The sequence below is a fragment of the Pinus tabuliformis genome, chromosome 2_2 (assembly GCF_031772625.1).
Source record: "Pinus tabuliformis cultivar Carrire ecotype Pingquan chromosome 2_2, CPIR1, whole genome shotgun sequence".
Taxonomy (NCBI): Eukaryota; Viridiplantae; Streptophyta; class Pinopsida; order Pinales; family Pinaceae; genus Pinus; species Pinus tabuliformis.
The window spans coordinates 1,255,850,108-1,255,922,196 of NC_142300.1; positions in this window are offsets into that span (position 1 = coordinate 1,255,850,108).

Consider the following 72,089-nt stretch of genomic DNA (forward strand, 5'->3'; position numbering starts at 1 on the left):
GGATATGGTTAAGAGGCATGGGGGGCCAACATTTAAGGCATTTAAGGTTGAATTTAAGAGTGAAATATTCGGAAATCTACTGCCAATCTAGCATTTATGGACGGATTTTTGGGGGAACAGTCAAATTTGAATTTGAGTTCATCTATAAATTACGCATGGTCATCCAGCAAAATACACTTTGTATTCCTAAAAATTATGTGTTGCGCTGTCGACTGTTTATGAATCCTCAGTTTTACGTAGATTTGGTCGTTGTTTCTGTGTTTGAGAAGTTACCTAAAGACACCCAGTAGTTTATCCACAACATAATCTCTGCACCAGTAGAGACGCCAGTACTGGGGAAGTTATTGCCTCTAAGGGAGCTGCTCCAGAGGTTGTGAGCATAGAGGTTCCAACCGTAATGCCTACGGTGCCGAGGTTGTCTAGGCCAAAGCCTATGACAATGAGGGAGGTCCCCAAACCAAAGAAAGATAAGCAAAATAAGCCTGTGCTAGTGCGCAAGTCACTGAAGAAGCATTCTGCTACACAGGCGTAGAGGAGAGAAAAGTTGAGCGCGAAGGAGAAGGGGAAAGTGGTGGATCTAGAGGCTGAGGAGGGCGCGAAAGATATAGACATTGAGGGGGTGGACCCTATATCTAAGTTATCGAAGTATATCCCTCCACACAAGGGAAAAGTGTTGAAAATGCAACAAGATGATGGAGCTTAGTGAAAAGAAGTCACCTTCACTAAGTGGGCTCGCAGGCTATTTTTGGCGCAAAGTCTATTTTTAGACATATGGATCATGGTCTATGAGTTGCAGGATGCTATTTATGGATGATTGGTCATGTTGGTAAAAATAGATGGACCTCTATTTGTAGACATATGGGTGGAGTCTATTTTTAGACTGACAGTCTAAAAATAGAACAGTCAAATATTATTAGCTCTTAATAATATTTGGACTATAAACATTATCTTATCCTCTTGTAGCACTTCAGTTCGAGCTACATATGTGGAACATGCAACTGCCAGAAGGAAATACACTTTTTATATGGGTTAGTTGAGCTATTGCATGATGGACTTCAGTTGGAACTCAAGTGATTGAGTTTGGTGGAGTTGATTGAGGAGTTGTATTCAGTTTGACTTAGTTGAACTAGTTGTATTTAGTCTAACTGCCAAATACACTAGTGATGAGTGATGTGAATTAATTATTAATTAATTCACTAATTATTAACTCATAAATCAACTAAATAATACATCAGTTAACTTAGTGCATGGACAGCTCAGTGGAGACAAGTGTTAGAGGTGGGTGAAAGGGTGAGACTACTATCAGTTGTGACTATAGTTGTGCATGAGATTTGCACAATCATTGATTGAGATTTCCAATGAGGATTGCGCAGTACAAGCCAAGGGAATTCGAACTTGGATCTGATCCATTCTCAACTTGGATTGCGCAGTAGAGGCAGGCAAACAGTGGAGGAGATTTGAACCCATGACTTGTTTAGATCTGAGCTAGTTTGTGTGTAGTAGGTGGAGATAGTACTGAGTACTTGTGAGGAATATTGTACTATGTATTGTTACATGTTCTCTATCATTATAATATACAGATAGTTGGGGGTTTTTAGCTGTATGCTTTCCCCATTACATAGTGTGTTGATGTGTGATTGATGTTTCAATGTGCGCATGTGATTGTTTTTAATTCCGCAAATTGATGATCAACGTAGAGGAGGTTATGTATTATGCATGAATCCAGCAAATAGTGTATAATCAGGATAATCTCTATGAATAAGTGTTATATTATTCAAAATTTCTACATGGTATCAGAGGGAAGTTGATCATCAGATCTATTATTCAGAAAGTGATTACATTTTATTTCTTCAGGCAGAGTCTGTAATCGGGCCAGGTAGCCTCTAGATTCATCCTTCTTTTGGAATGTGAGATATCCGGTAAATGCCCATACAGTCAATCTCTGCACGAGAAATACCTTGTTCTCATGAATTTTAGATCAGAAGCAGTTGAGTTTTGAGCTGGTGGAATTCAAATTTGCAGCAGTGTTTTCTTGGTGTCAAAGTTGAAATGTCTTTCAACGGATTGCGATTGGAGTATGCCCTTGAAGGCAGCTCGAATTATATTGCATGGAAAGACATGATGGAGTTGGTGTTAGATGACAAAGGGTTGAAGGAGTTCATAGATGCTGAGATTCCAAAGCCTACTGATGCTGCTCAAGTTGAGGCTTGGCAAAAGAAGACAGCAAAGTGTCGAAGGATTCTGTTGGAGGGCATGAAGGATCACATTGTATCCAGCCTGCATGGAAAGGCTTCTCCATACTTAATGTGGAAAGCGTTGACAGATTTATTCCAAAGCAAGAGCGACCAGAGGAAGTTGGCACTCAAGGATAAACTCAAAAACATTAAGTGTGAGAAAGGAGACAGTATGCCCAAGTATCTCACGAAGTTCACCCAATGCCGGGATGAGCTGGGAAGTGTGGGGGTGACTGTCGATGATGAGGACTTGGTGATCTTGGCTCTCCTTGGTCTTCTGAAGAGTTGGAATTCCTATCAGGACTCTATCAATGGTGGGGAGAAATTGCTAGGATGGGAGAGACTTTGGTCGGATCTTGTGCAAGAGGAGATCAGGTGGAATACCAGGGACGGATCTTCATCAAAGGCATCTGATGAAGAAAATTGCGCTTTGGCTGCCAAAGAAAAGAAGGGGAAGAACAAGAAATCTCTTCATTCTGGTGCGAAAGGCAAGAAGCAGGACATGTCCAAGGTGAAGTGCTTTCATTATCACCAACACGGACATTATGCCACAAATTGTCCGCAGAAGAAGAAAAATAAGCAAGATGCTGGATCTGCAGTGGGAGAGGCCTTAGCCTCACATTTTGAGCTAGATTTTTTGCTGATTGCATGCTTGGTATCAAGTGTGATGGGATCGGTATGGTTCTTGGACAGTGGTGCGTCTTTTCACATGACAGGAGATTGAGATTTGTTTTCTGATCTAGATGAGAAAGATCTTGGTACACTGAAACATGGCTCTTGTGAGCAAATGTGTCATGACTGAGCCATCCTCTTTCGAGGAAGCTGTGGAGGATCTCGCATGGGTAGATGCCATGGTGGAAGAGTATGATTCGATTGTCAGAAACAATGCATGGGAGATTGTCCAAAGACTGGAGGGTAAGTTGCTGATCATTGTACTTTATGTAGATGATTTGATTTTGACGAGAGATGAGTTGTTGATACTTTCATGCAAGGAGAATCTTGCTAGAGAGTTTGAGATGAAGGACTTGGGCCTCCTTCATTATTTCCTGGGATTGGAAATATGGCAGCGCGGTGATGGACTATTTGTTTCTCAGGGTAAGTATGCCCAGGAGATACTGGAGAAGTTCAACATGCATGGCTGCAAGCCTGTTGATACTCCTCTTCCTAGAGGTTGGAGGAAGGAGGATGCTACTTTAGCGGAGGCAGTGGATGCCACTGTATATCAACATTTGGTGGGGTCGCTTATGTATCTGGTCAATACACGACCCGATATATGCTATGTTGTTAACCAGCTTTCACAAGCTATGGTTAAGCCAACCAAGTTCTTCTGGAAGGCAGGCAAGCATGTATTGCGTTATCTCAGAGGCACATCGGGATATGGATTATGGTACAGACAGGAGGATGAGGTGAAGCTATGTGGGTTCACGGATGCAGATTGGGCAGGGATCCCAACGGACATAAAGAGCACATCTGGAGGGATCTTCAGTATCAGGTTGACAGTGATTTCTTGGTACAACAGGAAGCAGAGATCTGTGGCACTCAGTTCAGCAGAGGCCGAGTATATGGCAGCAAGTTTGGCTACATGCGAGGCTATATGGATGAGGAAGATCCTGGTCGGGTTGTTCAGGTCACACTTGGAGCCTACTATGATTTATTGTGATAACCAGAGTTGCATTAAACTCTCGTCTAATCCAGTATTTTATGATAGATCCAAGCACATTGACATCAGGTACCATCATATCAGAGATTGTGTGCAGTGGAGAATCATGTTACTTTCATACATTCCCACAGAGGATCAGGATGCTGATATCTTGACGAAGGCGCTCACCAGGAGCAAATTCGAATACCACAGAGGTAGGATAGGGGTTGCAGATAAACCATATCTTGTTGAGAGGGAGTGTTGAAAATGCAACAAGATTATGGAGCTTAGTGAAAAGAAGTCGCCTTCACTGAGTGGGCCCGCAGGCTATTTTGGCGCAAAGTCTATTTTTAGACATGTGGATCATGGTCTATGAGTTGTAGGATGCTATGTATGGATGATTGGTCATGTTGGTAAAAATAGATGGACCTCTATTTTTAGACATATGGGCGGAGTCTATTTTTAGACTACCAGTCTAAAAATAGAACAGTCAAATATTATTAGCTCTTAATAATATTTGGACTATAAACATTATCTTATCCTCTTGCAACACTTCAGTTCGAGCTACGGATGTGGCACATGAAACTGCCAGAAGGAAATATGATTTTCCTATGGGTTAGTTGAGCTATTGCATGATGGACTTCAGTTAGAACTCAAGTGATTGAGTTTGGTGGAGTTGATTGAGGAGTTGATGGAGTTGTGTTCAGTTTGACTTAGTTGAACTAGTTGTATTTAGTCTAACTGCCAAATACACTAGTGATGAGTGATGTGAATTAATTATTAATTAATTCACTAATTATTAACTCATAAATAAACTAAATAATACATCAGCTAACTCAATGCATGGACAATTCAGTGGAGACAAGTGTTAGAGGTGGTTGAAAGGGTGAGACTACTATCAGTTGTGACTATAGCTATGCATGAGATTTGCACAATCATTGATTGAGATTGTTACACTAAAAAATGTCACCATGGCTATTTACAGTTAGTATGGATCTATCAACAGTCATGCTATCCTCTTAGGCAAGTCTTATGCCTCTGCTCTCCATGTCAAACTCCAAAAAGAGAGAAAGTCTTTATAAATGTATTTATCTCTGGGTACGCAGGTTCTCTCAACCTTACCTGTGGGTACGCACCCAATGTTCACAAAAGCTGTGTACTTCTACGCTCTGTATGTAAAGGGGCAGGTGCGTCCCCCTGTAAAGGTCAAAATGCGCAAGTTTCATCTTTAAAAAGTTACTTGTGGTCATTTCTAGAGCATTCTAGAAGGTTGTTCGACGTGTATTGAGCGCCTCCAGATGGTTCATGTACCCCTACCAAAGAGGAACTTATCCCATCAATGAGGGAGCTATCCCATCCAAAGAGGGGATTATCCCATTGATGGTGGACCTGAATAACTTCCTCTAGACCACTATAAATACAGGCATTGGGCCAGAAGGAGGGGAGGTTGGAAGCTAAACATTTCTAAGGGTAGATGCTGCAGGAATTAGGACTCCCATTTAGAAGCTTGTGAGGAGAGATTGCCATCTTTGCTTGTTCTATTTGGAAGTGGGTGAGCTTTGTCAAAGTAAAGGAGAACTCTTGATGGACCCTGGGAGGGACTTGCACAACACCAAGGCTCAGGTTGTAATTGTTCCTTTTGTTTCCTATTAATGCAAATGAGTCCATTCTTCTCAATAACTTGTTATTTATGAGTTGTTTCATGTACTCCTTGGTCTATGTGTTAAATATGTTTTATTCTATGAGATTATCAAGTGCTATTTAATCGTTTGATTGTTAGTGGATGCAGGTTTCAAAGTGAAGGAGGAGCTCATCCGGATCAGCGGAGCTGGACTGCTACAACAGCGTTGGACTACAGGTAGGATCTAAACACTTGATTTCTTATATAGTAAATGCATGTTTAGAGAAGGATTGCTCTTGTTTGTCTTGTTTGTCACTAGAGAGTCTTAGGCTCCTAGAGAGGTTGGTTGTGTCCGCACAATCGACTCTTTCTGCCTGACAAATTGGCGACCATACTGGGGAATCCATTGATGTGAAAGTCTTTTCCTTTGTATGCAACTTTGATCTGAGAAAAGTCATTTATTTTCTGGTTTTTGGCTCTGTGACTTTGTTTTTGGGTGGGTTAGCTTAGGGTTAGATTCAATTTAGTTTTTCTTGGTTTTTTCAGTAGGACGCACCCTCTGAGTATTGTACAGTGTGTCCCTGTAAGCACTGTTGCTGTGTGCACAGAGCGGGCCCGCACCTGTCTTAACTGGTTGCCTGCGTCCCCTGCTAAAATTTAAGAAAAATCCATTTTTTGCATTTTTTCTCTTAGATTTTGCTTTTTCTTAGTTTTTACTACCAGATCCATTAGTCTCTTGTCAAAGATCTTCACCTGAACTTGTTTCGATAGCATTGAGTGTTTTAGTGGATTTCATAGAAGTTTAAGCCCTAGGGTTTGATTTTTGAGTAGGTCTTGTAGTGACTTTGGCGGTAGAAGTTGTCAAGCCTTAGATCTCGCTGGTTTTGTCAGCCTTCTTAGAAGTCAGACCTGTCATAAAGTCTACCTGTGAGAGCAACTTACCTTTGAGTGGTCTCTTTGGCAAATTTCGAAGTACTTGTTGCTTGAGTATTGAATTCCATTTTACAAAAAGAACAAAAAGATTTGGGTTTTGTTTTGACTGGTCTTTTGATTCTGCATTAGCTGGTCCTTGAATTGATTTTGGTCAAGTAAAACAACCTAGAATCATCTTTGTAGGCTTTTGCCTCGTTAGGTTTGCTTAGAATAAATTTCTTTTTAATTTGCTTGTGAGTCAAGTTTTCATAGATTTTATAGCTTTTGAGATTGATTTTCGTTAAAATAGATTTATATGCTTTATTATATAAGAGAAAATACAAAAACATCTCCTTTGAAAAGTTTTGTTTCAAGTAGCTTTGAAGAGTTTTGAAAGAAAAAGAGTTTTTCATGCACGTAAGGAGTGGTCATGTTTGTATGCTTGAAAAGATAAAGAGAATTGTTTCTTTGATTGTCTTTACTAAGAAAGTTGTTTTCTATAAAATTTGCATTTTTCAACTCTCTTAGTTAGGAATTTCATTGAAAGAGAAAAGTAGCGTAAATCATCTTAGGTGCATCTTTGTAGTGGTTTGAGTCGAGTCTACACACCATTGGTTTCACGTCCGCTACCTTTTGTCTTTAAGAAAAACCATAAAATTAACGCTTAAAGTAAAATCGACGTAGTAACTTTTATTTACTAGGGCTCTGAAACACCAATTTAGATTAGGCTAGTGTCTTGGAGTAGGAGAGTAATTAACTCTCCAAGACAACAAAACCAAACAAGTAGCTTATCTTGTGATAGAATAAATCCAATTGTCTCATTTGTACTCTGGGAAAGCTCCTCTTAAAGGAGAAGCACGAGCTCGTGTCCGAACCAGTGAGGGGATCAATCCCCCCTCGTTGGGAACGACGCCAGACACGCACGTATTACAAACGGTAAACCTCGGATTAACCATTGTCGAGGAGCCAGGGGTCACTTGTCGGTAAACCTTGGATTATTGTCAAGGAGCCGGCAAGGGGATTGAGCTTGATACTCTGCCCTTGCGTGCTGTCGGAGTGTAGACTGTTCCCCCAGGTGCATTTGTTGTTGTTGGTAACCTTAGTGACCATTATCTTTAGGGTTCTACCCAAGGTGACGGTGGAGGGAAGATCCCACTGTACCTGGAGCAGACGTCGGCTAGACTCACTTGGATTTTCTGGGGGGTTCACTTCACTCGAGACGGTTAAAGTGGAGGAACTTGGTCCAGTCTATTCATTAAGCAGGTTGCCGAGGTAACTGTTCCACTCGCCACTTCTGTACTGAATTCTGCGATGTTGGATTTCATCCCCAACTAGTTTTTCGGTCCGGAAGGTTACTGTTTGTGTATGGTTTGACTCCTAGATTTGATAGCGCATGTTAATTTGTTTGTTTTTACTTTTAGAGACCGTAGGTGTGAATTGTGAATTTTAATTGTTAGGTGTGAATTGTGAATTGTAAATTTTAGTTTTAAAATTGTTAATAAAATTCACTGAAGTTGAATATAATGGCAAATGTTCCAGAATTTATCAACTTAGGAACCCCTCCTAATGAGAATCCTAGTACTTTTCCTTACTTTGGAAATGTTGGTCCTCCTTATATGGCTACTTTGTCATTACCTGGATTTACAATAGGTTTACCGATATGGTTATTTTCAACTTCGTTGGCCCAAAATACTCCAATTGTTCCATCTCAACCGGATGCTTCACCTCAACAGAGTTCACCATCTCAACATCACCAACCTTCTGTTGACCCTTTACCTTCTTCGCCTAATTTTTCTTCCTCCATTTCTTCCTCTTCGCCCGGTAAAAGCCTTGATGCTAGTAACCAGGAGGTTAAGAAGAAGAAGAAAGGGAAGAAGAAGAAGAAGAAGAAGAAGAAGCAAGGTAAGAAAGAAGTCAACCAACCAACCATGGCTGTAAGTGTTAGTTGTGTTGAGGAAAACTCTGACATGCATCGTAAACCCAAATACCCTTGCAGGCTTTGTAAGGGTGACCACTTCCTTGTCAATTGTCCTGGTATTCCAAAGGTCTTGGAAGTATGGTCAGAAAAATCTCATCAACTTTCCGTTGATCCATCAACCAGTGATAGTCAGGTTCCTGGGAAAAAGGGTAAAGTTAGGTTTCCTTGTAAGTTATGCAAAGGGAGTCATCAAACTCACATTTGCCCTCACATGGATGAAGCCTCAACATTGTTGGAAAATCTTACTGTTCCAAAGCAAGAATTTCCAACTGGTTACCATAAAATTTCTCCCAACCTACCGTCAACTGACGGAGTGATTGATCTAATTTCAAGTACAGTCGATCACACTCTTCCATTGGAGAGTGAAACTCATGTCACTCAGGTTGATGATCCATTAGTTGATCAAGTGGTCGATTCAATTTCACATTCGATCGATCCCACTTTCCCTGTAGAGAGTGAACTTCATACCGCTCAGGTTCTTCTTGTTACATCAGATTCTTCTATGCCGGGGGGCATTTCACCTGTTTCTACAGAACCCCCTCCAAGCACTGAGGTCTTTTCCTTTGATTGGAATAGACTGAAAGAAATTCATCTTCCTTCCTCCATCCCTTTCCAAATCATTGTCAAGGCTGGTGGTAGGGACATACATCGTACACAGGTAGATGAAGGTGCTTCTGTTAGTATTTTATCCTCAACTGTTTGGAAAGCTTTGGGTTCCCCTCAGCTTGCGCCTATTACGCAGAATCTGAAAGCTTTTAATAGAACCATTAGTGAACCTTTAGGGATCCTTCCTAAGTTTTCTATTACCTTGGAAGGTAAAACTGTTTGTATTGATCTTATGGTAGTTCGAGGTCCCTTGGATTTCAATTTACTCCTTGGGCAAGACTATGTTTATGCAATGAAAGCTGTCGTATCGACACTCTTTCGCGTGATGTCTTTCCCTCACAATGGCAGTATTGTGACTGTAGACCAGCTTTCGTTCCCTAGTCTTGTTTCAACTACCAATCATATGACACTTAAATGTTCCTGATTCTAAAGTGGTATCTACCCTGCCATGGGTTAATTATGTGGCAACTGGTCCCATGTTTTCAGTTACCGATGTAAGTGAGCCTCTCACTGTTAGCTCATCTTCCTTTGATTTAGATCCAGTAATTGACATGGAAAACTCTATGGGATTACTTGAACACGATGTTCTTATCCCTTTTGAGTCCCTTGACATGTGTTCCTTCCAGAGAACTATTCTTCCTTCTGATGAAGACCTCTTGGAAGCCATGATCAAGGTGTGTCCATTGACATGTCTTTCTTCCCGTTGCAAGCCATGATCAATGTGCGAGGATAGTTTTTTCCTATATCAACCTTGTTAAAAAATGAAATAGGCTGAATGAGGAAAGTTCCTTTTACTGTGTCAACCTCGTTAAAAAATGAATCAGTGTGTACGAGGAAAGTTCCTTTTACTGTGTCGACCTCTTTAAAAAATGAATCAGTGAGTGTGAGGAGAGTTCCTTTTACTGTGCCAACCTCATTAAAAAATGAATCAGTGACGAGGATAGTTTTTTCCTGTATCAACCTCGTTAAAAAATGAAACAGGCTAGAATGAGGATAGTTCTTTTACTGAGTCAACCTCATTAAAAAATGAATCAGCTAGATTTTAGGATATGTAGGTAGATTGTAGAAAGTAGGGTTTTGAGGATAGTTCCTGTTACTGAGTCAACCTCGTTAAAAAATGAATCAGGTTTGAGGATAGTTCCTGTTACTGAGTCAACCTCATTAAAAAAAGAATCAGGTATGAGGATAGTTCTTTTCTTGTGTCAACCTCCTTAAAAATGAAACAACTCCCTTTTCAAGTTAAATATTGAAAGTAAATCTTCATTCCATCCATCTGGTTGAATGCAATGAAGCCTGGGGGGCATGTACCTTGCTTTGCATCATTATACTGGGGGCATGCGAACTTCTGGAGCATAGTTCCTTGTCTTGTGTCAAGCTCGTTAAAAAATGAAACAAGGAGTCATGAGCATAGTTCCTTGTCTTGTGTCAAGCTCGTTTAGAAATGAAACAAGGGTAGGTTAAGTAGGTAGATTGTAGAGAGTAGTCATGAGCATAGTTCCTTGTCTTGAGTCAAGCTCATTAAAAAATAAATCAAGGATTTTAGACCATAGTTCCTTGTCTTGTGTCAAGCTCGTTAAAAATGAATCAAGGTTTTTAGAGTAAAGTTTTTTGTTAGGTAGATTGTAGAGTAGTTATGAGCATAGTTCCTTATCTTGTGTCAAGCTCGTTTAAAAAATGAAACAAGGGTTTTGAGGATAGTTCGTTTCCTGTGTCCACCTCACTAAAAAATGAAACAACTCCCACAAGTCTTTCCAAGATCTTGAAAGTAAAGCTTCATTCCATCCAACTCATTGAATGCAATGAAGCTTGGGGGGCATGTACCTCGTTTTGCGTCATTATGCTGGGGGCATGTGAACTTATAACAAGCATAGTTTTTCGTTTCAAGCTTGCATAAACATGAAACTGAATCCGAGCATAGTTCTTTTCCTGTGTCAAGCTCGTTAAAAAATGAAACAAATCCTCCTCTACTTGAATCGAGAGTTTGATTAGATCTCATAAATGTTAAGTTGTATATTTAGGTTAGTTATTTCAGTAATTTTCTTACAGTTTTAGGTTGAGTCTTTCAAATGATCTCGTACACGAACCTTCATTCCATCCAACTTGTACTTAGTTGAATGAAATTAAGCTAGAGGGGCATGCACTCTAGCAGTTACGCTTAGGGGGCATCAAGCACAGTTTTCTCTCTATTTCAAGCTTGTGAAAAAATGAAACTACTCTGAAGCATAGTTTTTCTCTGTTTCAAGCTTTTGTAAAAATGAAACCTATCTCGAGTCAATTTCAGTTATTTTCAAGACTCGTTAAACTCATGAAAATCCCGAGATTATTTTTCATTCTCGTAAAACAAATGAAAATGCCGAGTTCTTTCCGTCTTTTCCTACTCGTAAATAAAATTGAAAGTCGGCCATATGAGTACATTTTTATCATTTTTTCAAACTCATTAAAACTTACAAAAAAATGAAAACCATGAGTACATTTTTATCATTTTTTCGAACTCGTTAAAACTTACAAAAAAGTGAAACCTTGGAGTTCTCTTTTAAGCCCTTTTCAGACTCCTAAAACATGAAAAGATTGCCGATCGTTTCTTTTACACTCGTTAAAACTGAATTTAAAGACGGTCCCCTTATAGCTCTTTTCTGACCGTAAAAACAGGAAAAGATTGCCGGGTTTTTGTCATTTCAAACTCGATACGGAAATAAAACGACGTGTCCTTGATCGCTTTTTACTTTTCAGGTCAGAGACACTAATCATGAAAGTACTCCTTGGTCGCGAGATCAAGCGGTTCTCTCAGGTATTATTTTATACTTTTTCGGGCTTGGGAGACACAAATTTACGAAAAAGTTCACCGTGGAGTCTTCTTTAGTTTTTTCAGACTCTCTAAAAATGAAAAACGCCGAGTTTCTCCTATACTGGACTCGTTAAAATTTCACAGTAAAGGACCTGTTCAATTACAAACAGGAACGAACCACTCCTTCCTAGGGTTCGAATCAAAACTAGGTTGGACTCATCCGAAGGATGAGCTTATAATCAAGCATATGTTATCCTCCTCAAGCTTGTTAAAAATAAAGAGGTACTTGCCAGAAATGGTGGGGGAAAAGAGAGAAGAATGAGCCTATTTGTTATCTTTTGTCTTAGAAGAAACTTTATTACCACTCTTGGACACGACACTTTTCATTCACCTGGGTCGGGAAATCCTTTACCTCACAGTTGATCAAACCACATTGAAAGCCTTCAGCCGGGTTCCGGGGATTAACTTTGAGTCATTTGTCACCAAGCCATCTGTTGTGTCGTTAAGTGTTCAAGAGGTCTGCAAGCAAAACTTTCATCTGCAAAATACTTGTCATCCATTTGACCATCCCTGAGTCAGTCCTTACAGCAACATTTCTTCAACTTGAACAATGATTTCGTGTTGTGGGCTTGCCTGCAACGGGTCGCTTTCTATCGACATCAGCACATTATCTAGAGAGATGACTTAGAAATCGTCAGTACCTTGAAGTCTGCATGCATCAATGGCAGGTTTCTCGCCTTTGACGTCAGTTTACATCATTGACTTTCGATCGAAGGATTCCGTGAAATGTTCGACATCAACTCATTCATTCACATCTCATGGATTGTACTGGGTACTTTGAGAACCATTGACATTACTGGTGGTTTCTCTCACACTTGTTAACAGTTTACATCATCGACTGGTAATCAAGTGGTTTCTACCATGTTCGACATCAACTCATTTATTCGCATGGCTAGAATCGTACCAATTCGGGAAGTAGAAATGAAGACCCTGGATCTAGTTTCCACCATCCAGGCTGCGAGGAGTTTTGTATTCATTATCTAAGTAGACTAATCATAAACAGATGGATGCGCCCATACTGTTTCTACAAAAGTCTATGATTATGATGTACTGCAAGATCATTCCTGTATCAAAGTAGTTAGTCTGTTAGTTAAAGTTTTGATCTGAGTATGGGAATGCCTACCTCAGTAATGGTATAATCTTATACATGTATTTTGTGTTGAAAATTGCAGGTTCTGACCAGGCTCTCCACGAGATAATCCTTGAAATGATAAAGCGCTTCACCCTTCCTAGATAATACAAAACCCTAATCTATTACAGGCTTCACACTTTAGGGGGCAATCTGTTACACTAAAAAATGTCACCATGGCTATTTACAGTTAGTATGGCTCTATCAACAGTCATGCTATCCTCTTAGGCAAGTCTTATGCCTCTGCTCTCCATGTCAAACTCCAAAAAGAGAGAAAGTCTTTATAAATGTATTTATCTCTGGGTACGCAGGTTCTCTCAACCTTACCTGCGGGTACGCACCCAATGTTCACAAAAGCTGCGTACTTGTACGCTCTGTATGTAAAGGGGCAGGTGTGTCCCCCTGTAAAGGTCAAAATGCGCAAGTTTCATCTTTAAAAAGTTACTTGTGGTCATTTCTAGAGCATTCTAGAAGGTTGTTCGACGTGTATTGAGCGCCTCCAGATGGTTCATGTACCCCTACCAAAGAGGAACTTATCCCATCAATGAGGGAGCTATCCCATCCAAAGAGGGGATTATCCCATTGATGGTGGACCTGAATAACTTCCTCTAGACCACTATAAATACAGGCATTGGGCCAGAAGGAGGGGAGGTTGGAAGCTAAACATTTCTAAGGGTAGATGCTGCAGGAATTAGGACTCCCATTTAGAAGCTTGTGAGGAGAGATTGCCATCTTTGCTTGTTCTATTTGGAAGTGGGTGAGCTTTGTCAAAGTAAAGGAGAACTCTTGATGGACCCTGGGAGGGACTTGCACAACACCAAGGCTCAGGTTGTAATTGTTCCTTTTGTTTCCTATTAATGCAAATGAGTCCATTCTTCTCAATAACTTGTTATTTATGAGTTGTTTCATGTACTCCTTGGTCTATGTGTTAAATATGTTTTATTCTATGAGATTATCAAGTGCTATTTAATCGTTTGATTGTTAGTGGATGCAGGTTTCAAAGTGAAGGAGGAGCTCATCCGGATCAGCGGAGCTGGATTGCTACAACAGCGTTGGACTACAGGTAGGATCTAAACACTTGATTTCTTATATAGTAAATGCATGTTTAGAGAAGGATTGCTCTTGTTTGTCTTGTTTGTCACTAGAGAGTCTTAGGCTCCTAGGGAGGTTGGTTGTGTCCGCACAATCGACTCTTTCCACCTGACAGAGATTGCCAATGAGGATTGCACAGTACAAGCCAAGGGAATTCAAACTTGGATTTGATCCATTCTCAACTTGGATTGTGCAGTAGAGGCAGGGAAACAGTGGAGGAGATTTGAACCCGTGACTTGTTCAGATCTGAGCTGGTTTATGTGTAGCAGGTGGAGATAGTACTGAGTACTTGTGAGGAGTATTGTACTATGTATTGTTACATGTTCTCTATCATTATAATATATAGATAGTTGGGGGTTTTCAGCTGTATGCTTTCCCCATTACATACTGTGTTGATATGTGTGATTGATGTTTCAATGTGCACATGTGATTGTTTTTAATTCCGCAAATTGATGATCAACGTAGAGGAGTTTATGTATTATGCATGCATTCCGCAGATAATGTACAATCAGGATAATCTATGTGAATAAGTGTTATATTATTCAAAATTTCTACACAAAGTGAAGGTGCCGAAGGACCCAGATGTAGGAGAGTTCCTCCTCAACACACCCATGTTACCAAAGAACATCACCTTTGAAGTTCTGCGCTTGGCGTAGATCCTGCACTTAAAACTTGAAGATTAGGATTTGGCAGACCACGAGCGATTCCCCCACCTTACTACCGACACCTTTGTTGTTGGAAAAAACTAAGCGGGGGGGTGAATCAATATTCCTTAGCAATTAGCACTTTTAAATCTTTTCAGAGAATTAGTTAATATTCAATTATCATTAATGTTTATGCAGTAACAACAATGAATAAAAGAACACAGGAGGCACAAAAATTTTAGGTGGAAAACCCCCTCCAAGTCAAAAACCACCGAATGCTTTTCAAATAATTCTTTAATCTTCAACTTTAATTGAAAATAAATCTCCAACTTCCTAGAATCTAGAAAAGCATTATTCTCTAGCTCCCACTGGATGGATGCTCCAATGCCCGAGATTCTTCAGTAGTCAACTGAACAGATGCCCCAACACCCAATGAGCTACAAATCACCCTAACACCACCCTAACACCCTAAGTTTTATAGGCTTGAACCTGTTGGTGACTTCATGCACCAACCTAGCACCACCCTACCATCCTATAGAAGAATAAAAGAAGTATGGACTCCCGTACCAGCGAAAATGGTCCACTTTACAATGATATAGAATGGTGTATAAGAAGAAGACACACTAGACCATGACCCCAACTGTGACACAACCACCTAATGATAATCCTAGACCTCCTGAAACTTCCTCTTCAACTCTTGGAATATAGACACTTGTTAAACTTTTACAATGATGCTTTTACAATGACTCTGTACAATGATACTTTTACAATGGTTGTATGTAGTGCTTCCCACTTGAAGACTTCATGTGGTGAACTTCTTACTATTGTTCTGCACCTTGATTGTTGCTCTTGTCATGCTACCCTTTCTCACTCTTCAGAACATTAGATTATGCATTTATTCTTCTCCTGATGAATATATAATACCTGCAAAAAGTCTTCAAAGAAATACCAATGACATGATAATAGCAAAACTTACCTCATATTGCAGAACATATGTCAGTGTTAAATAAAAAAACAAATTAGAATACAAAGAAACTAATGCAATTAAGATATGAACATGCATATATAGAAGATACTTACCTGTAGCTTACCTCTGCTACATCATTTTGCTGCACCTTGCTCTTGTCTTCCCTAGAAAGTTTGGTCCTTTGCACCCCTTGACAACACTTGATATAGTTTTTCTTTCCTTATAGGAGCATGATATTTAATCTTGTATCTCTAAAATTTCAGATCTCAAACATGTGATCTTTAGTACTACAGAATCCCTCTGAGTCTTCTTTCCAATGCCATAGGTCTGACCCAATTTGGACTCTTCAAGACAAAGTTATGCCCAACCTCTCACAATGACCTAATTATGGACTAGTTCAGTAGAGCGAACTTGTACGACGTACCACATGTCACTGTTTCCTCCTTCGGCTTCATGCACTATCCACCACTTTTTACATAATTCCAATCCTCTTCTCTGAGAGAGAGTTATGACGATTTTCCCAAGGTCACTTCTTTGAGATGAAATTCAGCAGCCTGCAAAAACCCTAACTTCCACAGATCATATCTCCGAAAACATAGCGAACCAAGATCTGGAATTTGGTCATGACGTTCATTAGGATTTTGAATCAAATGGGTTTTAATTTCAGAATCTAAGACTTCACAGAAATGAAGTTATAGCAAAAATTCCACAATCGATACATTTGGAGGACATATGAGATTTACTTTTATAGAGTTGAGAGGGGCTTCTATAGAGAATGTTGGAGGGATTTTAGGAGCTTAAAAAATTATTAATTAATGACCAAAACCAATTATGAATGCCATGCCACAACCCCATAGGGTCTTAGCCCACTAATTGGGGTTATTAACTTCAAACATGAATATCTCTCAAACTGTGAAGAATTACTTGGCGTGCCATATATCAACAAAAACATCTCGACAACTAGAATCAATCTAGAAGATCCTTGACTCAAAATAGAGTAAGTTTTCAAGTAAAAATTCCCTTGCAAGATCAGGGTATCCCCTGGTACTGCTTGGGTTGACATCAATGACAACCTCAGATCATCTTTAGATCAACATTAATGCAGAGGGTCTTCTACAAAGAGTTTGGTGTCACTGTGTTGGAGCCTATGGAATGAATTCACAGAGTAAACAAGTCAAGGTTGTTGAACCTATTGTGGGTTCCCACTATCATCGCTCAAATATAAACCTAATCATAATTAAGAATTTGTTGTGCTTGGTGCATGATTGGTGCTTGTGGTTAAATGCGCCGCAAAGGAATAGGAAAAGCAGGAAGAGTGTGGCTCCGAAAGAAGTCGGAAGTCTCCTTCACCCCAAACAGAGGAGGAAGAATAGTCAAAGCAGGGCGGCAGTGATCAGCAGGAAAGCACTCCCTTCAGAGTAAAGTGGTACAGGGAGCAAGAAAAGGAAGGACCATGAAATAAGATGAAAGCCACCAAGTTGTCATTAGATCTGATTACTTTGACAGATGGTTACTTGGATGAAATTGGAGACAAGTTGAAGGATACAATAGTAGAACTGTTGCAGCAGTTTGAGCAATAGCAAAAGCATGCAATAAGCACCATTCAGAAGGATCTATGCAAGCTGCAGATCCAAATAACAAGAATCCAGGCAGGTGCAGGATAGAGCAGCGCGACATCAACTAGCTTGGCACCGGGGACCACTCAAGTAGCAAAGGTGGTTCGGTCATTGGATCTCTGGGCAGTCGCGCTACCTAATGGAGCTTTAGCAAGGAGGTGGTCGCTCACAAGGCTATTGCTAGCACTTTGAAGAATAATGGCCTCAACCTGGCTGTGCTCCCCAACAAGTTTCTTCACATACTGCAAGTAGGTGTGATAGTAGAAGTTAAGGCCCAAGAGCAGCGCACATTGAGCCTGATCAGCGAGTACAAAGTCAACAAGAAATAGATGTTTATGGAGAAATTAGCAATGCTGAAGGTGTTGGAAATGGGTTCCCCCAAGGACAGTTTTGGGGATAAAATCCCATGTTTTGGGTCAATTTTGTAATAAAGTTGTAAAGTCTCCACAGTTTGTGGTCGTAGAGTATGAAGGTGTCAAGAGTCATAAAGGGTTGTCCACCCTTATTTTGTAAAGTGTAAAGTCAGCTGTAAAGATCCACCCATGGTCCGCAGACCATGGGATTCTATAACAAGGAGCTAAGTAAGTAAGCTTTAAGTTAAGAAGTTCGTAGACAAGTATTGGAGTCTTGGTAGATAAGTCTAAGTGTTTCAAGTCTTAGCATAGGTAGAGGCTCTGCAACTGAGTGTGTAGAGGCCTAGGGTGGAAGTCCGTAGCTGAGTGCGCGGACCCCTACAGCTACGTGCACAGGAAGATAGAGTCTGTATCAAACTGAAGATATCAATAAAGAGAAGCATTCTACAAATTCTGTGTATTTGTTATATACCTAGGGGGGATAATCTAGGGTACAAAGGGAGGCACCCAAGGGAATAATGTAATATTGGGATGGGCCATAGTAATAAATAAGGTGGTTAACCCGTATCATGTAAGGGACCACAAGTAGTTAGTAATAATGTAATGGGCCGATGGTATTAGATAGATGGTATTGAGGGAACCATAGTAATGACCCATGGTATTGTATGTATGAGACCTATATAGAGGCTAAAGAGTCCCCATTGAGAGATGTCAAGGAATATTGTATGAACATGCATATGGCTTGTGGAGTGTTCTCCTTCCTTAAGGAGTGAATGTATGGTGTTGCCCTACCTTAAGGGTTTTGATATCAATAAAGAATCATTTCTATCCATATTCAGATCTTGTTATTTCTTGGGTTTATTTCTATTATCTTATACTTTTGGGTCATATCTATAACAGGTGGTATCGAAGCTATAACAAGTGGTATCAGAGCACTTTCTTGGGAAAAAGTGGAGAACCATTTTTTATTTTTTGCAAACATTTTTCTGGGGCGGCGAGTTTGTAGATCAGATCTGTACATTTTGGGGAAAATCTGCAAAATCTAATTGCAGATCTAGATTCTTTGTGAAAAAATACCCGATTTCAAAAAAAAAAAATTGCCGAATCGGAGTCTGGATGAAGGAGATATCGCTGATCTAAAAATCAGTGGTGTTGCAGACAATTTTTCGGGGCAGTGAGCTTGCGGCATAGATCTGGACGTCCTGGTGCAAGATTTGCAAAATCTAACTGGAGATCTGGATTCTTTGTGAAAAGGTACCCAATTTCAAAAAACAAATAAAAAAACAGTCGAATCAGAGTTTGTATGAGGGAGATATCGCTGATTTAAAATCAGCTCTTTTTTTATAACTTTTGGTGACAGTGGGAGAGTTGCAGCACGTATCTGAAATTCCAGTGCCTAGATCGTGATTTCTACCACATGGGAAGATGTAGAATGGTTCTTCCATTTCCGAAAACAGGTCATAATAGAGATTTTGAGCAATATTGACGGAATTTTGGCCATTTCAAATTTTTGCCAAGTGAATTTTTCCCAAACCCTCTTCATGGAGATGTTATATTTTACAGGGAAAGATAATGGTCCTACTATTGAAGAAGTCATAAAACAAAGAAAGTTCACATATGGGAAGGATTGGAAGGATTTAGTGTGGTTTGGTTTCAAAGATGAGGCTACCAAATGGTGGTTCTCAATTGACAACAAGCAGTTGACCAAACTTTCAGATGCAGAATTTGAAAGAGTCCTTTTAGACAAATGGTATCGGGCTAAAAAAAAGGAGAATGAGACATGTAAGGGGTTATTTTCTACTGGTATCTCCTTATTTCAGGTTCATGGATTGATTTAGAAGGAGAAGATCATTGTGTCTATAAATCCTAGTTGCAAGCATAATTTTATCAATTTTAATTTGGCAAAAAAATTGCAAGTTCCAACAAAACACATTGAAAACACACAAGTTGATAATGAGGATGTTCAAGTTTATAAAGATTTGAAGGTTTCTATGGACAAATATGTATTACAATCTGATTTTTATGCTTCAGATATGGCTAATGAGGATGTTGTTTTGGGATACCCGTGGATGGAATCGGTGGGTACTATAAATATTAATGTGCAGAAGAAATTCCTGAAGCTCTGGTATAAAAAGAAGAAAATTACTTTACAGGATATTTCCATCAATAAATAGGTAGAATCCATGGAGGTTGAAGCAAAAAATGTTCCAGGGACTGACATGTCAGATGATGAGCCACTGATGATCGATAATAAAAAACAAACAGAGGCTGAAGCAGAAAAGGCTACAGGTGCTAATACATCAGATGAAGGCTCAGTGGTTGAAGTAATATTGGAAGATAAGACACCACAGCAGGCACCACAACATGCAATAGATAACATTCAGGCTCCAGTGAGGGGTGAATTAAGGAAGAAGACACCGTCGGTTAAAACTTCAACATATCATCACCCACATCACCCCACAAGACAACAACCAACAAGATGGCAACCAATTAGCCACAAGGACAACAACCCCCGCATGACAGATAGAGAGGAGCGAAGATCCACCTACTACACATCAACATAGAAGAGCTGCCACGGTGAAATTCCATCTCAAGCGAGTGAGGCACTAGTGAGATCGAGGGTTCACCTTTCTCTTGGATGGCTAGATGCACATGCATGGTACCAGTTGTTATCACTAGAATCTATAGTTCATGTATATGTTAATTATCCATAAGTTTTTATAAAGTCTTGAGGTCTTGTAAATAAGTTTGTTAACTTATGTCAATTTCAAATTTTGAAATTCAAGAGTTATGAATGAAATTCGTGTAAAGGCAAGGGCATTAGTCATCTTCCATCATGGTTAGTTATGTCATGTCATGTCATTGGTACTTGCGCAGTTTCGCAGCGCGGGTATGATCTCTTAGGTACTTGCGCAGTTTCGTAGCGCGAGTGTGATTGGTCAGTTCTGCTGCTAAATAATGTTTGCGTGTTTTCGTAGCGGCCCATTTGCCAGCGATTTCGTAGCGCATTCCTTTAAATTTGAACTGCCCGCGCTACGAAATCGGGGTTTCGGGCTGTTGTCTAGCTTTTTTCCTGGAATGTCTAATCCGAGAAGTGGTGAGTCACGAGTCCGGTTATGATTGTTTCCTCACACCATTTACGTGTCATGATTAGCCATTACTTTGCCATCAGGTCTGATTTCATTGAGTTAGGTGTCAGTTTGGAGGACGTTATAGGAAGTGGTCATTCCATAATGTTTTTTTCATAACATATGAATGTCTTCTGCTCTATGAAAAGCGTGAGCTTTATTCTAAACAGACTACTGCAAGCGAGCCTGATTTCTACAGCCAAAGAGTGTTATCGTGCTGCAAACCACCATCATTTCCTTGTGTAGAATTGTGCAAAGAAACATGGAAAGAAAGGAGCACCGTTCGGGTAGATGTGTGAGAACAGAGCCGGAGGGATTAGATGTAACCCTCAGGGATGAGGAAGTAGCAAAGGCGTTCAGAGGTGCTGGTTGTTGGCGGTTCTGTGAAAAACTCAAAGGTGGACATGCAGAAGTGACCAAGGCATTTGCAGTGAACTTCACAGGATTAAATTCAAAGGTGGCCATGCTGGAGTTTCCGGTTTCCCCTGAAGTCATTTCTACAGTCACAGAAATCCCAAGAGGTGGCCAAGAATGGTTCAAGAATTTCAAGTTTGATATGGGTCCGTGTAAGGAGTTCTTAAAGGCACCATATGTAGACGAAGATCTTGCTAAAGCTGTCCCAAGGAGCTATCTTAAGGAGAATTATGCTACATTATTGACATGCATCCAGAGGTACTTGACATGTGAAGGTCGGTACAACAAAGTCTACTCATATCATTTCAAGCTGCTACTACACTTCACTGGTAAGAGCTCAATAGACATCCCTTTTTACTTATTCAGGAGTATTTCTAAGATGTGTGACAAGATTCAGTTGAAAAAGGAAGCTTATGAAACATCTCTTTTTCATCATGGTCTGGTTAAATTATTGGTGTTGGATAGCCTACATAAAATTGGTAAAGACTGGGATTCGTTTGTATTCATGGCCGGTTTCCCTAGTAAAACGGGCCTCACTCCATTACCTGTAAGAGAAAGAGAAGATAGGAGTGAGGATACTACTTTGGCTGAGATTAGGAAAGAAATAACAGACCATAAGAAGCCCAAAGCTAAAACAAAGAAGCCAGAGAGGTCTGTAACAGTCAAAGAAACACCTGAAGCATCAACAAAGAAGATTCCTAAGTTAGCAGTTAAAGAAACTCCTGAGGCATCAGTAGTCAAAACTTCAAAATCATCCAAAGTATCTGAAAAAGAAGCTTCTAAGTTGCCGCTTAAAGAAACACCAGAATCATCTAAACAGAAGACTCACAAAAGAAAAGATGAAATTAAGTCTAGTGAAGTTGAAAGAGTTTCAAGAGCAAGAACTAGAGGCCAGCTGAACAAAGAAAAAGGAAAATCAGCTCATGTGGAAGAGAGTCCTGTTTCTAAGGGTAGTCTAAATGATTTGCTGGAAGCCATTGAATTAGAACAAGAACATCCAATCCAAGTTGAACCACTTGAAATAGAACCAGATCAATTGGTGTCACCTATGCATATTGATCTAACACAATCTTCACCTGAGAGTTCTAAGAAGTCAAAGGCTTCCAAAAGGTTAAAGTTTGAAGAACCAGGTGAAGCGTATGCCTTTAAACCTCGCAGACCAATGACTAGGAGGCAAATGAAGGAAGCAGAAAAGGCTCAAAAAGAGAAAGTCCCTTCAGACATGCCTAGGACAGAGGCACTTGAAATCTTCTCTGGAATAGTCCAAGCAGTTAAAAACAAGAATAAGGAAAATAAGGTGGTTATTAGTCAAAGTGGAAATGTGGTTGCCATTAAAAAACAAGCTGGAGCAAGTAAGGAGATACCTCAGGTTCATAATATTTTTAAAGAGAAGGCAGTGAGATATACTAGTTATAAGAAAGCTGTGATGAAAGGTAAAACAAGTTTGATCAGTCAAGCTAGTTCGGTATCTGACGCCTATGTATGGACAGTACCAGCTCTAAAACAGGCAAAAACTATGAAACAAATGAATGCAAGTCTAAGAGCACAGAACAAGAAGTTGAAGGAGGAAGTCATCAGCCTGAAAGAAAAGCTAGACAAGCTAGCTAAATGATTCAAGGAGGAATGTGTTTTCTCAAATTTTGATATATTTTGGGCCATTGTCTTTTTAAAAGTTTTTGAGACTTTTTTGTGTCTTCACACCTGTATGGAAAGACTAAAGGAATCATAGATTTGAAATATTGCTGTTTTGAGGTTCATATATTTAATTTTGATGACCTACAGCAGTTTCGTAGCGCGCTACGAAACTGCTGTAGATGACTGGTTAGGTTTAAAGCTTGAGTTGGAATGCTGAGATCAGCATATATTTAAAGAGATGGTTTAATATCAGCATGTAGACTATAGAAGATCAGTCAGATATTTTGAAAAGGAGGCCAGGTGTAAATATTCAAAGAAAAAGCCGAAGTTTTGTCTTTTGCCTAAAAGTCACTTTATCTCCGAAATTTTAGGGTTTGGATAGAGCTGCTGAGGTGTTAAATGATACACTTGTCCAGTTGTGGGATGGCTGGGTTATGAGTTCTCTTCAGTCACACGGGACTATCCAAGGTTTAAATGGCTTAAAGATGGATCATTAATATATGAACACCGAGGGGAGGCAGCAACCAAGAATATAGGCTTCATTTTCTTTTCGGTTGTTGAGTCATCTATGCATCAAGTATCCGGAGCTGTATGTACATTGAATCTGTTTTAAGCTTGGATATGGTTATAATTGCAGTACTACAGGTGGCAAGCTCTAAGGACACAGCAGGGTATACAAGGAAGAAGACTTAAAGTGCCAATATGATGGAATCCTCTGTTTTCGTAGCATCATATCTCTTGTAATAAATTAGTTTGTTTATGTTATTGTTAAGGTCATTTATGTCAAAAGCCCGAGCTCCCTTCATGCTTGATGAGGAGTCTCGTACAGCAGTGTTTTGATAGGCTATATATAGGAATAACTTAGATGTAAAAAAGGTTGGATACTTAATAGAAAAAGTGTGTTGTTTTGGGCCACTGTAAGATCTTTTTTGACAGTAATAGTTAAACAGAGTTATTCTCTTCTCAAGATTCTCGAAGGATTGTCATGGTCAAATGAAGTGATGATGTGTTATACCTTATGTTATTTTATGGTTTTGTTGTATGCAATCACTCAGAATTCATAATTATATGCTCTGACTTCCTGTGTATACAGCAAGCTATGTGTGGTGGAATATGTTTGACTTGTAATGCTAAGAGCCTTGATTTCTATGAGATCACTGTGTTTTTCTTGTTTACTTGATATTATAGACTCCATAGCCCAATGAGATATCTTTTGGTGTGTTTCCAACCAGTTATGCTTTCATTAAATCTATTGTACAAGAGTTAGCCCTCTTATCAACATTCAAAATCAATAACCTTTTCTTGAGAGAGCCCTCTCAGGCTAGGGAGGCTAATCCTTAGTCAAAAGCTTGGTCTGAAATAGTTACACAGAGTCTACCTGATCAGCAGCCCTTCAGTGCTTGATTTTGTGATAACACCAGTGAACTACTCTTTTGAGTAGATCTTATTATTTGTGTTCTTCCCATGTTTCGAGGATGAAACATGCTAAGGGGGGTGGAATTTTATATACCTAGGGGGGATAATATGAGGTACAAAGGGAGGTACCCAAGGGAATAATGTAATAATGGGATGGGCCATAGTAATAAATAAGGTGGTTAACCCGTATCATGTAAGGGACCATAAGTAGTTAGTAATAATGTAATGGGCCCATGGTATTGTATGTATGAGGCTTATATAGAGGCTAGAGACTCCCCATTGAGAGATGTCAAGGATTATTATATGAATAGGCATATGGCTTGTGGATTTCTCTCCTTACTTAAGGAGTGAATGTATGGTGTTGCCCTACCTTAAGGGTTTGATCAATAAAGTGAATCATTTTTATCTATATTCAGATCTTATTATTTATGGTGTTATTTCTTGGGTTTATTTATATTATCATATATTTCTGGGTTAGATCTATAACACCATACATTCACTCCTTAATGAAGGAGAACACTCTGCAAGCCATATGCATGTTCATACAATATTTCTTGACATCTCTCAATGGGGAGTCTCTAGCCTCTATATAGGCCTCATACATATAATACCATGGGTCATTACCATGGTTCCCTCAACACCATCTATCTAATACCATGGGCCCATTACATTATGACTAACTACTTGTGGTCCCTTACATGATATGGGTTAACCAACTTATTTATTACTATGGCCCATCTCATTACTACATTATTCCCTTGGGTACCTCCCTTTGTACCCCATATTATCCCCCATAGGTATATAACAATATTTATTTCTTGTTAATGCATCTAGTTATATTGTGTTTGTTTAATTTACAATTTTTATGTAATGCGTGAATATATGTGATTATATTGGTTAATTAAATGCAAGTAAGAATATCAGTTTATGCAGAGCTAACTAGGATTGTTTAGTAAGATAAGTAAAACACTTAAGATAACTTGGAAACCTATACAATACGCTATCATAGCAACATGAAAGTGCCTGGATCGTGGGTTAAGGCTGCGTGAAGGTCAGTCGTACACCTTCGTGAAGGTACTGAAGGGTGGAGTAAAGGGTAAACTGACAAAGCCATAAAATCTTAGTGACCAGCGCGAAAGTAGGAACAGTAGATATAAATCGACATCACGACCATACTGCTTTGGGTCAAACTTCAGTCTGCGCTCCACGAGCTGATGCCGAAAGGGCCAATAGTGTAGGGATTTATTTGGCTAACTAATATTGAACCTGGGTCAAGCCCCACAAAGCCAACAAATGGTTCCCATGCTGGGACCAGCATCTGCATGAGAGATGTGTGATGTCGTATCACTGGAATCCAACTAAGAAAGAGGTCGAAGACTGGTTGGATAGGAAGATCCACGGATTCACAACGTAGGAGAAAAAAGATCCACGACTAAGAAAGGAATAGTGGTTGGATAGGTACTTATTTACAGAAATCCATGAGATATTTTTCTCTTCGTTTCCAGTTGAGTTATATGAGTGGATTTCAAATCTAGCAGATAGCCAAGGAAGGTGGAGACTTGACGGTCCTATTGTTTGGACCTCGGAGTTAGTACAAAGACTGGAAGCCTCTGAGGATAAGATCGTATGTGCTATCAATCATTGGCTCAATCGCATCATAGGAGGATTTATGACTAAATTCGTGGTCAATACCTCAGTTAGTTACAGCGAGGAGGAGAAACACTTTTTCAAAGGTCCGCGAGGTAAGTACTTGAAGTCTTTAAATACTTGGATTAAGATGTTATTGTGTGAAAAATGGGTTATGCAACTATGTTGATGTTCAGAGCTATGTGAAGTGGAAAGAGTTATAGAAACGAAGGAAGAAAGGGTCCTGAATATAGTCCATTGATTTCACCTCCATTTGGTGACGAAGAGGGAATAGTCCAGACTTCTCCATGAAGTGCAATTCAGTTAATATGATAGGGATTCCTGCAACCTCCACCTCCACCTAGATCACCTCCCACTTCACCACCATCACCTGCGACTTCACCCATACCACCACCACCTCCACCGCAGTTCAACATGGAAAATTCAGTGAGGCTTCCCTTGTTTAAGGGCTTGGGAAATGAGGACCTGGACCAGTTTTGTTTCATCGTAAAATTTGTATGGGAAGATCAGGGTGTTATAGATAATCACATGAAGAAGGTAACATTGGTTAGCACTTTGCAGGATCACGTGCTAACTTGGTACATCAAGTACTCTAATGATAACCTAAATGATGGATTGGTATCCATCCAGACCCCGCTGAATAAAGAATTCAGTAGGCCTAAATCCGAGGCACAATCGATTATGGGGTTCAATGAAATCATGATGAAACTAGGTGAGACACCTTGGGAATTGGATCAGAGGTTGAAGTGTAAAATTCGAGAAGCCATTATGAACTTAACAAATGGACAACACCGTGAATGGTTCATGGCTTCGCTCTTGCGTCACCTAAGGGTTGCACTGTCGCAACAGAAGATGACACTTAGCAAGAGGCCTTGGATATTCCCATGAGACTACATGAAATGCCAATGCAAGACCCAAATCTAGGGGTTTAGCAGATCCATGCACAGTTGCAAAATCTTTGCCTTGAAATGCAAATTTTGAATCAATACAGAACAGTTCGACTGGAGGTGCATGAAGAGATATGGTGCCTGAAATGTAAAGGTCAAGAGCATGTCAAAGACCACTGCCCAGTCTTTGTGAACTATATTGTAGTAGGAGGACCAATGCCTTTGAGGTCGAAGGCCCAAGCAGGACAGAGCGTGGGGCCTGCATTGCGGTGCGCTATATTGTCAAGTAGCAAGAAAACATATGACGGATAATTTTCATTTGCTATAGAAGATTTTACAAACACCACAACAACTGTTCTGAAACTTTTGTAGGTCAGTAGGGCATGGTGAGTGCAACTTCCAAAATTATGAATTGATGATGGGAAAAACACCCACCTATAGAGTCCAGGAAGCTATATGACCTCCTGACCAAAGCATTGGGACGGCACGAATAGGCTTTCAGGGGTGCGAACGAGGCCGAGGTAGAGGAGGACCTAGCAGAGGTCGGGGACAACTAATCTATTACAATTGCGGAGGACCAAGACACTATGCCCATGAATGGAGTAACCCAACATGTCCGTTGTGCAACTATTTTACTTAGTTTGATCATGACACACAAGGCTGTCATACGTTGATAGCAAGGATACGCAACAAAGGGGTGCTACCACCTCAACCAATTCAAAACCTATAGATGATGAGGGTTGAGCATCACGAAGAGGATCTAAATGTGAATATAGTGCTCCATAGTGGAATTGCGATGGGCAATGATAAGGGGAAGCAGCCCAAAGATAGTGCATGGGTTCACAAAGCTCTGGCAAAGGAGGCTGAGTTTGACTTAGAGCACGCACGCGAAACGTTCATGGAAGCAAAGAAGAGCTTCGTTGAGGCCTCCACCTCAGGAAGCAAGGATAAGACTGATCAGGAAATGGACCCTTCTACACTTACGACATTTCTAGAGACCTGTATGAATCTATTGTGTGATAGCAAGGCTATGAAGGGGTTACAGGATCTTATAAATAGATGCAGCGGAAACACTCCAGGTGAACCATGCGTTGTATGGAAGATTGGTAAACATAAATCAAGGACAAGACGAGAGATGAGATTGACCACGTAGATAGGAGAATATGAAATGGATCAGGTTATTCTAGATCTGGGGTTAGAGTCAAACGTTTTACCAAAGCAGACTTGGGAGCGGATGGGAAGACCTGTGCTGAAGTGGTCTCCATTTCAGTTAAGGATGGAAAATCAGCAAAAGATCATCCCCATGGGATGGCTGCAAGGAGTGACTATAGATATTGAAGGTGCGAGTGCATTGGCTGACTTTGAAGTGATAGAAATTGTGGATGATAGCAGCCCCTAACCTGCACTCCTCGGCATTGATTGAGCTACTTACATGAACGGGGTAATCAACCTAAAGAAGCAAAATATGATATTTGAAAAGAAATCACTTCGCGTAATAGTACCCCTAGATCCCGCTGAAGGATCGCGCTATACTGAACGAGTCTGCGATTACGAAAGTGATGTCAATATAGACTACATATATAAGATAACTACGCGAGACCAAGATTGGGTGAATCCGACAACAGATGGATGAATTACATGGGATTTTGAGAGTTCCTGTACCTCATACTCTAATTAAGAATTAGAGCGTTAGCGGAATAGACTAGATGAAGTAACCAAGCTAAGTTGTAACATGATGACCAGGTCATTGCGCTGTGTCATCAAAAGTAAGAAATATGCCCACTTACGATGGCTTGAATGATGTAGATGTATTTTTGGATGCATTTGAGAGGGAGGTACCAGAAAAGCAGTGCTTCCATGCTTTGGACTGGGCACTGCGTGCTACACCATCGAGATGGTGGGGTACGCACAATGGTAGTTTTTACGATTGGCCCGAGGATGATGAGAACACACTTTGGGAAACTAAAGGTATGAATGATAGAAAAATATTATGGGAAGGATGATTCGCGTGCACACTTGGCCAAATGGGCTAAAGCTTATGGAGTGAAGCCCCAACCTGAATGGGTGCACTTGTTCTGTCATACCTTGGATGTCATCCTGATGAACTAGTGCTTGGAAATAGAGCTCTGCCATGGCATAGGCAAATGGGATATTCTGCGCGAAGGATTCATAATGACGTTCAGCTTTGAAGACGAGTTTGACTGTATTGATGAAGCACTACAAGAAGTTAAAGTAGCAATTCTAGGATATCGCAGGATCCTTTGGATCTAATCCAACCCGATTGGACTACTCAGCTAAGCCACGCACTAGAATGCTGTAATGTGACTGCTGAAGAAGAAGACAAGGATCCATGAAATATTAATATCCCTAAAATAGAGGGTTACCATGAGGTCGAGGGACCGCAGATTGAGAATCATGATATAACCGCACCACTGAAAACAAAACAAGTAAATATTGGTATGGAGGTGGAGCCTAAATTCGCTAAGATTGGAGATTAATGGGATGACGCGACGTTATATAACTTCGCCGAATTTCTCCGCGAATACCATGATTTGTTCCCTACCAATTTTATGGAGCTAAAGGGGGTAATAGGAGACCTAGGCATTATGAAGATCACGTTAAAACCCGATGCGAAGCCAGTTAAGCAAAGACCTTACCATCTCAATCCAAAGTATAAGGAGAAGGTCCGCTTGGAGCTAGACAAGATGCTCATGGTAGGAATCATTGAGCCCATAGAAGAATCTGATTGGGTAAGCCCAATGGTGATCCAGGAAAAGAAGGAGAATGATGAAATAAGGATATGCGTAGATCTCATGAAGCTGAATGACACTTGCATACATGATCCTTTCCCGACTTCATTCGCTGATGAGGTATGGGATAATGTAGGTGTCCAGGAAGCATATTCCTTCATTGATGGGTTCTCTGGGTACCATCAAATCAAAATCAAACCTGAATATAGAAACAAGATGACTTTTGCAATTGAATGGGGATGTTTTCAGTACACTGTAATCCCTTTCGGATTGAAGAATGCACCTGAGATTTTTTCATGCGTAGTCATTGCTGCATTCAAGGAATTCATTCATAACTTTCTTGAGGTGTACTTTGATGACTAGACTATGTTTAGGCTGGTAAAATGCCATGTAGCATGTTTTCGCCTAATGCTAGATACTTGTCGAAGGTACCAGATAGTGCTCAATTTGAAGAAATGCCTGTTTTGTGTTCCTTTTAGGACTCTGCTAGGTCATGTGGTTTGTAGACAAGGATTGATGGTAGATCCTATGAAGATCGTAGTGACACTTAACTTGGAGGCATCGAGGAGTGTGAAACAGCTGCATGCAACCCTAGGACATACTGGGTATTACCGAAAGTTTATTAAGGACTATGCCCAAATCATCGCGCCTATGGAGAAGTTGAAAAAGGATGTCATGTTCTATTGGAATGAGGACTATAAGAAAAGCTTGGATGTATTGAAAGAAAAAATGGTCACTGTGCCGATTTTATCCTTCCCTGATTGGAAGAAAGAATTTCATGTACATGTAGACGCGTCATGTATAGCACTGGGAGCAGTACTAACATAGGCTAGCGGAGGAGAATTGGACCATCCTATAGCATTCGCAGGCAGTAGGTTATCCAAGGTTGAGAAGAAATATTCAACCACCAAGCACGAAGGGTTAGCCATTGTATACGTGCTCCAGAAGTTTAGACACTATTTGTTGGGTGGACATTTTAAGATGTATATGGATCATTCCACGTTGAAATACCTAGTCAATAAGCCTGTGTTAAGGGGGAGAATCTGTAGGTGGTTTATATTGTTCCAGAAGTATGATTTTGAGGTTATTATGAAGCATGGACGATTGAACGTGGGACCAAAACATCTGTCGCACATCAAAACAGGGGAAGAGAACACTAATTTGGTGGAGGGATTGCCTGACGCGCAGCTATTTGCAGTGCGCATCATAGATGGCCACTTTGAAGACATCATACATTTCCTAACAACAAGAACCGCCCCGGAAGGCTCCACTGTCCAGCAGATTACTAGTACACGCAACAGACTTTTCTGTCATTGTCCGACATATGTACAAAATGGGGTCTGATGAAGTATTATGACGATATGTACCGAAGTTTGAAAGGAGTAGTATCCTCGTGGACGTTTATGGGGGCACCGCAAGAGGCCACTATGCAGGGAGAGCGATCGTGCAAAAGATTCTACGCACATGGTTGTGGTGGACAACCCTCCATCAGGATTCAAAATCTTACTACAAGGTGTGTGATGTGTATTAAAGGACTGGCAGGCCATCGCAGAGAGATGAGCTGCCTCTGAACCCACATATGACATTATGGGTAAAGGGTAAGCTGTTGATAGCTCAGTCCAGGAAGGACAAGAAGGAGAAGGGCTGAAGGCATTCTTCTATCCCAAAGGACCTCAAGGCAATCCTTGGAGCACAAGACGTTTGTTGCAAAAGGTTGTTGAAATAAGCTCTGTATTATCTTGTTGAAGTTTTTTTGTTCATTGGCATAATGACAACTTCTACAAGTGGGTCCCCAAATTCTGCTCTCTTCACAAGACTCTTTGATGAAGACATGAAGCAAGAATTTTCCACCATGATGGATATGGTGAGAGAAATGTATGAGGATGGAAGGAAGAGCAACATGCTTAAAGAGCAGTTGAATTCCATGAAGGAAGAGAAGCAGTTGCTTGCTAAAAAATTGCAGGAAATGGAGAGGCAACTTCATATCGCAAATATGAACCTGAAAATGATGCATGAGTTGGAGACACAGCTCTTTGTTGCCCAATAAGCCTTAGTCAAGTATCAGCTTGAAGAAGAGGTAAACCATTCAAGTTTGTCTTCAAATTCCTCTAAGAATGCTTATATTGGTTCTTTTGAAAAACATACTAGAGGCATAGGTTCCAAGCTAATGTCCAAGATGGGCTTTGAAGGAAAGGGCTTGGGAAAGCATGCACAAGGTATTGTTGAACCAATAATGGTTGAGGAAAGGCATAAATATTTGGGTCTTGGCTATGGACAGCCTTATGGACATAGTTCCAAAGCTACCATGAAGTCCATTGAAACAGTCCCAAGAAGGAGTTTCAGTTCATGTCCTCTACCTCAGAAGTGTGAAGGTTGTATTCAAGAGGAATGCAATGGCTTGAGACATAAATTTCATGATGCAAGTGCTCAGAATCACACACTTGAACTAGACTATTGGGGAGAATCCAACAGACTTGAAGAGATTGATGGTGTTCCAAAGGGAGCTACTTCTTCACTCGATTCACCTCCTCATGAAGGCAATAAAGGTGAAAGAGAAAGGTATAAATCTGGTTCTAAACATTTTCCTTTTTATGGTGCAAAACATGATAAATTTCCACATATGTATGGGAAATTAATTGCATGTTCCTTTTTTGATTTGGATAACCATGATGTTTCTAGATGTTGGAAGAGAATGGCCACATACAGGAAGTAGAAGAAGGAAAAGAAGCAAGAAGCCAAAGGTCCATTGGACAAGGAAAATCATGCTGTCAAGAGGATACAAGTGCAGTGCACTTACTGCCATAAGCAAGGACATTTTGCTGCAAAATGTTGGACTTTGAATCCAGCAATGCTTCCACAAAATCTGAAGAAAGTGGAAAGAGAAGATGGCAGAAATGGAAGTGAAGATTCCATGAATGATGTGTCTCAGAATGATTCACATGATGATGCTGATGTGTAGACAAAGGTAGTACCTTTGAAAGGGATTGGTAAGAAACGGTTAGAGTTCTTATCTTATTAATATTGCATGTCTATGGATGCATCTATTTGCATTTCTTTGGTAATGGAATGCAAGTCGTAGGATTTTACCAAGTAGGTGAATGGAGAAGTGGAGCAGCATACTCACTTTGTTGCTGCAACATTATATTTCATTTTAGCTTCAAAAGTATAGTGTGCTTAAGTGAAAGTTGAAAGATAAAATGCATGCATGAGCTGAGATGCATGAACATAGGGATGTTGATGAGTTCCTTGTTTTTGAAAATGTATGGGTAATTAACTTGCAGGGTTGATTTCTTTGACATGCATACGATGCCATGTTGACTTGGGAGAAGCTAAATTGGTCTCCAAATGGAGATAATGATGAAGTGTTTCATCTTTTGAAAAAGAGTCCTAATGGTCTTTTTCTACATGCTTGACTTGAAGGGTCATTTGTTTAAAGGCAGGTTTTGTGGGCTTGTTATCTAGTCCATCATTTGTATGCAGATGTAAGACATGCAGGTGTTCACAAGATGTGAAAATCTATTTCTTTTGTTGAAGCAGGAGTTTAGTCCATCCAGTTGTTATCTGTATGCCTGTTGTTGTTAATAGTTGTTGTTAACAGTTGTTGTTGGCAGCTTGTCAAACAGGTACCAATGAAAGTTTTGTGGAGTAGATGTACTTCACATTTGTTTGAGCCACCTTGGATCAATGATCAAGACAAAGAAGCTAAAACTACCTTCTATGACCATTTCAGCAGGAGTTCTGTAGGAAGGCAAGGAGGAAGACATCTCTTCTCGGGAGGACCAGCCCATTCAAGAAGGGAAGTGGTCAGAAACTTTGGTTCAGAGACACTATGCAAAGGCAAGTGTAGGGAGGCTAAAAGAAGAGGGTGAGTCACTCTCATTTACTATTCAGATCAGTATATCAGTCTTTTGGTGACCAAAAGTTCTTTAGTGGGAAGACGTGATCCAAAAATTGATCCTGGATAAACCTTTAAGTCTAAAAGACTTATATAAGAGGCAAAAGGTGCCAAATGGCACAAATCCTTTGTAAATCAGAGGAAAATGAAATTCCAAGGAAGTTCCTGGGACTAGTCTCATTGCAGCAATCCCTTCATTTTGAATCCAACACAACATAAATGGGAGAAAACAGACTTCAGATGCAGAAGTTATCATAAAATGAGGCTACCCTTTTTCAAGAGAAAAAGAGACAATATCCCTTGAATAATGGGTCTAAAAACCCTCTAAGTCTTCCAAATCTCCCAAAAGGGCAAAGCCATCGCAAAGGGAGAAGTCTTGTACTTATCGGATAACACTATCAGAGGCTAAAAACATGGAAAAAACCATGAGATCAAGCTATCGGGGGCTTAAACAATGGTTGAACAGGAGCTGTTGGATCTGGCCGATCAATGACAATTGCAATCGACGGTGGCAGTCGGCGGATATCAGCCCCATAATATGCAATGGGACCAGGCTGATGCAATACCGCGATTGCCGATATTGACGGATTGCAATCGGCACTGACATAGACCATAGAATATGGAAAGGCCTCAAACTTATGTGATATGCGATTGCAACAAGTTGCATCACAATATTGCATCGGCACAACACATTGGAGCAAGCCACATATGTTATATATATACTATGCGATCAGCTAGACCCGATGGAAATATAGGCGCTATCTCATAAGGTTTGAGATCTGCCAAATGCCATTTTCAATGTATTTTCGCATCTTTCTTTATTTAACGAAATACAAAGGAACAAGGCCATTTGCGATATGCGATAATGATTTCAGACGGATCCAATAGGGATATAAATCGGGGTTATGAATGTTTCAAGTCCGGATGAACTGTGTTCTATGGATTTTTCCATGTTTTGCAACGTTTTCCTGTGTTAACAAAAAAGACTATTTCAAAGGATTGCAAGCACCGATTGCCCCTTCCGTTACGGTATAGGTGGCATCCATCCCCAAGAGAGTTTAGCAATGATTGCTAATGCTCAGAGAAGGGATTTGAGTATACCAAAGCGGGAAGACAGAGAGCCCGAGAGGGACAATGAATAGGTAGTGCCGATTTGGCTTAAAAAGCCATAGAACAATAGAACGAGGATATTGTTGGTTGCTGCTGGGTTGTTGGTCATTATGGTAGCTGTTGCTAAAGCCGAGCACAAGTAGGAAGCACTAAGACAGTAGCACAGAAGCTAAAGAGTAGCCTACGAGGTCACTTCAGGCCAAGTGAAAATCCAAGAGGATTGTTTTGATAGAAGGCGGAAAGAAGCCAAAGAGAATAGCCAAGAGCCAAGAGCCAGAGCCAAAGAGCCAGAGTCAGAGCCAAGAGCCAGAACCAAGAGCCAAAGAGCCAAAGTTAGAGCCAAGAGCCAGAACCAAGAGCCAAGAGCCAAAACCAAGAGCCAAGAGTCAAGAGCCAAAACCAAGTGCCAAAAGCCAGAGCCAAGAGCCAGAGCTACAAGAGCTAGGGGATTAGATAGTGTCTGGACCCACTGTTTTGGTGCAAAATAGCAGGAGTTGTTCCAAGAGCTTGTAAAAAGAAATACTTACACCATAATCCCAGAGAGCTTAGTTGAATTAACTAGAGTTCACAGAGATGTAGCCTAAGAGTTGTGGGTGAACTCCAAATTAATATTGTTTTTCATGTGTCTGTGTATTGTTGCATTGCCTTTGCTGCTTTATTTACAGTTAAGTATGTTTGTATATCAGCTTAAGCACCTCAACTTCCAGCACAACAACAGAATTTAAGGCATAATCAGTTAAAAACAAATACAAGCATACACCTATAATTTCAAGCATTTTTAATTCTGCATTGGTTAATCATTAAGACTTGGGAATATTCAAGCTTTGGAAGTGGGAGAGGTTCTTGTAAGATAGACAAGAATCCTAAGAGCCCCATTTTCAGATCAGGTGGTATCAGAGCTTAAGATTGATTAACCCCACCTTCAAGGAAGGTTATATCAGAATGCTTGATTGACATAGCAGAGATTGCTTGTCTGAAAGGTGTTTGGGTAGTCAAGGATTGATTTTCTTATTGATTGTATGCTTGTTTTGCAGATTGATTATTGTTTAAGTTTGCATAGGTAAAGGGAAAGTTGTTGATAGCTCAGTCTAGGAAGGACAAGAAGGAGAAAGGCTAAAGGCATTCTTCTACCCCAAAGGACCTCAAGGTGATCCTTGGAGCACAAGAGGTTTTTTGCAAAAGGTTGCTGAAATAAACTCTTTATTATCTTATTGAAGCTTTTTTGTTCATTGGAATAATGACAACTTCTACAAGTGAGTCCCCAAATTCTGCGCTCTTCACAAGAATCTTTGATTAAGACATGAAGCAAGAATTGTCCACCATGATGGCTATGGTGAGAGAAATGCATGAGGATGGAAGGAAGAGTAGCATGCTTAAAGAGAAGTTGAATTCCATGAAGGAAGAGAAGCAGTTGCGTGCTAACGAATTGCAAGAAATGGAGAGGCAACTTCATATCGAAAATATGAACCTAAAAAGGATGCATGAGTTGGAGACACAACCCTTTGTTTCCCAAGAAGCATTAGTGTTATAGACATATTCGGTCACTTCAACCCCAATCTTATATGTCGATAAACTAGGGCTCTTTAATCCCTAAAAGTGTTATTTCATGCCCTAAAGGATCATGGTCAACTGATTACATCATTCTGTTAGCCTCCTGCTGTAGCAGGTTAATCATCTTTCATGATCGACATTTTTACATGCCAAATATGTCATACTATGCATGCTGCAATGCTCCATATTTGCTACAGATGGCCAGAGAAGTATCCATGAGAGTGTGCTAGTCTAAATGCCACTGTTGTGTTCCAGTTTTGATGAGTAATCCATTTTGATCAGTTTTCAAGTATAGGGAGGTCCAAACGGCTTAATCTTGGCCTCCCTAGGTTTCAATTTCCTGTTGTAGAATATAGAGAATGAACATCTGTCCAAATAGCTTAATCTTGGCAGATTTGTAGATAGGTAGAGAAACAAGGGTGCTCAACAGCTTAATCTGAGCCCCTGGCTGAAATAAGTGTAGAAGTAGATAGGAGCACAAGCAACAAGAAAGAATGAAAAGCTGGGTATGCTAGTTCAAGTGCACCCAAACCAAAAAGAAGAGAAAATGCTAGGTGAATAGGCTGGGTAAGTAGCTTTGTGGTTGCAGAATCATGGCTTGTGATCCATTTCATATTGTCAAGTGTTATATCTATCATATCACAAGTTGAAGGTGATTTTTCAGTTGGAAGACTTCAAGAAATGCATGTCTAACTTTCCCCTTCCTCCTCTGTCCCCAAGTCACTCACTAACTTCCCCTAAAGAGGTCAAGATCTGCTTGATACCTCTTAGATTCATCATTCTCCATATCATCTGCCTTGGTGAAGATCTGCTTCACTGAAGGAATGTTCACACTTCTCCTATCAGTCATTTCCCCCATTGATAGCCTAAGAATTCATTCTTAGCGCTTTTTCTCATCATTATCATATTAACTACTAACTTTATTATGTAACTCCCTATCTATTTCCCCTTCCCCTACTAAAACTATGTATATAACTCCCTTGTATACTTATCCCTTCCCCTTGGTTGAAAAATAACCATATATATCCTCGGGAATTGCTAAGTTTATCTGAAACTCAGCAAGAACGCTCACTGACCCCTCTAACCATCTTCCAAATGCAAAAGGACTCATTCCTTTGCATAGTTTACCTTCATATGTATAAAAATCATCCCTTTGGCCTTGGCTTGCCTTTATAAGGCATGAAACCCTCTTTGGCCACTAAACCCCTCTCAAAACCACATCACTTTCCCCCTAAGTGCCTTTGGACTCCTTCCAAGGCATAACAATGCAAAAACCATGAAAAACCTTCAAAAAAGGATAAAATCCTCCCTTTTTTGGCTATCGGACCCCTTCCGATGCCTTAGAATCCATGCCAAACTATAAAGGAACCCTTCCGATTTCCCAAAAGGCTTGGTAGTTCACAAAAACATGGGTACGATATAATAAAGTTTCATTTGGACCCCCTCCGATGCGATATCACTATTGGGAGGGGGCAATCATATGTTTAAAACATCATATATAACCCCTCCGAATTCATTTGCATTGCCTTTTCATGAAAAAGGTGCTCCGATGAGAATAAAGATCTGTTTGATCTCCCTCCGATGCGATATCGCTATCGGGAGGGGGCAGTGGCATATATAAGTGAAAATGGCTAAGTCTCAAGGCATGGGGCATAGCGCCGATGGGCGGGACCCGAAAACATATAAAGTGGACCGGTAATAGTATATCGGGTCCGCGCAGTTCGGCGATCACATATATGTCAACCCTCTGTCCCGCCGATGGGCCGGACCCGAAATAAAATAAAGAGGGCCTATATAACTTATCGGTCCGATGGGTTTCGGTTTTTTTATGTGGCAACCCCATGACCCCACCGATAGCGAATTGCCGAGTTAATCTCAGCCGCCCATTCAGGCCCAGAGATCAACGGCCCATATTTAATTGCATCACTCCTATATGGCTCCGACTAGCGGAGCCGAAAAGTAATAAAGCGCGGCATAAAGGCATATCGGGTCCGAAAGGGTCCGCACTGTGTGCTCCTATATCCCGGAGCCAAAAAATATTAAAGGGTAGTTTTAAAGGATTTCGGGTCCGCATATTGATTTTGTTAAAACCTGTCGATATGAAATCGCCGACGGACCAGACCCAATCTCCATAAAGGAAGGGAATATAAGCATTTCAGGTCCGTGGAATTCGGAGGTTTTATGTGTTGGGACCAATGGTCCGCCCCGATGCGAGTTAGCGCCAGCCGTTGGATCTGCCTTCGCGCAATCCAACGGCCAGGATTTAATCTCCGCTACAGTGTCGCTCCCGCCTATGTTTTTCACGAATTTTACATAGAAATTAGTCTTTTTCTGTGTAAAAGAAAAGGTGGCATTTGTTCATATTTTCACATATATGCCCGCGCCCGGCTCCCGATAAGGGAATTCATGCATCCCTAAGCTTTCTGAGATCACTCCAAGGCCCAGTTTTGCTTCAGATAGCCAGTTTCGGCCTCGGCACAGTCGACAACACTTTTTCCTCCTGTTTGCACCATTTTTTAAAGTTTAATGCTATTTTTGATCGGCCAAGTGCCGATTGCACCCAAAGGCCACGAAGGACCTTAGCAGTAGTTATTTTTGCACTAAAAGTCAGAAGGGGGCGATGGGACAGTTTAAAGAGTATCAGCGGTGAGAAAAGGCCCAGATTTAGTGCCAAAGTGTATCAGGATGTGGCAAAGAGTATCAGTCCAGTTTTTCAAAGCAGATGAAAGCAAAGCAAGCCCAACAAAGTCAACAAAGCATCATTCAGCCATTAAGGCTCACCAACACTTCTTTTGTTGCTTTAAAGCCACCTAAAGGCATAGATGAAGGCTTTCAAGGCAGAGTTATTGCAGAGACATTGTTCCCAGTCATATTTTTGGAGCAGCGCTGCTTCCTTAAATGCATAGTTATCACACAGAGGACAGCACATGGCTCAAGGCACTCTTTCAGTCCATTTTTGAAGCTGCAGGACCCTGTGCAGCCCTAAAGAGCCATTTTGATGAGGCTGCTGCCTTATGTGCAGTTGTTTTAGATATTTTATTGCATTTATTTCCAGCACAACTTAGCATTAAAAGCAGTTATTGCACAGATCTCTTTTGAATCTGTTTTGATAGATATTTTGAGATATTCTCTCCCTTGACACCTATTCAAGGGATGTTTGTAAATATTTTCTATTTAAACCACCCTCTGCACTGTTTTAAGGGTTGGTTGGTCGATAACTTCCTCTAGACTTGCATTGTATTTTATGAGAGTCTCTATAATCAAAGATCGCTGGAATGTTTGGGAGATGAACTGGCTGTTGTGTTTTAATGACTGAAGAGTGACTATGGAATCCTAACGCTTCTACATAGCCCAATAAGTGTTTCTTATCTCTGTTTATAGTTTATATGTGTTTATGCCATCATTGTTTCACTATCTAAATAGCAGAAAGAAGGAATAGTTCAGACCTCACTTAGTTGTATTCTGTTCTCAATTTCTGTGATTTATCTATGTTTTCCTCTGAATTAGTCCTGAATATGAATACAGATTTGCTCATATTTACGCTAGTTCCTTCATATATGAATGTTGTCTAGGAATCCTTGACTGATCCTATATCGATGTTCATTCACCTTCCCTCTATTAGCATAATGAGAGCTACTAAGTTACCTTTCATTCACTGGCCTTCATTCCATCCTTATTCGAGCTTGATATTGTTTTATGTGTAGCCATCCTGCTCTGTATTTCTCTTGTGACCAAGAAAACGCAACAGCAAGCCTAATCCACGACTCCATGCCCAATGGTTTGAATTTCTCACACTATGCATCCCAACTCTGTTTGAAAGAATCCTCCATCCCACCAAAATCAAAACAAAACCCAAGAAAATCATAACTAGCCTAAAATCAACCCAAAACAAAGCTAAATTATAAAGAGAGAGCCCTCTCTGATTGCAGGTAGGCTAGGACCTGCAGTCCAAAGATTGGTTTGTGGTTACCTCGGCCGTATCCTTTAAGGAGCTTTAAGGACAACCTGAGTGATAACACATTCCCCAGAAGTTCCACCTGAAAAACCACTCAGAACTGGCCAAAACTGGACCATACTGATGCCGAGTCGTAAAAAGGGTCTCTTTCACCTCTAATTACCTCACATTAATTTGTCAATCCAGGAACGTTTTGTTATTTCAAAGAGTGTCTCAGTCTGAGGTTATCACTTGCCAGAGTAATGCTAGTAGTATAGTGCTAAAAAATACAAGTAAATGGATGCTTGTTTACAACAAACTACTTTTAAAGACTAAACCATGCATTCAGAAATCTAAGCAATTTATCAGTCAAGGGTTCAGTAACAGTAACTCATCTATTTGTAAAATGATGGAACCAAAGGAAATCAGGGAACAGATCATCGAACTGGGAACCAGACAGTAAATTTCAATGCCCACTATAGTCTCAGATCATTCTACACACCGAAGCAATAATAACGCAAATAACATGAAATGGAACAACAAATAAAGAATGGAACAACGACTAGGAAACTCTAATAGCAATTGAGTTTAATAAGCAGTAACACCTTAGTCTACAAGAATAAATGAAACAATCGTGTCCTACAGAAATCAAATGGCAATCCCCTACCTTTAAGAATGAATTGAATGGCACACGGAAATAGAACAACACTGATTAATGATGGAATATGAAACGGCGCTTGAAAGCCAAATACAAATGCACAATAACTTAACACTCGGCACACCTTAATAGTAAGCTGATCTTGGTAATCCAATTATCAGTCTTAGTTATAAGGAATATGACTGTATTTTGTGATGGAACAACAACATCAATAGATTCAACAATCGCAAGGAAATATAATCTCTAAGATGAATTCAGTAATACCAATTCATAAGTGTTACAACACGGATACTCTGTAATTGAACAACAACAGTATTCTATAAAAACCAATTATATCAGCACTTAAAGGAATAGCAATATATTGCAGAGTTGATATGATATTTCTGTCTCAGAAAGTGAGATTACTCAATAGATCAAATGTAATAGGGCTGTGACGTAAAATGACATAACATACCAGATTACCGAATAAAGCTGATAAGCAAAACCACGCATAAACCAAAAGTAATAGTACAAGAGCAAGTGTTCCACCAGGGCCGGGCCCTTAGCCTCCAGGGGCACACCGCTTGAGGTTATTCCAGGATCAAAGATGAAATAGTAACCAAGTTTGTATTAATGCATTAAACAGAATTACAACGGATCACTTCTCAACGAGAGTCGATGATCAAAGTCTCAAATTCAAGAAAAGTTACATAGAAACATCACAGACTATCCCCCCGGGCTAACGGTGCTACCCCTTTTTATAATGGCGAAGGCGGAGATGTCTAGGTGAAAAAATAGTTAAAGCAGTGATCCCTCAGGATCAAAGGATCCTGAGGGATTCGCCAAACTGTTGACTCTCAGTTATCTCTTTACTTTCTTGTGCCGAGCCGCTATCTCCATTTCCTTTCCCTGGCTGATATGCTTTAATTTGGTTCGCCTTGTTTGCATGTGGTTCCCTTCCAAAGGGATAGCAGTTAACTTGGCCCTATCTTTTTCTTTGGGATGACAGTCTTTCGTTTTTCCCTTTTCCTGCATAAGAAATGACAATTGTCAGTGTTTTCATTTTTCACATTAATCTTATAGATTTTGTCATAATTTCTTGTTATCTACCTATTTCATGATGCAAAGGGTTTGTAAGTTGAATGAAAAGGTGCTGAAATAATCACCAAAAACATACCTTCTTTAGTACTCCACACACCCCCCTTCTTACCCTTTTTCATGCCGTCATGAAAACATTGTAGTTGACATGTAAGGCAGTGACAGAGTAAGCTGGGGATGGGATCTCATGTGGTGGTCTATAGCCATGATGCATAACTAGGTGTTCAAAAAAATGGTCTGTCTGACCCTCAGGCATCTCATACAGGGCTTGGTATCCAGGTGCAGGGTGCCAAATAATTGGACTCTGGAACCTATATCCTAACTAGGATGGCCCTGCCCTCAAAATGATTTCACCATAGAGGTGCAAGCGGTTGACAACTAACTTAAAATTTTTATAATTAAATGGTTCCCTGAGTTGGATATTCGGATTAAAGATCTGATATCAAAACTTAGCCGCATCAATGGCAAGGTCTTTAATAGTGAAAAAGTATTCTATTCCCTGCCGATTGATTGTTGTATGAATGGGTCCTAATGCTTCAATCACGCCTGGAGTCCCCATGAGATTCCTATGTTCCCTCCACAACTACACTGGATTCCTAGGCGCAGCTCTTACCCACAAGTCTAATCCGTTTTCTTGTCTTTGGAAAGCATTATAGGCTTTAAGCCATTTAATTTGATTAACCCCAAGTGAAATAAATTCTTGCAATTGGATATCCCCAAAAAACGGGACGGGGTTCTGTTCAGTCTCCTGGTCTAACACAAGGTTATGCAGATAGAATTCACACAATAATCTTTGAACCTTTACACCGTAGTGCTTACAACAATTTATAAAATCATCAATGGTATTAATTTGTATAGGGGTGCCTGTTTTGACAGCCTTTACTTTCAATTGCAAATATCATTCCATTAAAAACAAGGCATAATTCTTAGCAGGGGCTCTACATGCTAGGATGTTAGTGTACAAAGAGCATAAGGTATCCATCTATTTGGTAACTATATCTAACCTACGAGTTACCTTTGCAACTTTTTCTTCTTCCTTTCACCACCCTTCAAAGGCCCGGCTTTCGGATAAATTGACATTCCTTAGCTGTTTTTGTAATTCTTCATACCTTTCTCGAGGAATGGTTTGTTCTATGAGTTTTTCTGCTGCTTGTTGAGCTTGCATCAAACCCTCTCGTAGGGTTACCGTCCTCAGATCACTATCCCACATGGTAGTAGTGAGCGGGAGGTTCACCTAAATCTTCTTATCTTGTGTTTGTGGCTCGTATTTCTTCAGGGGGTTGTGCCTCTGTCTGTACTTCTTTGTCACAGGCCAATATATCATCTGTTTGTACTTCAACATGGGTAACAGTTAAATGTTGTTCCTTTTGATTTTGCACAGCAGACTGTTCCTCAACAAGGTTTGGAATAGCAGACTGCTTCTTGACAGGGTTTTGAACAGCAGGATGCACTCAGGTCCTTCGAATATTTTTCTTAAGGGGTTTCGTTGGAGTGGTTGCATGTCTCCCTCTCGAAGTCATTTTTACCTTTTTCCTCATTTTCAAAATCCTGATCTGTTGTCGAAGTCGAATTATCACATTCAGTAGTATTTGTTGTTCTTTCCGTAATCTCTTAATTTCTTCTATTTTCTTAGAAGGAACAACTGCCTGTTTACTCGGGCCTGGACTGTTATCTCGGTCAATTCCCTGGTTTTCTTCTTGGGGTGCTTCTTCGTTGCTCTACTCGGGTTGCTCAAAGGTAAGAACCTTAGTTGGTTCTGTTATTTCCGGGGTGACTTCTTTTTCCGCCTCCTCTTCTTGCAGAAATTCTACCAGTGTAGTCCGGCTAGGAACCGATTGTTCCTCCTCTGTACCACTTTTCTCTCCTGTCTTACTTTCATCATGAACAGGCTGACTCTCCTTTTCTACTTCCTCATTATGTAATTCTTCGAGTGCATTTTTATCCTGAGCAGAGTGTTTTTTTGTTCTTCTTCAACATGGAGGTCTGGTGGGCTGAGAGGTTGGGCATATTCACCCATATTGGCCAAATTTTTTGGCCAATTCATCTTCTCTCAATGGATTTTGCAATGGGTTGCCCTCACACTACTCTATTTCCTCCTCCTTCTCAAGTTGTTCGGTTTCTTCCTCCATTGCTCCTTCCTCATTTCCTGGCATTCCTTTCGCATTTTCTTCTCCTTCTAATTGTGGGGGTTTCTCATCCCCTGAATCATCTATCTCTACTGTTTGGCTGGTATCCCCTTAGGAATTTTCCAACCTCCCTTTAATCCGTGCTAATATGAATGATTTCCTTCATTTTAATGGGCGATCTGGTGTATCTCTCAATGGGGAGTCTCTAGCCTCTATATATGCCTCATACATACAATACCATGGGTCATTACTATGGTTCCCTCAATACCATCTATCTAATACCATGGGCCCATTACATTATGACGAACTACTTGTAGTCCCTTACATGATATGGGTTAACCACCTTATTTATTACTATGGCCCATCTCATTACTACATTATTCCCTTGGGTACCTCCCTTTGTACCCCATATTACCCCGCATAGGTATATAACAGTATTTATTTCTTGTTAATGCATCTGGTTATATTGCATTTTCGGTTTAATTTACAATGTTTATGTGATTTGTGAATATATGTGATTATATTGGTTAATTAAATGCAAGTAAGAATATCAGTTTTTGCGGAGCTAACTAGGATTGTTTAGTAAGATAAGTAAAACACTTAAGATAACTTGGAAACCTATACAATACGCTATCATAGCAGCATGAAAGTGCCTGGATCGTGGGTTAAGGCAGCGCGAAGGTCAGTCGTACACCTTCATGGAGGTACTGAAGGGTGGAGTAAAGGGTAAACTAACAGAGCCATAAAATCTTAGTGACCTGCGCGAAAGTAGGAACATAAGATATAAATCGACATCACGACCATACTCCTTTGGGTCAAACTTCAGTCTGCGCTCAACGAGCTGATGCCAAAAGGGCCAATAGTGTATGGATTTATTTGGCTAACTAATATTGAACCTGGGTCAATCCCCACAAAGCCAACAAATGGTTCCCATGCTGGGACCAGAATCTGCATGAGAGATGTGTGATGTAGTATCACTGGAATCCAACTAAGAAAGAGGTCGAAGACTGGTTGGATAGGAAGATCCATGGATTCACGGCGTAGGAGAACAAAGATCCACGACTGAGAAAGGAATAGTGGCTGGATAGGTACTTATTTACAAAAATCCATGAGATATTTTTCTCTTCGTTTCCAATTGAGTTATATGAGTGGATTTCAAATCTAGCAGATAGCCAAGGAAGGTGGAGACTTGACGGTCCTATTGTTTGGACCCCGGAGTTAGTACAGAGACTGGAAGCCTCTGAGGATAAGATCGTATGTGCTATCAATCATTGGCTCAATCGCATCATAGGAGGATTTATGACTAAATTCGCGGTCAATACCTTAGTTAGTTACAGCGAGGAGGAGAAACACTTTTTTCAAAGGTCCGCGAGGTAAGTACTTGAAGTCTTTAAATACTTGGATTAAGATGTTATTGTGTGAAAAATAGGTTATGCAACTATGTTGATGTTCAGAGCTACGTGAAGTGGAAAGAGTTATAGAAACGAAGGAAGAAAGGGTCATGAATATAGTCCATTGATTTCACCTCCATTGGGTGATGAAGAGGGAATAGTCCAGGCTTCTCCGTGAAGTGCAATTCAGTTAATAAGATAGGGATTCCTGCGACTTCCACCTCCACCTACACCACCTCCCACTTCACCACCATCACCTGCGACTTCACCCATACCACCACCACCTCCACCATAGTTCAACATGGAAAATTCAGTGAGGCTGCCCTTGTTTAAAGGCTTGGGAAATGAGGACTTGGACCAGTTTTGTTTCATCGTGAAATTTGTATGGGAAGCTTAGGGTGTTATAGATAATCACATGAAGAAGGAAAAATTGGTTAGCACTTTGCAGGATCACGTGCTAACTTGGTACATCAAGTACTCTAATGATAACCCAAACAATGGATTGGTATCCATCCAGACCCCGCTGAATAAAGAATTCAGTAGGCCTAAATCTGAGGCACAATCGATTATGGGGTTCAATGAAATCATGATGAAACTAGGTGAGACACCTTGGGAATTGGATCAGAGGTTGAAGTGTAAAATCCGAGAAGCCATTATGAACTTAACAAATGGACAACACCATGAATGGTTCATGGCTTCGCTCTTGCGTCACCTAAGGGTCGCACTATCACAACAGAAGATGACACTTAGCAAGAGGCCTTGGATATTCCCATGAGACTACATGAAATGCCAATGCATGACCCAAATCTAGGGGGTTAGCAGATCCATGCACAGTTGCAAAATCTTTGCCTTGAAATGCAAATTTTGAATCAATACAGAACAGTTCGACTGGAGGTGCATGAAGAGATATGGTGCCTGAAATGTAAAGGTCAAGAGCATGACAAAGACCACTGCCCGGTCTTTTTGAACTATATTGTAGGAGGAGGACCAATGCTTTTGAGGTCGAAGGCCCAAGCAGGATAGAGCGCGGGGCCTGCGTTGCGGTGCGCTATATGTCAGGTAGCAAGAAAACATATGATGGATAATTTGTCATTTGCTATAGAAGTTTTTACAAACACCACAACAACTATTCTGCAACATCTGCAGGTCAGTAGGGCATGATGAGTGCAACTTCCAAAATTATGAATTGATGATGGACAAAACGCCCACCTATAGAGTCCAACAAGCTATATGACCTCCTGAACAAAGCGTTGGGATGGCACGAACAGGCTTTCAGGGGTGCGAACGAGGCCGAGGTAGAGGAGGACCTAGCAGAGGTCGGGGACAACTAATCTATTACAATTGCGGAGGACCAAGACACTATGCCCATGAATGCAATAACCCAACGTGTCCATTGTTCAACTATTTTACTTAGTTTGATCATGACACACAAGGCTGTCCTACGCTGATAGCAAGGATACGCAACAAAGGGGTGATACCACCTCAACCAGTTCAAAACCTATAGATGATGAGAGTTGAGCCTCACGAAGAGGATCTAAATGTGAATATAGTGCTCCAAAGTGGAATTGCAATGGGCAATGATAAGGGGAAGCAGCCCAAAGACAGTGCATGGGTTCACAAAGCTCCGGCAAAGGAGGCTGAGTTTGACTTAGAGCACGCACACGAAACGTTCATGGAAGCAAAGAAGAGCTTCGTTGAGGCCTCCACCTTAGGAAGCAAGGATAAGACTGATCAGGAAATGGACCCTTCTACACTTACGACATTTCTAGAGACCTGCATGAATATATTGTTTGATAGCAAGGCTATGGAGGGGTTACAGGAGCTTATAAATAGATGCAGCGGAAACACTCCAGGTGAACCATGCGTTGTATGGAAGATTGGTAAACATAAATCAAGGACAGGACGAGAGATGAGATTGACCGCGTAGATAGGAGAATATGAAATCGATCAGGTTATTCTAGATCTGGGGTCAGAGGCAAACATTTTACCAAAGCAGACTTGGGAGCGGATGGGAAGACCTGTGCTGAAGTGGTCTCCAATTCAGTTAAGGATGGAAAATCAGCAAAAGATCATCCCCAAGGGATGGTTGCAAGGAGTGACTATAGATATTGAAGGTGCGAGTGCATTGGCTGACTTTGAAGTGATAGAAATTGTGGATGATAGCAGCCCCTAACCTACACTCCTTGGCATTGATTGGGCTACTTACATGAACGGGGTAATCAACCTAAAGAAGCAAAATATGATATTTGAAAAGAAATCACTTCGCGTACTAGTACCCCTAGATCCTACTGAAGGATCGCGCTATACTGAACGAGTCTGCGATTACGAAAGTGATGTCAATTTAGACTACATATATAAGATAATTGCGTGAGACCAAGATTGGGTGAATCCGACAACAGATGGATGAATTACATGGGATTTTGAGAGTTCCTGTACCTCATACTCTAATTAAGAATTAGAGCGTTAGCGGAATAGACTAGATGAAGTAACCAAGCTAAGTTGTAACATGATGACCGGGTCATTGCGCTGTGTCATCAAAAGTAAGAAATATGCCCACTTACGATGGCTTGAATGATGTAGATGTATTTTTGGATGCATTTGAGAGGGAGGTACCAGAAAAGCAGTGCTTCCATGCTTTGGACTGGGCACTGCGTGCTACACCATCGAGATGGTGGGGTACGCACAAGGGTAGTTTTTACGATTGGCACGAGTGTAGGAGGATGATGAGAACACACTTTCAGAAACTAAAGGTATGAATGATAGACAAATATTATGGGAAGGATGATTCGCGTGCACACTTAGCCAAATGGGCTAAGGCTTATGGAGTGGAGCCCCAACCTGAATGGGTGCACTTGTTCTGTCATACCTTGGATGTCATCCTGATGAACTAGTGCTTGGAAATAGAGCTCAGCCATGGCATAGGAGAATGGGATATTCTACGCGAAGGATTCATAATGACGTTCAACTTTGAAGACGAGTTTGACTGTATCGATGAAGCACTACAAGAAGTTAAAGTAGCAATTCTAGGATACCGCAGGATCCTTTGGATCTAATCCAACCCGATTGGACTACTCAGCTAAGCCACACACAAGAATGCTGTAATGTGACTGCTGAAGAAGAAGACAAGGATCCATGAAATATTAATATCCCTAAAATAGAGGGTTACCATGAGGTCGAGGGATCGCAGATTGAGAATCATGATATAACCGCACCACTGAAAACAAAACAAGTAAATATTGGTACGGAGGTAGAGCCTAAATTCACTAAGATTGGAGATTAATAGGATGACGCGACGTTATATAACTTCACTGAATTTCTCTGCAAATACCATGATTTGTTCCCTACCAAGTTTACGGAGCTAAAGGGGGTAATAGGAGACTTGGGTGTTATGAAGATCACGTTGAAACCCGACGCGAAGCCGGTTAAGCAAAGACCTTACCATCTCAATCCAATGTATAAGGGGAAGGTCCACTTGGAACTAGACAAGATGCTCATGGTAGGCATCATTGAGCCCGTAGAAGAATCTGATTGGGTAAGCCCAATGGTGGTCCAGGAAAAGAAGGAGAATGATGAAATAAGGATATGCGTAGATCTCATGAAGCTAAATGACACTTGCATACATGATCCTTTCCCGACTTCATTCACTGATGAGGTATGGGATAATGTAGGTGGCCAGGAAGCATATTCCTTCATTGATGGGTGGGTACCATCAGATCAAAATCACACCTGAAGATAGAAACAAGATGACCTTTGCAATTGAATGGGGATGTTTTCAATACACTGTAATGCCTTTCGGATTGAAGAATGCACCTGAGATTTTTTCATGCGTAGTCATTACTGCATTCAAGGAATTCATTCATAACTTTCTTGAGGTGTACTTTGATGACTAGACTATGTTTAGGCTGGTAAAATGCCATGTAGCATGTTTTCGCCTGATGCTAGATACTTGTTGAAGGTACCAGATAGTGCTCAATTTGAAGAAATGCCTGTTTTGTGTTCCTTTTAGGACTCTGCTAGGTCATGTGGTTTGTAGACAAGGATTGATGGTAGATCCTATGAAGATCGCAGTGACACTTAACTTGGAGGCACCGAGGAGTGTGAAACAGTTGCACGCAACCCTAGGACATACTGGGTATTACCGAAAGTTTATCAAGGACTATGCCCAAATCACCGCGCCTATGGAGAAGTTGAAAAAGGATGTCATGTTATATTGGAATGAGGACTATAAGAAAAGCTTCGATGTATTGAAAGAAAAAATGGTCACTGTGCCAATTTTATCCTTCCCCAATTGGAAGAAAGAGTTTCATGTACATGTAGACCCGTCATGTATAGCACTGGGAGCAGTACTAACATAGGCTAGCGGAGGAGAATTGGACCATCCTATAGCATTTGCAAGCAGTAGGTTATCCAAGACTGAGAAGAAATATTCAACCACCAAGCACGAAGGGTTAGCCATGGTATACGTGCTCCAGAAGTTTAGACACTATTTGTTGGGTGAACATTTTAAGATGTATATGGATCATTCCACGTTGAAATACCTAGTCAATAAGCCTGTGTTAAGGGGGAGAATCTGTAGGTGGTTTATATTGTTCTAGGAGTATGATTTTGAGGTTATTATGAAGCACGGACGATTGAACGTGGGACCAAAATATCTGTCTCACATCAAAACAGGGGAAGAGAACACTAATTTTGAGGAGGGATTGCCTGACGCGCAGCTATTTGCAGTGCGCATCGCAGATGGCCACTTTGAAGACATCATACATTTCCTAACAACAAGAACCACCCCGGAAGGCTACATTGTCCAGCAGATTACTAGTACACGTAGCAGACTTTTCTGTCATTGTCGGACATATGTACAAAATGGGGTCTGATGAATTATTATGACGATATGTACCGAAGTTTGAAAGGAGTAGTATCCTCGTGGACGCTTATGGGGGCACCGCAAGAGGCCACTATGCAGGGAGAGTGATCGTGCAAAAGATTCTATGCACAAGGTTGTGGTGGACAACCCTCCATCAGGATTCAAAATCTTACTACAAGGCGTGTGATGTGTATTAAAGGATTGGCAGGCCATCGCAGAGAGATGAGCTGCCTCTGAACCCACATATGACATTATGGGTAAAGGGTAAGTTGTTGATAGCTCAGTCTAGGAAGGACAAGAAGGAGAAGGGCTGAAGGCATTCTTCTATCCCAAAGGACCTCAAGGGAATCCTTGGAGCACAAGAGGTTTGTTGCAAAAGGTTGTTGAAATAAGCTCTTTATTATCTTGTTGAAGTTTTTTTGTTCATTGGCATAATGACAACTTCTACAAGTGGGTCCCCAAATTCCGCTCTCTTCACAAGACTCTTTGATGAAGACATGAAGCAAGAATTGTCCACCATGATGGATATGGTGAGAGAAATGTATGAGGATGGAAGGAAGAGCAGCATGCTTAAAGAACAGTTGAATTCCATGAAGGAAGAGAAGTAGTTTCTTGCTAACAAATTGCAAGAAATGGAGAGGAAACTTCATACCGCAAATATGAACCTAAAAAGGATGCATGAGTTAGAGACACAACTCTCTGTTTCCCAATAAGCCTTAGTCAAGTATCAGCTTGAAGAAGAGGTAAACCATTCCAGTTTGTCTTCAAATTCCTCTGAGAATGCTTATATTGGTTCTTTTGAAAAACATACTAGAGGCATAGGTTCCAAGCTAATGTCCAAGATGGGATTTGAAGGAAAGGGCTTGGGAAAGCATGCACAAGGTATTGTTGAACCAATAATGGTTGAGGAAAGGCATAAATATTTGGGTCTTGGCTATGGACAGCCTTATGGACATAGTTCCAAAGCTACCATGAAGTCCATTGAAACAGTCCCAAGAAGGAGTTTCAGTTCATGTCCTCTACCTTAGAAGTGTGAAGGTTGTATTCAAGAGGAATGCAATGGCTTGAAACATAAATTGCATGATGCAAGTGTTTATAATCATGCACTTGAACCATAGCGTTGGGGAGACTCCAACAAACTTGAAGAGATTGATGGTGTTCCAAAGGGAGCTACTTCTTCACTCGATTCACCTCCTCATGAAGGCAATAAAGGTGAAAGAGAAAGGTATAAATCTGGTTCTAAACATTTTCCTTTTTATCGTGCAAAGCATGATAAATTTCCACATATGTATGGGAAAAGAATTGCATGTTCCTTTTTTGATTTGGATAACCATGATGTTTCTAGATGTTGGAAGAGAATGGCCACATACAGGAAGTAGAAGAAGGAAAAGAAGCAAGAAGCCAAAGGTCCATTGGAAAAGGAAAATCATGTTTTCAAGAGGATGAAAGTGCAGTGCACTTACTACCATAAGCAAGGACATCTTGCTGCAAAATGTTGGACTTTGAATCTAGCAATGCTTCCGCAAAATCTGAAGAAAGTGGAAAGAGAAGATGGCAGAAATGGAAGTGAAGATTCCATGAATGATGTGTCTCAGAATGATTCACATGATGATGCTGATGTGTAGACAAAGGTAGTACCTTTGAAAGGGATTGGTAAGAAACGGTTAGAGTTCTTATCTGATTAATATTGCATGTCTATGGATGCACCTATTTGCATTTCTTTGGTAATGGAATGCAAGTCGCAGGATTTTACCAAGTAGGTGAATGGAGAAGTGGAGCAGCAGACTCACTTTGTTGCTGCAACATTATATTTCATTTTAGCTTCAAAAGTACAGTGTGCTTAAGCGAAAGTTGAAAGATAAAATGCATGCATGAGCTGAGATGCATGAACATAGGGATGTTGATGAGTATCTTGTTTTTGAAAATGTATGGGTAATTAACTTGCAGGGTTGATTTCTTTGACATGCATACAATGCCATGTAGACTTGGGAGAAGCTAACCTGGTCTCCAAATTGAGATAATGATGAAGTGTTTCATCTTTTGAAAAAGAGTCCTAATGGTCTTTTTCTACATGCTTGACTTGAAGGGTCATTTGTTTAAAGGCAGGTTTTGTGGGCTTGTTATCTAGTCCATCATTTGTATGCAGATGTAAGACATGCAGGTGTTCACAAGATGTGAAAATTTGTTTCTTTTGTCAAAGCAGGAGTTTAGTCCATCCAATTGTTGTCTGTATGCCTATTGTTGTTAATAGTTGTTGTTAACAGTTGTTGTTGGCAGCTTGTCAAATAGGTACCAATGAAAGTTTTGTGGAGCAGATGTACTTCACATTTGTTTGGGCCACCTTGGATCAATGATAAAGACAAAGAAGCTCAAACTACCTTCTATGACCATTTCAGCAGGAGTTCTGCAGGAAGGCAAGGAGGAAGACATCTCTTCTCGGGAGGACCAGCCCATCCAAGAAGGGAAGTGGTTAGAAACTTTGGTTCAAAGACACTATGCAAAGGCAAGTGTAGGGAGGCTGAAAGAAGAGGGTGAGTCACTCTCATTTACTATTCAGATCAGTATATCAATCTTTTGGTGACCAAAAGTTCTTTAGTGGGAAGACGTGATCCAAAAATTGATCCTGGATAAACCTCTAAGTCTAAAAGGCTTATATAAGAGGCAGAAGGTGCCAAATGCAAGGAAAATTTTAAGGATGGAAAAATTTCTTGAAGTTTAAAAACATTGGCGAATCTCACTAATCCCTAATTTGCAAACTATAAAATGTTTATTGATATATTTGTAAAATTATTCAAATTTATAATGATTTTATATATAGCCTCTATACAATGTTGGCGATTTTTAAGGTAAAATAATTTTATATTCTAAAATTTGGGCGAATCGTCTTTTATAAAATTGGAAATTGGCGAATCTTTTTTGTGGAAAAATCATGGAAAATTAGCCCACTGGGCGAACATTATCCCCTAAAATTTTCCATGGCCAAATGGTACAAATCCTTTGTAAATCAGAGGAAAATGAAATTCCAAGGAAGTTCCTGGGACTAGTCTCATTGCAGCAATCCCTTCATTCTGAATCCAACGCAACATAAATGGGAGAAAACAGACTTCAGATGCAGAAGTTATCATAAAATGAGGCTGCCATTTTTCAAGATAAAAAGAGGCAAAATCCCTTGAATAATGGGTCTAAAAACCCTCTAAGTCTTCCAAATCTCCCAAAAGCGCAAAGCCATCGCAAAGGGAGAAGTCTTGTACTTATCAGATAACACTATCAGAGGCTAAAAACATGGAAAAAACCATGAGATCGAGCTATCGGGGGCTTAAACAATGGTTGAACAGGAGATGTCGGATCTGGCCGATCAATGGTCCAGATTCGATCGACAATCGCAATCGGCGGTGGCAATCGGCGAATATCAGCCCCATAATATGCAATGGGACCAGGCTGATGCAATACCGCGATCGTCGATATTGACGGATCGCAATCGGCACTGACATAGACCATAGAATATGGAAAGGCCTCAAAGTTATGCGATATGCAATTGCGACAAGTCGCATCACAATATTGCATCGGAACAACACATTGGAGCAGGCCACATATGTTATATATATACGATGCGATCAGCTAGACCCGATGGAAACATAGGCGCTATCTCATAAGATTTGAGATCTGCCAAATGCCATTTTCAATGTATTTTCGCATCTTTCGTTATTTAACGAAATAAAAAGGAACAAGGCTATTTGCGATATGTGATAATGATTTTAGACGGATCCAATAGGGATATAAATCGGGGTTATGAATGTTTCAAGTCCGGATGAACTGTGTTCTATGGATTTTTCCATGTTTTGCAACGTTTTCCTATGTTAACAAAAAAGACTATTTCAAAGGATTGCAAGCACCGATTGCCCCTTCCGTTACAGTATAGGTGGCATCCATCCCCAAGAGCTTTTAGCAATGATAGCTAATGCTCAGAGAAGGGATTTGAGTAGACCAAAGTGAGAAGACAGAGAGCCCGAGAGGGACAATGAATAGGCAGTGTCGATTTGGCTTAAAAAGAAATAGAACAATAGAACGAGGATATTGTTGGTTGCTGCTGGGTTGTTGGTCATTATGGGAGCTGTTGCTAAAGACGAGCACAAGTAGGAAGCACTAAGACAGTAGCACAAAATCTAAAGATCAGCCTACGAGGTCACTTCAAGCCAAGTGCCAATCCAAGAGGATTGTTTTGATAGAGGTAGAAAGAAGCCAAAGAGAAGAGCGAAGAGCCGAGAGCCAGAGCCAAAGAGCCAGAGTCAGAGCCAAGAGCCAGAACCAAGAGCCAAAGAGCCAAAGTTAGAGCCAAGAGCCAGAACCAAGAGCCAAGAGCCAAAACTAAGAGCCAAGAGCCAAGAGCCAAAACCAAGTGCCAAAAGCCAGAGCCAAGAGCCAGAGCTTCAAGAGATAGGGGATTAGATAGTTTCTGGACCCACTGTTTTGGTGCAAAATAGCAGGAGTTGTTCCAAGAGCTTGTAAAAAGAAATACTTATGCCATAATCCCAGAGAGCCTAGTTGAATTAACTAGAGTTCACGGAGATGTAGCCTAAGAGTTGTGGGTGAACTCCAAATTAATATTGTTTTTCATGTGTCTATGTATTGTTGCATTGCCTCTGCTGCTTTATTTATAGTTAAGTATGTTTGTATATCAGCTGAAGCACCTCAACTTCCAGCCCAACAACATAATTTAAGGCATAATCAGTTAAAAACAAATACAAGCATACACCTATAATTTCAAGCATTTTTAATTCCGCATTGGTTAATCATTAAGACTTGGGAATATTCAAGCTTTGGAAGTGGGAGAGGTTCTTGTAAGATAGACAAGAATCCTAAGAGCCCCATTTTCAGATCAGGTGGTATCAGAGCTTAAGATTGATTAACCCCACCTTCAAGGAAGGTTATATCAGAATGCTTGATTGACATAGTAGAGATTGCTTGTCTGAAAGGTGTTTGGGTAGTCAAGGATTGATTGTCTTATTGATTGTATGCTTGTTGTGCAGATTGATTATTGTTTAAGTTTGCAGAGGTAAAGGGAAAGTTGTTGATAGCTCAGTCCAGGAAGGACAAGAAGGAGAAAGGCTAAAGGCATTCTTCTATCCCAAAGGACCTCAAGGCGATCCTTGGAGCACAAAATGTTTTTTGCAAAAGGTTGCTGAAATAAACTCTTTATTATCTTATTGAAGTTTTTTTGTTCATTGGAATAATGACAACTTCTACAAGTGAGTCCTCAAATTCTGCTCTCTTCACAAGAATCTTTGATGAAGACATGAAGCAAGAATTGTCCACCATGATGGCTATGGTGAGAGAAATGTATGAGGATGGAAGGAAGAGCAGCATGCTTAAAGAGAAGTTGAATTCCATGAAGGAAGAGAAGCAGTTGCGTGCTGACAAATTGCAGGAAATAGAGAGGCAACTTCATATCGAAAATATGAACCTAAAAAGGATGCATGAGTTGGAGACACAACCCTTTGTTGCCCAAGAAGCATTAGTGTTATAGACATATTTGGTCACTTCAACCCCAATCTTATATGTCGATAAACTAGGTCTCTTTAATCCCTAAAAGTGTTATTTCATACCCTAAAGGATCATGGTCAACTGATTACATCATTCCCCAGAAGTTCCACCTGAAAAACCACTTAGAACTGGCCAAAACTGGACCATACTGATGCCGAGTCGTAAAAAGGGTCTCTTTCACCTCTAATTACCTCACATTAATTTGTCAATCCAGGAACGTTTTGTTATTTCAAAGAGTGTATCAGTCTGATGCTATCATTTGCCAGAGTAATGCTAGTAGTATAGTGCTAAAAAATACAAGAGTAAATGGATGCTTGTTTACAGCAAACTACTTTTAAAGACTAAACCATGCATTCAGAAATCTAAGCAATTTATCAGTCAAGGGTTCAGTAACAGTAACTCATCCATTTGTAAACTGATGGAACCAAAGGAAATTAGGGAACAGATCATCGATCTGGGAACCAGACAGTAAATGTCAATGCCCACTATAGTCTCAGATCATTCTACACACCGAAGCAATAATAACACAAATAACATGAAATGGAACAACAAATAAAGAATGGAACAACGACTAGGAAACTGTAATAGCAATTGAGTTTAATAAGCAGTAACACCTTAGTCTACAAGAATAAATGAAACAATCGTGTCCTACAGAAATCAAATGGCAATACCCTACCTTTAAGAATGAATTGAACGGCACACGGAAATAGAACAACACTGATTAATGATGGAATATGAAACGGCGCTTGAAAGCCAAATACAAATGCACAATAACTTAACACTCGACACACCTTAATAGTAAGTTGATCTTGGTAATCCAATTATCAGTCTTAGTTATAAGGAATACGACTGTATTTTGTGATGGAACAACAACATCAATAGATTCAACAATCGCAAGGAAATATAATCTCTAAGATGAATTTAGTAATACCAATTCATAAGTGTTACAACACGGATACTCTGTAATTGAACAGCAACAGTATTCTGTAAAAACCAATTATATCAGCACTTAAAGGAATAGCAATATGTTGCAGAGTTGATATGATATTTCTATCTCAGAAAGTGAGATTACTCAATAGATCAAATGTAACAGAGCTGTGATGTAAAATGACATAACATACCAGATTATCGAATAAAGCTAATAAGCAAAACCACTCATAAACCAAAAGTAATAGTACAAGATCAAGTGTTCCACCATGGCCGGGCCCTTAGCCTCCAGGGGCACACCGCTTGAGGTTATTCCAGGATCAAAGATGAAATAGTAACCAAGTTTGTATTAATGCATTTAAACATAATTACAATGAATCACTTCTCAACGAGAGTCGATGATCAAAGTCTCAAATTCAAGAAAAGTTACATAGAAACATCACATAGACTATCCCCCCGGGCTAACGGTGCTACCCCTTTTTATAATGGCGACGGCGGAGATGTCTAGGTGAAAAAATAGTTAATGCAGCGATCCCTCAGGATCAAAGGATCCTGAGTGATTCGCCAAATTGTTGACTCTCAGTTATCTCTTTACTTTCTTGTGCCGAGCCTCTATCTCCATTTCCTTTCCCTGGCTGATATGCTTTAATTTGGTTCACCTTGTTTGCATGTGGTTCCCTTCCAAAGGGACAGCAATTAACTTGGCCCTATCTTTTTCTTTGGGACGACAGTCTTTCGTTTTTCCCTTTTCCTACATAATAAATGACAATTGTCAGTGTTTTCTTTTTGCACATTAATCTTATAGGTTTTGTCATAATTTCTTATTATCTACCTAGTTAAAGATGCAAAAATAATCACCAAAAACATACCTTCTTTAGTACTCCACACACCCCCCTGCTTACCCTTTTTCATGCCCACATGAAAACATGGTAGTTGACATGTAAGGCAGTGACAGAGTAAGCTGGGGATGGGATCTCATGTGGTGGTCTACAACCATGATGCATAACTAGGTGTTCAAAAAAATGGTCTGTCTGACCCTCAGGCATCTCATACAGGGCTTGGTATCCAGGTGCAGGGTGCCAAATAATTGGACTCTGGAACCTATATCCTAACTAGGATGGCCCTGCCCTCAAAATGATTTCACCATAGAGGTGCAAGCGGTTGACAGCTAACTTAAAATTTTTATAATTAAATGGTTCCCTGAGTTGGATATTCGGATTAGAGATCTGATATCAAAACTTAGCCGCATCAATGGCAAGGTCTTTAATAGTGAAAAAGTATTCTATTCCCTGTCGATTGATTGTTGTATGAATGGGTCCTAATGCTTCAATCACGCCTGGAGTCCCCATGAGATTCCTATGTTCCCTCCACAACTGCCCTGGATTCCTAGGCGCAACTCTTACCCACAAGTCTAATCCGTTTTCTTGTCTTTGGAAAGCATTATAGGCTTTAAGCCATTTAATTTGATCAACCCTGTTACACAGTAATTTGTCACCATCCCTGTTACTCCTCTTGTCGTACCTTGGAGGACTCATTCCGGGAGTTATAAGAAGTGACAAGGGCTAAAAACACTTGCATTATGTTCCCCTGAGTATGTACTCCATGTTCCCTGAAGACACCTTCTGCAGATCATCCCTAAAAAGTGCCCTTTTTCCATTGGCGCAAGTCCACAGTATCCTACCCGCGCCAATGATGGAGATCCTCAAAAGAGGGCGCGACCATTGGCGCCCTGTCTCAGAGCAACGGTCGCGCCAACTAAATTTAGTCATGCTTTTTGCCTTAATGCACGTCCGACTGTTGTTTCCTTCATTACATGGAGCTTTTCTGAGGATAGAAAATCAGTCTTTTGTCGAGCTTTATCCATCTTTATGGCTTTTGCTAATTCCACAAAAGGTGTCCCGGTTCATCGCATCCTCCTCCCTTCTCCATCTATATAAGCTTGTCATTATGCATTGGACAAGCTAGTGTTGAGAGTGCTAGTGCAAGAGAGAGTGTTGGTGTTAGTGTTATGCTAGTGATTGAGTTATAGTAGTGATGATTATTGGTCATGGAGAGAATGCTAATGAGTGCTAGAGAGGTTATGCTGCCGGAGAGGAGTTTCATGTCAAGACACATATAGTTACTCACCCAACCAGGAGAAGGGTCGACGTCAGAACAATGGTTGTAACTTTTCCTGTTTATTAATTGATGAGCGACTGCTATTATAGTTCCAATCTCATTATCTGTCATGGTGATATGTTGATTTATTTCCTTTCTGACTGAAATATAGTTGTGCCTTGGTAGTTTCTATGTTGGTATTTGTCTCTTCCTATGCATGTGCAGGTATTCGTTATGATCTGTTGGAGCAAGGGATCGAGGATATCAACTCTGCTTCAATCATAGCGTTGGACTCCAGGTTAGTCTTCTTGATTTACCTTTGATGCATAACTAGGAACTTGCATAGCAGCGTGGTTTGTTTGTGGCTAGTTCTATGTTAGGCTAGTGGGATCGCCTCTGTCCGCAGAGGGGATTTACCTTACCAACAAATTGGTGACTCCGCTGGGGAGTAACTCTTTGATTTCTGTCTTGCATGTTAATTTTCTTCTGCTTGCTTGAGTGCATGAGCTTCCTGAGTCAGTTTTGAGTTGATTCCTTACTGTTTGACCCATCTGAGCACTGTCAACCCGACCTGAGGTTGCATCTTTTATCTTTTCAGTTGGCAAGCTTGATTGGCGTGGTTATTTCTCAGACAGTCGCGCCAGTTGGCGCATGTTGCTCAAAAGCAATTCGCGCCAATTCTGTGGTAGCGCAAGTTGCAGGCTGACAGTCGCGCCAGCTCTGTAAATTTTGCCTGTGTGTGGGTAGAAAGCTCATTGAGTCTCTTTATATATCTCTTTCAGCCTCTGGAATTGTGTTGAACCTCTGCTTGACTGGTCTTAGCCTGTATCCCTCAGCTGTTTGCTTATTTCCAGTGACTTTGCATGTCTAGCCTCCTGTGGGAAGTTTCGGTCTCTTGGTCATCCAGTCAGCTTGTTGGTTGTTCTACACCCATCCAATGCTTTGTTAAAGCTTGATCTTCTATACTCTGAATACTGCACTTCTAGCCTCTTTGAAGTTCACTAGTTTTTGTGTTTTTCCTTGCTTGCATGGTTCATTTTGTGTTTTAGAGTTGGTTCTATTTCATTGACTGAACTTGGATTGTGCATATCTCTTAGAATTTGTTTACATGCATCATGTCATCTTAAAGGAAAGGAAAACAAAAAATCTTTTGCATTATAGTAGTTAGCATTTATTGTTATTTGTTGCTATTGAAAAGAAAAAGACAAAATTTTGTTTCTTGTTATTAGTTGCATTAAGATCTTTGTTCTTTGTTGAAGTGATCATTTCGTTTGTGAAAAAGATCTCAACCCTCCTGTAGATAGAATTCATCGAATCAATTGATTTAATTCTGGCATATAGTTTGCATGTAAGAAGTTTTCGAGATATCACATACGGTAGGACCAAAAACTGAAACATAATCAAAGATAAACTTTAAAATGAACCAAATGAACATAACAACGCATTGGAACATAACACAAACACTCTAGAGGTCTAGGTTAGAGACGTGTTCCGGCGTCGTTAAACCTAGTAGTTTATCGTCGAGTGGTTGGGTGATTCCTCCACGGTGAAACGGTAGCTGCCAATACGGACTGTGCTCCCACGTACCGTCGAGTATATATTGGGAGACCCCTATAGGAATAAAGCCTTTATCCATAGGAAGCTGTGTCAGCCGCCCTACGATTCGCAATGCAGTGAACACAGCATTCACGAAGATTGACCACCCGTACCCTAAAAAGTATTCTGTGGTTTTGCGAAAAGTTTGGCACACCCTCTACCTAGAATTCCATAGCAGTCACTTTTGATCCTTTTCGGACTCCCTAAACGAAAAGGTGCCGGTGAGTGTCTTGTCACTTCGTGCTCATTAAATATTCGAAGGAGACTAGAGTCATCTTTTACCCTTTTCTCGACTCTTAAAAAATGAAAAGGTTAAGTTCAGTGTCTTAAAAATTTATTGGCCACGATAACATTACCCAATTAGATTTTGCGTGCGTTAGCTTGAGTAGGGTTAATTCTCGTTCAATGGCAGCCTTTCCGGTGCCCACCGGCCAAGGTGTTCCTCCTGATGGGTACCCTCGCCCATTTCCTTCTTTTGGAAATGTTGGTGTTCAGTATATCGCAACATTGTCTTTGCCTGGGTTGACCATTGGTTTACCCGTATGGTTGTTTTCAAACTCGGTGGTCCCAAGTGTGATGACTTCTGTCCCACCACCACCTCCTCCACCCGAAAAACACCATGTTGATTCTAAGGTGGACCCCTTCCCTTCTTCGCCTATTGCTGCGTCCTCATCTTCTACTTCGCCTGGTGAAACCTTGGATTTCACTAACCAGGTGGCTAAGAAGAAGAAGAAGAAGACCAAAAAGAAGAAGTCTCCTAAGGGAAAGGTCGTATCTACCACGAAGCTATCAGAAGTAGAACCACCTTCTGCTCCTCCATGGAAGCTCCGGTCTCCTTGTCGATTGTGCAAAGGGGACCATTTTCTTTCTGATTGTCCTGGCATTCCCAGGATCTTAGATATATGGTCCCGTGACCCGACTCGTCCCTTGCTGTCGCAAATTGACGACACCTTACTAGTTGGTAACGGAAAAGGGAAGGTTCGTTTCCCTTGTCGACTTTGTGAGGGTAATCATCTCCTTCACCTTTGTCCACTTATGGATGAAGCTTCCCGTCTTTTGGCAAGTCTGTCGAATTCCTTACCCCAACTACCCGCTGGATATCAGCGTCTTTTCACACCTGCAGAGCGTCTTGTTACACCTGCAGAGCGTCTCTCCGCTAACCAAGTGGTCAAACATGATTCCTCTTTGGTCCAGCTTTCTCTTCCTAAACCTACCTATGCTCAGCCTGTTCCAGACCAGTACCTGGTCGGAAAGACTGTTGCTCAGCCTGTTCCAGACCAGTACCTGGTCGGAAAGAATGTTGCTCAGCCTGTTCCAGACCAGTCCCTGGTCGGAACAAGTGATTTATATTCATCATCTACGCACTACTTGATCATCAAAGATGAACCCCCTGAGTCCAAACCAACCGAAGGTCCACAGTTCAAGCTTACAAGTAACTCGGTCTTTCAGAAGGTTTTTCCTACAGAAGTTCCATCTTTAGCTGCTCTTACATCTGAATCTAAACCAGACAAAAGTCAAACGGTCCTGATTACAAGTGACCCGGTTTTGCTTTCAGAACTTCCACCCCTAGATGATCCTACATCTGAATCCAAACCAGACAACAGTCAAACGGTCCGGCTTACAAGTGACCCGGTTTCGCCTTCAGAAGTTACCTCCTCAGATGATGTTATCACTGCCAAGAATGACGAACCCACCGTCCAAATTCTATTCATTGACGTAGACGTTAATGATCAAGTGAGCATTCCTCTCATCTCTTCACAACAGGAAGAAAGTCCATTAGAGGCATATCCGGCTGTCTATCCAGTCCCACCTCCGAGCAACCTGGTTGTTTCCTTCAATTGGGATCACCTAGTCAATCCTCGGTTACCAGCCTCCATACCATTCCGAATTATAGTTCAAGTCTATCGCATGGTTATGGCTGGTACAATTATTGATGAAGGATCTCCTGTGAGTAATCTTTCTTCAACAGCTTGGGAAGCACTTGGTTCCCCACTGCTTCTGCCTGAGATGAGAAGCCTTGTAGGTTTCCATCGAGAAGTCACTTGACCTTTAGGAGTTCTTCCCAATGTACCTATCACGTTAGAAGGGAAGACTATCCAAATGGGTCTCATGGTAGTCCAAGGTCCATTAGATTACAATTTACTCCTTGGACAAGACTATATTTACCGCATACGTGCTATTGTGTCCTCACTCTTCAGAGTGATGTGTTTTCCGCATGAAGGCAGAACGATCAAAGTCGTAGACCAGCTTTCATTCCCCGGTTCACACTTCACATATAGCCATTTTCCATTCCTAAATGGTCTTATTTCCACGGGAAATGCCCCAGCACCTACCCCGTCATTCTGATGACGGCAGCTCACCCGGGTGCGTGACTGAAGCCCGGGGGCATCCTACAATCGAGTCTTTCTAAGTAAACCTTCATTCCGTCCACTCCGTGAATGTCATGAAGGGGGCATGTATCTCGATTGATATAATCTTGCTGGGGGCATGCAACAATTTTCTTTTTCCTTTTAACAAGCATAGTTTTTCATTTCAAGCTTGTGTAAACATGAAACCGAACCCAAGCATAGTTTTTCGTTTCAAGCTTGTGTAAACATGAAACCGAATCCAAGCAAAGTTCTTCACGGTTCAAGCTTGTGTAAAAATGAACCCAGTTACATCCCGTGATTGCCTTTTATCCACTAAAATTCTGCTAGATGAGCCTTGGTTGTTTCATTCCATCGCCACCATCTTTTTTGGCCGATCATACGCTTTCACTTGGTTGTTTCTCCTTTCCTGAGGAACCGCAGCGATGAGTGGTCTTGTTAGCCAGCCTCTTAACCTTTACGTGTTTCAAGAAAAGTTCCACCATTACCGGAACCAGTTGCTATCCCTTATACCACTCGTTCCTTCAGGACGAGTCGCCTTTACGCTCTTTTCTGACTCGTAAAATATGAAAAGATTGCCGAGTGTTTTTCCCTTTTTGACTCGTTAAAGAAAATAAAAATGGAGGTCCGCTTTCAGCTCTTTTCTGACCATTTAAAGAGGAAAAGATTGCCGAGTCGCTCCTCTTGACTCGTTAAATGGTGATAAGGGGCGGTCGTTTTAAGTTCTTTTTGTCGACCGTTAAAACATAAAAAGATTACCGGGTTTTTGTCGTTTCAAACTCGTTAGTGGTTACGAAACGACGTGGTTTTGACCGCTTTTTTACTTTTTCAGGTCGAAGTCACTAATCATGAAAAGTACTCCTCGATCGTAATGATCGGGCGGTTCTTTCGGGTATTATTTTATACTTTTTCGGGCCCGAGAGACACAACTTTACGAAAAAGGACATCCCTGGAGTTTCCTTTTCTGTTGTCTTTTCAAACTCTCTAAACAAGAAAAGACGCCGAGTTCTTCCTTTGTCAGACTCGTTAAAACTTAATGACATCGGATTTTGTCACAACACAAGCATATGCTATCCCCATCAAGCTTGTTAAAAATAACTGGGGTACTCGCCAGAAATGGTGGGGGAAAATAAAATTTTTGAACCATAATTATTACCATAACGGCAGTATGTCGCTCTTGAACATGGCATTTTTTGCTTTCGTGTCCAGGGTGGGGATATTTCATCTCATATCTTTCACTTGCTTCCATGGATTTGGGTACCCTATTTGACCTCTCATTCACTCATTGCCTCGTCATAATGACCTTTGATACAGTGATGTCTAATACTACCAGTTCCGTTAATGTGCCGCCGATATGTTCAAGAGAAGTTGACCTCTGCAAATAAACAACCTCCCTCTGATAGTTCGCACAATCTTGATTCACGACATTATCTCTCTGTCTCGTGTCGATGATGTGGGAAACATTATGGCCCACCTTCGATTAAGGTCACTCCCTGTCGACTTCAGCTCATTATCCAGGAAGTTGACCTAGAGACTCCCTTCCAGTGCCTTGGAGCCTGCATGCCTCAATGGCAGGTTCTTCGTGTTCGACGTGAGGTTTCCATCATTGGCCTCCGATCGAATGATTCTACGGGTGTTCGACTTCAGCTCATTGATTCACACGTCGTAGATTGTACCTATAGTACCTTGAGGGCCATTGTCATTATTGGTGGTACCTCTCGTGTCTGTTAACAGTCTCCATTATTGACTGGTAATCAGGCGATGTTCATGCATGTTCGACTTCAGCTCATATATTCACATGCTTGGACTTGTACTCTTGTTCAGGTCGAGATGGAGCGCAAGACCCTGGATTGTGTCTGTTGTAATCCAGGCGTGATTCTTAATACTTGACTCATTCACTGGATGGCTGCGACCATACCTAAGTCAAATCATTGATCCTAACCAGATGGCTGCGTCCATACTATGGATCTAGATTATTTATGTACTCTCTTATGGATGGCTGCGACCATACCACGTACATCTTGTAATTGAACTTTCAGTCGTGTCTCTTAATACAACTCCTCGGCGGCAGTAACTATATGTGCTCTTGTGTGCTCTTATGTGTGTGTTCTTGTAAAGCATTTCACCCCTCTCCACCTCTCGGACTTCATGCTTTAGGGGGCATCTGTTACACAGTAATTTGTCACCATCCCTGTTACTCCTCTTGTCGTACCTTGGAGGACTCATTCCGGGAGTTATAAGAAGTGACAAGGGCTAAAAACACTTGCATTATGTTCCCCTGAGTATGTACTCCATGTTCCCTGAAGACACCTTCTGCAGATCATCCCTAAAAAGTGCCCTTTTTCCATTGGTGCAAGTCCACAGTATCCTACCCGCGCCAATGATGGAGATCCTCAAAAGAGGGCGCGACCATTGGCGCCCTGTCTCAGAGCAACGGTCGCGCCAACTAAATTTAGTCATGCTTTTTGCCTTAATGCACGTCCGACTGTTGTTTCCTTCATTACATGGAGCTTTTCTGAGGATAGAAAATCAGTCTTTTGTCGAGCTTTATCCATCTTTATGGCTTTTGCTAATTCCACAAAAGGTGTCCCTGTTCATCGCATCCTCCTCCCTTGTCCATCTATATAAGCTTGTCATTATGCATTGGACAGGCTAGTGTTGAGAGTGCTAGTGCAAGAGAGAGTGTTGGTGTTAGTGTTATGCTAGTGATTGAGTTATAGTAGTGATGATTATTGGTCATGGAGAGAATGCTAATGAGTGTTAGAGAGGTTATGCTGCCGGAGAGGAGTTGCATGTCAAGACACATATAGTTACTCACCCATCCAGGAGAAGGGTCGACGTCAGAACAATGGTTGTAACTTTTCCTATTTATTAATTGATGAGCGACTGCTATTATAGTTCCAATCTCATTATCTGTCATGGTGATATGTTGATTTATTTCCTTTCTGACTGAAATATAGTTGTGCCTTGGTAGTTTATATGTTGGTATTTGTCTCTTCCTATGCATGTGCAGGTATTCGTTATGATCTGTTGGAGCAAGGGATCGAGGATATCAACTCTGCTTCAATCATAGCGTTGGACTCCAGGTTAGTCTTCTTGATTTACCTTTGATGCATAACTAGGAACTTGCGTAGCAGCGTGGTTTGTTTGTGGCTAGTTCTGTGTTAGGCTAGTGGGATCGCCTCTGTCCGCAGAGGGGATTTACCTTACCAACAAACCCCAAGTGAAATAAATTCTTGCAATTGGATATCCCCAAAAAAGGGGTCGGGGTTCTGTTCAGTCTCCTGGTCTAACACAAGGTTATGGAGATAGAATTCACACAATAATCTTTGAACCTTTACCCCGTAGTTCTTACAACAATTTATAAAATCATCAATGGAATTAATTTGTATAGGGGTGCCTGCTTTGACAACCTTTATTTTCAATTGCAAATATCGTTCCATTAAAAACAAGGCATAATTCTTAGCAGGGGATCTACATGCTAGGACGTCAGTGTACAAAGAGCATAAGGTATCCATCTGTTTGATAACTATATCTAACCTACGAGTTACCTTCGCAACTTTTTCTTCTTCCTTTCACCACCCTTCACCACCCTTCAAAGGCCTGGCTTTCAGATAAATTGACATTCCTTAGCTGTTGTTGTAATTCTTCATACCTTTCTCGAGGAATAGTTTGTTCTATGATTTTTTTCTGTTGCTTGTTGAGCTTGCATCAAACCCTCTCGTAGGGTTACCGTCCTCGGATCACTATCCCACATGGTAGTGGTGAGCGGGAGGTTCACCTGAATCTTCTTATTGTGTCATCTCGTGTTTGTGGCTCGTATTTCTTCAGGGGGTTGTGCCTCTGTCTGTACTTCTTTGTCACAAGCCAATATATCCTCTATTTGTACTTCAACATGGGTAACAGTTAAATGTTGTTCCTTTTGATTTTGCACAGCAGACTGTTCCTCAGCAAGGTTTGGAATAACAGACTGCTTCTCGACAGGGTTTTGAATAGTAGGATGGACTCAGGTCCTCCAAATCTTTTTCTTAAGGGGTTTTGCCGGAGTGGTTGCATGTCTCCCTCTCGAAGTCATTTTTACCTTTTTCCTCATTTTCAAAATCCTGATCTGTTGTCGAAGTCGAACTATCACATTCAATAGTATTTGTTGTTCTTTCCGTAATCTCTTAATTTCTTCTATTTCCTTAGAAGGAATAGCTGCCTGTTTACTCGGGCCTGGATTGTTATCTCTGTCAATTCCCTGGTTTTCTTCTTGAGGTGCTTCTTCGTTGCTCTACTCAGGTTGCTCAGAGGTAAGAACCTTAGTTGGTTCTGTTATTTCCTGGGTGACTTATTTTTCCGCCTCCTCTTCTTCCAGAAATTCTTCTAGTGTAGTCTGGCTAGGAACCGATTGTTCCTCCTCTGTACCACTTTTCTCTCCTGTCTTACTTTCATCATGAATAGGCTGACTCTCCTTTTCTACTTCCTCATCATGTAATTCTTCGGGTGCATTTTTATCCTGAGCAGAGTGTTTTTTGGTTCTTCTTCAACATGGAGGTCTGGTGGGCTGAGAGGTTGGGAATATTCGCCCATATTGGCCAAAATTTTGGCCAATTCATCTTCTCTCAATGGATTTTGCAATGGGTTGCCCTCACACTACTCTGTTTCCTCCTCCTGCTCAGGTTGCTCGGTTTCTTCCTCCATTTCTCCTTCCTCATTTCCTGGCATTCCTTTCGCATTTTCTTCTCCTTCTAATTGTGGGGGTTTCTCATCCCCTAAATCGTCTATCTCTACTGGTTGGCTGGTATCCCCTTGGGAATTTTCCAGCCTCCCTTTAATCCGTGCTAATATGACTGATTTCCTTCATTTTAATGGGCGATCTGGTGTACATCTCTCAATGGGGAGTCTCTAGCCTCTATATAGGCCTCATACATACAATACCATGGGTCATTACCATGGTTCCCTCAATACCATCTATCTAATACCATGGGTCCATTACATTATGACTAACTACTTGTGGTCCCTTACATGATATGGGTTAACCACCTTATTTATTACTATGGCCCATCTCATTACTACATTATTCCCTTGGGTACCTCCCTTTGTACCCCATATTATCCCCCAAAGGTATATAACAGTATTTATTTCTTGTTAATGCATCTGGTTATATTGCGTTTTGGGTTTAATTTACAATGTTTATGTGATGCGTGAATATATATGATTATATTGGTTAATTAAATGCAAGTAAGAATATCAGTTTATGCGGAGCTAACTAGGATTGTTTAGTAAGATAAATAAAACACTTAAGATAACTTGGAAACCTATACAATACGCTATCATAGTAGTATGAAAGTGCCTGGATCGTGGGTTAAGGCTGTACAAAGGTCAGTCGTACACCTTCGTGGAGGTACTGAAGGGTGGAGTAAAGGGTAAACTGACAGAGCCATAAAATCTTAGTAACCTGCGCGAAAGTAGGAACAGAATATATAAATCGACATCACGACCATACTGCTTTGGGTCAAACTTCAGTCTGCGCTCCACGAGCTGATGCCGAAAGGGCCAATAGTGTAGGGATTTATTTGGCTAACTAATATTGAACCTGGGTCAAGCCCCACAAAGCCAACAAATGGTTCCCATGCTGGGACCAGAATCTGCATGAGAGATGTGTGATGTCGTATCACTGGAATCCAACTAAGAAAGAGGTCGAAGACTGGTTGGATAGGAAGATCCATGGATTCACGGCGTAGGAGAACAAAGATCCACGACTGAGAAAGGAATAGTGGCTGGATAGGTACTTATTTACAGAAATCCATGAGATATTTTTCTCTTCGTTTCCAGTTGAGTTATATGAGTGGATTTCAAATCTAGCAGATAGCCAAGGAAGGTTGAGACTTGACGGTCCTATTGTTTGGACCCCGAAGTTAGTACAGAGACTAGAAGCCTCTGAGGATAAGATCTTATGTGCTATCAATCATTGGCTCAATCGCATCATAGGAGGATTTATGACTAAATTCACGGTCAATACCTCAGTTAGTTACAGCAAGGAGGAGCAACACTTTTTCCAAGGTCCACAAGGTAAGTACTTGAAGTCTTTAAATACTTGGATTAAGATGTTATTGTGTGAAAAATAGGTTATGCAGCTATGTTGATGTTCGGATCTACGTGAAGTGGAAAGAGTTATAGAAATGAAGGAAGAAAGGGTCCTGAATATAGTCCATTGATTTCACCTCCATTGGGTGACGAAGAGGGAATAGTCCAGGCTTCTCCGTGAAGTGCAATTCAGTTAATAAGATAGGGATTCCTGCGACTTCCAACTCCACCTACACCACCTCCCTCTTCACCACCATCACCTGCGACTTCACCCATACCACCACCACCGCCACCACAGTTCAACATGGAAAATTCAGTGAGGCTGCCCTTGTTTAAGGGCTTGGGAAATGAGGACCTGGACCAGTTTTGTTTCATCGTGAAATTTGTATGGGAAGCTCAGGGTGTTATAGATAATCACATGAAGCAGGAAAAATTGGTTAGCACTTTGCAGGATCACGTGCTAACTTGGTACATCGAGTACTCTAATGATAACCCAAATGATGGATTGGTATCCATCCAGACCCTGCTGAATAAAGAATTCAGTAGGCCTAAATCCGAGGCACAATCGATTATGGGGTTCAATTGAATCATGATGAAACTAGGTGAGACACCTTGGGAATTTGATTAGAGGTTGAAGTGTAAAATCCGAGAAGCCATTATGAACTTAACAAATGGACAACACCGTGAATGGTTCATGGCTTCGCTCTTGCGTCACCTAAGGGTTGCACTGTCACAACAGAAGATGAAACTTAGCAAGAGGCCTTGGATATTCCCATGAGACTACATGAAATGCCAATGCAAGACCCAAATCTAGGGGTTTAGCAGATCCATGCACAGTTGCAAAATCTTTTCCTTGAAATGCAAATTTTGAATCAATACAGAACAGTTCGACTGGAGGTGCATGAAGAGATATGGTGCCTGAAATGTAAAGGTCAAGAGCATGACAAAGACCACTACGCGGTCTTTGTGAACTATATTGTAGGAGGAGGACCAATGCCTTTGAGGTCGAAGGCCCAAGCAGGACAGAGCGCAGGGCCTACGTTGCGGTGCGCTATATGTCAGGTAGCAAGAAAACATATGACGGATAATTGTCATTTGCTATAGAAGTTTTTACAAACACCACAACAATTGTTCTGCAACTTCTGCAGGTCAGTAGGGCATGATGAGTGCAACTTCCAAAATTATGAATTGATTATGGACAAAACACCCACCTATAGAGTCCAGGAAGCTATATGACCTCCTTACCAAAGTGTTGGGATGGCACGAACAGGCTTTCAGGTGTGCGAACAAGGCCGAGGTAGAGGAGGACCTAGCAGAGGTCGGGAACAACTAATATATTACAATTGCGGAGGACCAAGACACTATGCCCATGAATGGAGTAACCCAACGTGTCCGTTGTGCAACTATTTTACTTAGTTTGATCATGACACATAAGGCTGTCCTACGCTGATAGCAAGGATACGCAACAAAGGGGTGCTACCACCTCAACCAATTATGAACCTATAAATGATGAGGGTTGAGCCTCACAAAGAGGATCTAAATGTGAATATAGTGCTCCAAAGTGGAATTGCAATGGGCAATGATAAGGGGAAGCAGCCCAAAGACAGTGCATGGGTTCACAAAGCTCCGGGAAAGGAGGATGAGTTTGACTTAGAGCATGCACACGAAACGTTCATGGAAGCAAAGAAGAGCTTCGTTGAGGCCTCCACCTTAGGAAGCAAGGATAAGACTAATCAAAAATTGGACCCTTCTACGCTTACGACATTTCTAGAGACCTACATGAATCGATTGTGTGATAGCAAGGCTATGAAGGGGTTACAGGAGCTTATAAATAGATTCAGCGGAAACACTCGAGGTGAACCATGCGTTGTATGGAAGATTGGTAAAGATAAATCAAGGACAGGACGAGAGATGAGATTGACCGCATAGATAGGAGAATATGAAATGGATCAGGTTATTCTAGATCTGGGGTCAGATGCAAACGTTTTACCAAAGCAGACTTGGGAGCGGATGGGAAGACCTGTGCTGCAGTGGTCTCTAATTCAGTTAAGGATGGAAAATCAGCAAAAGATCATCCCCATGGGATGGCTGCAAGGAGTGACTATAGATATTGAAGGTGCAAGTGCATTGGCTGACTTTGAAGTGATAGAAATTGTGGATGATAGCAGCCCCTAACCTGCACTCCTTGGCATTGATTGGGCTACTTACATGAATGGGGTAATCAACCTAAAGAAGAAAAATATGATATTTGAAAAGAAATCGCTTTGCGTAATAGTACCCCTAGATCCTGCTGAAGGATCACACTATACTGAACGAGTCTGCGATTACGAAAGTGATGTCAATTTAGACTACATATATAAGATAACTACGCGAGACCAAGATTGGGTGAATCCGACAACAGATGGATGAATTACATGGGATTGTGAGAGTTCCTACACCTCAGACTCTAATTAAGAATTAGAGCGTTGGCAGAATCAACTAGATGAAGTAACCAAGCTAAGTTGTAACATGATGACCCGGTCGTTGCACTATGTCATCAAAAGTAAGAAATATGCCCACTTACGATGGCTTGAATGATGTAGATATATTTTTGGATGCATTTGAGAGGGAGGTACCAGAAAAGAAGTGCTTCCATGCTTTGGACTGGGCATTGCGTGCTACACCATCGAGATGGTGGGGTATGCACAAGGGTAGTTTTGACGATTGGCACGAGTGTAGGAGGATGATGAGAACACACTTTGGGAAACTAAAGGTATGAATGACAGACAAATATTATGGGAAGGATGATTCGCGTGCACACTTAGCCAAATGGGCTAAGGCTTATCGAGTGAAGCCCTAACCTGAATGGGTGCACTTGTTCTATCATACCTTGGATGTCATCCTGATGAACTAGTTCTTGGAAATAGAGCTATGCCATGGCATAGGCAAATGGGATATTCTGCGCGAAGGATTCATAATGACGTACATCTTTGAAGATGAGTTTGACTGTATTGATGAAGCACTACAAGAAGTTAAAGTAGCAATTCTAGGATACCGCAGGATCCCTTGGATCTAATCCAACCCGATTGGACTACTCAGCTAAGCCACGCACAAGAATGCTGTAATGTGACTGCTGAAGAAGAAGACAAGGATCCATGAAATATTAATATCCCTAAAATAGAGGGTCACCATGAGGTTGAGGGACCGCAGATTGAGAATCATGATATAACCGCACCACTGAAAACAAAACAAGTAAATATTGGTACGGAGGTGGAGCCTAAATTCGCTAAGATTGGAGATTAATGGGATGATGCGATGTTATATAACTTCGCCAAATTTCTCTGCGAATACCATGATTTGTTCCCTACCAAGTTTACGAAGCTAAAGGGGGTAATAGG